The sequence below is a fragment of the Apium graveolens genome, chromosome 9 (assembly GCF_009905375.1).
Source record: "Apium graveolens cultivar Ventura chromosome 9, ASM990537v1, whole genome shotgun sequence".
NCBI classification, from domain to species: Eukaryota; Viridiplantae; Streptophyta; class Magnoliopsida; order Apiales; family Apiaceae; genus Apium; species Apium graveolens.
In genome coordinates, this window is record NC_133655.1 from 113,018,580 (window position 1) to 113,090,668 (window position 72,089).

At 33.3% G+C, this 72,089-nt stretch overlaps 3 protein-coding genes across 6 annotated transcripts; 1 reads left to right on the top strand and 2 right to left on the bottom strand.

Annotated features, from left to right (window-relative positions):
- The first annotated feature begins 23,131 nt into the window (after window positions 1–23,131).
- Window positions 23,132–38,248, top strand: LOC141682976 (uncharacterized). Its single transcript, XM_074487662.1, has 5 exons — window positions 23,132–23,329; window positions 23,692–23,873; window positions 23,969–24,117; window positions 37,692–37,871; window positions 38,015–38,248. The coding sequence occupies exons 3-5, from the start codon at window positions 24,043–24,045 to the stop codon at window positions 38,135–38,137; spliced, it is 378 nt and encodes a 125-aa protein (XP_074343763.1). The 5' UTR covers window positions 23,132–23,329; window positions 23,692–23,873; window positions 23,969–24,042; the 3' UTR covers window positions 38,138–38,248.
- A 5,984-nt stretch (window positions 38,249–44,232) lies between these two features.
- LOC141682614 (uncharacterized) lies at window positions 44,233–49,751 on the bottom strand. The gene is made up of 8 exons (XM_074487318.1): window positions 49,387–49,751; window positions 46,970–47,034; window positions 46,778–46,876; window positions 46,539–46,586; window positions 45,203–45,272; window positions 44,911–44,982; window positions 44,650–44,775; window positions 44,233–44,549 (listed from the first exon to the last, which is right to left on the bottom strand). Exons 1-8 carry the CDS (start codon window positions 49,606–49,608, stop codon window positions 44,406–44,408), a joined length of 846 nt encoding a protein of 281 aa, XP_074343419.1. The 5' UTR covers window positions 49,609–49,751; the 3' UTR covers window positions 44,233–44,405.
- A 1,088-nt stretch (window positions 49,752–50,839) lies between these two features.
- Window positions 50,840–55,025, bottom strand: LOC141683779 (O-fucosyltransferase 5-like). Of its 4 annotated transcripts, none has more exons than XM_074488541.1 (4): window positions 54,887–55,022; window positions 53,582–54,810; window positions 53,037–53,286; window positions 50,840–51,148 (listed from the first exon to the last, which is right to left on the bottom strand). In XM_074488541.1, the coding sequence occupies exons 2-4, from the start codon at window positions 54,799–54,801 to the stop codon at window positions 50,972–50,974; spliced, it is 1,647 nt and encodes a 548-aa protein (XP_074344642.1). In that variant the 5' UTR covers window positions 54,802–54,810; window positions 54,887–55,022; the 3' UTR covers window positions 50,840–50,971. The 4 variants fall into 4 exon arrangements, with proteins under 4 accessions (XP_074344642.1, XP_074344643.1, XP_074344644.1 ...); XM_074488542.1 differs by having other exon boundaries at window positions 54,891–55,018; XM_074488543.1 differs by having other exon boundaries at window positions 53,582–54,794; window positions 54,891–55,010.
- Between the last annotated feature and the right edge of the window lie 17,064 nt (window positions 55,026–72,089).

A 72,089-nucleotide genomic window follows, 5' to 3' on the forward strand; every position in this document is an offset into this window, starting at 1 on the left:
TTTGAAAGAGATTAATTGCAGCTCAAGATCGCCAAGCAAAGTACGCAAATCAAGAACGAAAAGATATGCAATTCGAATCTGGAGACAAAGTCTTGTTAAAGATATCTCCTTGGAAAGGTTTAACCCGATTCGGAAAGAAAGGAAAGTTGAGTCCTAGGTATATCGGACCATTTGAAGTATTTAGACGAGTTGGGAAAGTGGCATATGAGTTGGCGCTACCTCTACAAATGCAACATCTGCACAATGTATTTCATGTATCTCTTCTGAAAAAGTATAATGCTGATGCGAGCCATGTGATCGAGTTGGAACCAGTGGAAATCCAACCAGATTTGTCATATGTGGAACAGCCAGTTCAAATTTTGGACCGAAAAGAGAGGACGCTTAGAAATAAAGTTGTACCTCTAGTTAGAGTGTTATGGAGAAATCCATTAGTCAAAGAATCAACCGGGGAAGTAGAAAGCGAAATAAAAGAAAAGTATCCCCATCTATTTGCTTAGATTAGATTCTGTGGACAGAATCCTTTTAAGGAGGGTAGATTGTGATGACTGAGAATTTTGTGACGTAATTAAGTGAATAAAGTATATTTTATGTGATGTGATTATAATTATGTGACTAAGTGCTGATTAATTGTCTTTTCTGTATATTAGAATATAGGAGCGTAGGTAAAAACGTTCCAATTTAAAGAGTCAGCTTAGGAGTTAAGCTGTGTTGTCGGGCCGTCAGGTAGAACGGAACCCGTCCTAATAAGGAATTAAAGAACATAAAATGTGAATTATGTGTGATTGAATGAAATGAGTTTTTAAATAAAGTATTTCGTGCTAAGTGACGTGTCGATTGGTAAAGATAATGAGAAGCGTAATCAAAACGCTGAGCGTCGGGCCGTCAGGCTGAACGTGACCCGGTACACGTAGAAAAGGATAAAGATTAAAGAGGGACAAATTCTATGATCAGACCTGAGTCGTTATGTGATTAAATATGTGTGATTGCTTGTCTGTGTGCATGACTGTGTGCTTTGTGACATTTTTATGAATTTAAAAGGAATTATGTGATTTAAATAAAGGTTTATTTAACCTTTGCGCATTATTATAAAATTATCCGAGTAAGATAAAAGCATAGGATTTGTTTTGTTATCTTCATAGTAGTCCTAGAGATTTTTTAAAATTGATGAGTGGATTTATTTGGTGGTTTTTGCATTTTAAATTGATTTTTATGTGGAAAAATGTTATTATTAAGATGAGCTTGCGAAATTCATATAAAATCAACCGTCCGCTCAAAAATCTATTATGAGTAATGGTTAAAAAGCTAATTTCGAGATCTACGTGTTAAAATTGTCACTTACAATAATTTCCGACTTTCCGAGAGAGATATATTTTATATTTGACTTTTGTTACACTTGAGTAAAAAGAAAGGAACAAATAAGCATAAAAAGGAATTAGTAAAGTACAAATTTGCACTTGTTTTGGTGGTGTATAAATTTACTTTCTCCCCCCCTTTTTCCTTTTCTTCACCGTGCACCCCACTCTCCCCTTCTCTTTCTTTTTCACTCTATTCCTCTCGGCTACTCTCTCTCTCTCGGCTCTCTCCATCTCTCATCTCTCTCTCTTGCATGCAACACTCAAACCTCACTCAAACTCAAAGATATTACTCTCTTTATTCTCTATTTTCGGTATACATCTCAATCTCCATTTGCATGTAAGTGTTGTATAAGTGTTTTGATGATTGATCACTATGGTTGTGTTCAAGGAAATTGATTTCTTGATACAAAACTATAAGAGTAAATCCAAGAGATTTTGGGGTCATGAACTCGAGAGGAGACCCGTTGCGGGCTCTCTTAAGTTCGACCACCACCGGCTATGATCCAAGGAGAGCCGGTGGAGTTTTTACGATATGTTGATTTGAATTTTAAAGCCTTGCATGTTTGGTTTTTGAAAAGATCAAAAGAGTTGTTGATAATTCCTTTAAAACTTGAATATGTGATTGGAGATAGGTTTATTTTGATTATTGATGTGTGTAAAAGTTGTTTGATGTTTAGGAAATCAAAATTTAAGGTTGCATGTTGGGTTTATAATTCGGCTTTATGCTAATTAAAAAGGAAATTGGGTTTGATGACTTGATCTTAGTAAATGCTAAGCCTAATTAGTGAAAAATGTGATTGCATGTTAGTTTTAAAGAAGAACAAGTTATGCATGTCAACGTTTAATCCTTGAGTTGTGAATCTTGATTTTGCCGAATAGAAAATGGATTTAGAAGAGATTTGCTTGATGATTAAGTGGATGCATGTTGATTAAATGAGTTAATTAAAGTTGGAGTCACTAGGTGATGCTTGGTTTTGGTGTTTAAATGAATTGAATGACTTAGTAAAGGTTTAAAGCAAGTTGGGAATGTAATTTAAGACCTTGCATGTCAAAATTTATCCTTGCATGCATGATTGTTGGAAAACCCGAATGGGTCTTATGCTTAACAAGAGAATTAAGTTGATTTCTTTGCTAATTATATTAGTGGCTAGTGAGAACTTGATTGTATGACAAATATTGGGTGGTGTTTATGTTCAAATTTTGATAATTAAAAGAAAGTGTTGATTTTGATTCTTAATGCGATTATGATTCAGATTTTTGATTAAAAAGGGATGAAGTTTAAGTGCGTAAATGACTCTTGTGATTTGCATTAGTTGTGTTTGATTATATGAGATTGAAATTGAATATACATGGTTGTATTTTATGTGTATGGTCGAATGATATATAAATAGAAAAATGACTGATTTGGTTCTAATCCATTGTTAAATGATTGCGTGTGAAATCCTAGGAGATATGTGATTCATTTGTGTGATTGGTTGTTGTTATGGTTCGAATTAAGAAATAAAAGAAAAAGGGAATTAAATCATTTGTTATTAAAAAGAGCTATAAGTGATAGCTATGGTCGTAAAGGTTTGGTTGTGAATAAATCATGTACTCGAAAGAGTTATATTAGTGTGATTTGAGAAATAGCTAAGGTTAAGCAAGTACGCTTCAATTGTTAAGTATATAAGGATATAAAAGTTACGAGAAAGGAATGTGCTATGTGCCATGTGTTATGTGCTTATGTGTATAAGCTATATTCGTATACTCGAGTCAAGGATATAATCGAGTTATCGTATTGAGTGATCGTTCTGGGAACGAGAGTTGAGAAACTGATTAAGGTTTTGGTTTTATTGTAGATTCGGAGCGTGAGGGCATTCAGGCTAGGAAAGGAAAGGATATACTAGGTGGCAGTAGTTCAACCTTCAGGAAAGCAAATTCAGGAAAGTAACTTTGATTACTTGTGTAAATGATTATAAAGAGAATGTTGTTCATACCATGTAGAGTATGGAACTGTTTAACTTGTGAAACCCTGATATTGATTTGAGATACCCTGCCTTTGATCTTGATAAACTGTTATTGATAAGCTTACTGATTCAACCCTTTGATAAGTTGTCCTTTCTGTTCAAGTTATTTATTAAGCCATGAATCGTATTGAACCCTATAATTATCCTTGTGAACCCTGTTTAATGATACTTTATTTCTGATCACCCTATTGATCCCTAGACAGATGTTGATCCTTCTAACTTAAATGCCTTGTTATCCTTGATACAGAATCCTTAAGAATTGTTCCTTGTTTATCCTTGAATTACTCCCTGAACTTTGTTTTTCTTAAAATCTGACTTAAGAATGAGTTTCAACTCAAAAGAGTCTGAATGATTTCATATTCTTGGTAATGATAAAATGAATTTTTGAAAACCTATTTGTTTTTCTAACTCAAGGTTTTCCAAATGAATTCCTGATGGATTGGATTGGGACGTAAGAGGCTAGTGGGACTAGTCCAGTCATGGTAAGAGGCTAGCGGGGCTAGTCCAACTTAAGGCTGAAATTATGCCGATTGGTACCTTAAAGACCGGATGGAGGTCGGTACGGGCTGATCACCTGTATTATAATAAAATGGAAAGATACAGTGATCCAATCAAGGGTTCTAAATAATTATTTAAAAGGGAACTGAAACTTTCTGTTCAGTAAATTGATTCTTGAAAATGAAAATGGTTTTTATTGTTTTGAAAAGAGTTGATCATGTTGATGTGAAGCTTAAAGCTCGAGAAACCTGATTCTTAAATCAGTTGATCATATGATTGATTCCATATAATGAAATACTATTGCTTTTCTCCTTCTTGAAAGATCTATTTTGATCCTTTAATGATTTGTGATGATTGTCGGCTTTCGTCCTGTATTGAGCCTTGTTTCTTGAAAGCCCCACATTATCCTTCAAAACCTTTCCTTAACCCAAAAGCTGGAAATCTGTCACCTAGAACAAATAAAGTAGAATGCCCTGAGTTTGGTAAAGTATATTGTGATTTGATATCGTAGAACTGCTTTATAGTTATTTGCTGAGTTTTATACTCATATGTTTTGTTTTAATCTAACCATGGCAGTTAAGCAAGAAGATGGCCAAGCTTAGGCGCACTGCTCGTAAGAGCGTACCTGGTGGTCCCTACCGTGTTGAGGGCTTCCGGTTGCCAGAGCAGGTAGTGGTATTTTTGTGAGAGCTCGCGCCTAGAAGGAATGTTTAAAGATATAATGAATTATCTGTTGGTTCCCAGCCGGAATCGATATTGTTTATTTAATAATATTTTGGGTTGTAAGTTATATCTTATGATTGGTAGTTGTAATCTTGCCTCATACTTTATCCTGTTGATCCTGTTAGTAGTTAATCGGGGTTTATGCTTATTTAATTATTAGATTAAAGGTGTGTGAGTCCTCATTTCCTAACCCCGAGATTGAGGGCGTCACAGTTTTGATAATCATAGAGTAAATGATTTATCTACTGATTCTGTTTTGGATTAAAAGTATTGATTCAGTTTTGGATTAATAGTACTGATTCTGTTTTGGATTAAAAGTGAATTGCGGTGTTGATTCAGTTTTTGATTTATGCTGATACTTACGTTGTTGTTAAATATCAAAGGTGGTATTAGTACAGATGATTGATGTTGACTTCAGTATGGAATGTTGTGAGCATCAAAGTTCGTATTGATATCTAATTTGATATGACAGCAGAATAAGTATTAATTTGAAGAGTTCAGTTTTGAGTAAAGTTTATGATTCATTCCATAATCATTGCTTCTTGTTGTTGTTTACGATATTTACGTAAACACTGTTTTACGAGTTTTATTCTTGTCAAGATTCAAAGTATTACTGAAGCATTTCGCTTGAAAATATAAAAAGGATTTTGAATACAATTACGGAATCAATTCGGGGATTCCTCAACTAAAATTTTATGATTCAGCAATTATGATTTTAAATGTTCTGCTCTAATGCAGATATCGGTTTTATATCAAAATGACCCTATATTCGCTATAATTATCTTGTTAAGCATTTCTTTCGCTCATACTTGCCTGTTTTCAAATTTAACCTCCAGTGAGGATTAACTTGCGTTGTTTAGCCGCGTAATTCGAGGAAGCAAAGAAGAAGCTTTTGGAAGGTGGTTGGTCCAGGGTTTGCGAACTAGTGTAAGTTCTATTGTGTAAAGTTGTTTATATTATATTATATTATAGTTGTGTATTTTATAGTTGGGCCTAGTATACTTCTTTTTGAAGTTATACTAGCGGGTTAAGTTTTGAGATTGAGAATTGTTGCAAAGAGTTATAAAAGAAAGAGAAAAAATTATTTGTGGAATTTAGATATCTTGTTTCTAGAACTGTAACCTTAAAAGATCTTGGATTAGTTGGGGTCATTTATATTAAATATCTTCCGCTGGCATTTATTTATTTATTTAAGAGGTTAATTTGGATTGAGGTTTCATAGTGACGACCAAATCTCTTGACCCCGGATTTGGGGGCGTTACAGGTTGGTATCAGAGCTGAGGTTATAGTAAACTAGAAACGAGAGTGTGTAGGAGTGTGTATAGCTATGTGAGGATGCTTGAGCTCATATCGAGTTCATGTTGGACTATTGGAAATGGTACCAACGAGTAAGCTAAGATAGGCGCCTTCGTTTGAGATGGCTACGTTGAGCTGGATAAAACTCCTGGCAGTTGCAAACTTCTATTGTGGAATCTTCCGAGGCTACTACGACTCGACGACGATGAAGATTATCGATATCCTTATAACATAAAGAAGCATCTAGAATCGGATAACGAGTCAACTGAAGAATTCAAATAGAAGATAAGTATTAAGACCTTGGCAATACCTTCTCTTTCTATAACTTATTTTGACCTCTCTCAAAAAGAGGTATATGTTAGAAGGATATATTCCCTAACACTCGTTTAGTCATTTTTTGCCAGAATTTTGTTCCCTGGATTTCATTTCCTTCAAAAATATTAACTTTGAAATCTTTTCAGTTTTATTCATTTGATTTTGAATTCCTTTGATATTCTTTTACTCTGACTGAGATGAACAACCCTAACTATAGGGGACACAAGGTGTACCTGTCTGTGTGATAGGAGTTGGATGGGACGCCATCACTTGTGTGTATTGTGAATACATGAAGGTTAACAACCTTTAGTAGTGTCCTAGTTGGGCACGTAATACCAAGTTCATTTGATCATATTGATCTCTCAGTTATTCTCTTATTTCAACAACACTTTTTCACAAATTCATATTTTATCTCTTTCCTTTTGAAATTCCATGATTTTATCATTTCCAACATTCGAAGGTATGCCAATCAAGTTAAGCTGAGTTATCTTTGTCAAGTCTAAGTAAGGGTATATGATGGGATTACCAAAAACAACAGTGGAATGAGATGCGGTTATAATATCATGGGCGTGGAACGAAGTCAATCTATCTCTTTATTTCTCTCTCTACCTCTCTTTCTTTTTTTCTCTCTATCTTTCTCTCTATTCTTCTTTCTTACGATCAGTAAAACCGATTCTATTGAGGAATTGGTCAAAAGATATGGATGGAGCAAGGTTGCAGAGTGAAGCTCATGTGATAACTGTGTGGTATAAGAAATTTCAGTGTTAGTTGAAATTTTGAGAAAAGTTACTTATGCAAGATTGGGAAGTTGGTTAGAAGGCCCGTAGTGCTTTCTTCTGCTGATTCTGAGGACGGAATCCTTATAAGGGGGGTAGATTGTAATATCCCATATTTTCAGATATTATTATTATAATTGTAATATCCCATATTTTCAGATATTATTATTATAATTATTTGGAATTATTTATGTGATTTTATGTGAATTTTAGTGAATTATATGATAATTGGAATTAATGTTTGGGTGTTTATATGTGATATTATTTGAGTATTTGAATTTTTATATGTGCAGAATAAAATATAGATAATTGTGATATTTTTCTGGTAATTTTTGGATTGTTAGATGATTTTATAATAATTTATGAATTTATTAATTATTTTCTGAATAATTACCAAAATTATTTTATAAAGTCAGGAATCGTCCAACATCAACTGTTTTTACGTTTTTATAACCCGAAACTCTTCCGAAAACTCCTTTCAAACCTAATCTGGTAATTCCGGACATTTTCCGTGTTTTGACTTTTTCGATCCGGATTACAGTTTGACCTGTGCGCGGCCCGGCGCAAGATTTTCGGTACGATAACCATTTCGATAAATCAACAAAACCCGTATTCTCGAAAGAGGGGATATTTTTACATTATTTTCGTATATGGTGTTTTCTGAAAAGCCCAGTTTTGATGATTATCCAATTCTGGTATTAAATTGTATCGTTTTTATAGTTACTTAACGGCTAAGTAATCTATTTTTGGATCCGATATATATAAGTGTAAATTCAATATTAAATTCCAGAAAATTTCAAAAATCATGAAACTTATATTTTATTAGTATTTGAATATTTCGAGAATTTTAAAATTATTTCGAAATTTTTCGGGTTATATTTACCCGCACGTTTGTTCGTTAAATCGTAAAATACGGGTCGGATGCACAATTCATAAATGTTTTAAAAATTATGAAATTTTTGTTTTATTAGTTTTTAAATATTCCGAGAATTTTAGAAATATTTTAGTTTCATAAAAATTATCGGACCAGACCCCTATTGGGACGTCAACCCCACAAAAATCATATTTTTATTTTTATAAAATCGTGGGACTTCCAAATATTTTATATTTTCACATATTGGGAATATTCATATTTTTTTAGGATATTTTGATATAAATTTTATATTTATCTGGTTAAATATTATTCCCCGCTAAATATTAATTTTGGGCTAATTATTTAAATATTGTATAGGTTTTAGTTATTAAAAAAAAACGTGTTAAACAGCCCCCCACCCGCGCCACGCACGCCCCCCCCCCCCTAATCCCTTCCTTTCTTTTTAGTGTACGCCTCCTTCTGCATCCCCACTCCCTCTTCCCTCTGTCTCTCCTCTTTATCGTATATTTATATATTTTTAATTTTCAAAAATTCATATCTTACAAACCGTATATCCAAATTTCAATTGTTATATATATAAACGATCAACGCTTCAATACCTACGCATAGGTATATATATTGCGAGGTTTTGAGGAGAAAATTTGCGAAGCATATTTTCAGTTTTAATTTATTTTCGGGGCGTAGAAAAAGAGTTTGGAGGCGGTGATTACTCCACATGGCATCTCAGCGTGTATATGTCTATGGCTATTAATTTCGGATTTTTCTGGAGATATTTTCTGGACATCAGATATTCTCTTCGGGGTGATCAAAATTTAATTGGGTAACGATTCTGAAATTCCGCCTTCGTACTTGTGTATATTATAGCATGTTAGTGTTTAATATTTATTTCATAATTTTTAGAAATTGTTGAAGAAGTCAATTTTGGTCCGAGTTTTGGTTCAGATGGTCGTGTTATTCATTTCTGGAGTGTTTATACGCGTAAATATAAATTATTGTGTTGATTGTTGTTGGTTGTGTCAATATGATATCGACTGGCGGTCCGAGAAATAGAGGAGGTGTTGTCCGATTTCCAAGAAAATATTATTTCTAGTTCTAAAGGTTATTATTTTTATTATTATTCGAAAATAAATCCAAATTATTTAGTTAATGAATTTTAATTGATTATTTAATTCGAGTTAATTATTTCTTATGATTTAAAAATTCCGAAAATTAGTTCGAGCTTTAAAATATTATTTTAAATTATTTTCCAGGCTCGATAATTCTTATAAAATTATTTTCGGGTGTTCGAGCCCTATTATTTAGTTATAAAATGATTCGGAGACCCGTTTTAATTCCGAAAAATGTTCAAAAATTCATAATAAATAAACCGTTCATCCGTTTAATACGAAACGAATGCCTCTAGACTCAGAAAAATATTCCTCTTTCATTAATAATACTTTCGAGACCCAAATCCTTTTGTTTCGAAAGGTCTCTTGTTTTACGAATCATTCTGAGTCAATTTTTGATCGATAAATTATATTTTTGACCCGATTTCCGTTTTAACTCGTACCGAGTCGAACCGTTTGACGAAATGAGTCATATATGATATGAATTATGTGATATGTGAGTTATGTGTTTACGTGTTATGCGAATTATGTGTGTATGTGGATCAAGAGTCCTGTGTTTGTCTGTTATATTTATGTGTGGGCTATCATATGGGTAGACGATAGGCTTTTAACGCGCAGTTCGTCGAGTGATTATCATTTAGACGATTAAATTTGTATCTTTTAATTATAGATGCGAGTCTTTCAAGACGATCAGATCCAGAGGGCATGGATGAAGACTAGAGTTGAACAGTGTGGAATATTGGGTTACAGCACTGCATGAGCAGCAGACCAAAGAATTAGTAGAATAAAGACGGTGATGTTTTGAGACAGAATGTCAGAATAGATGCATATTTGCGAGTGTGACTAACTACTAAAACCCAAAGGCAAGTATCCCTATCATCACTTATTGTTCAAGTGATATTTATTTTGAATCTTATCATGCAAGTATTGCTTTCCCTATTCTCAGTTAGAATCGATAAATGTTTTATATATCGCTGAATTAAATGATTCTGTTTATGCAAGTATTCTTCTGCTATTCTTTGATCAAAATAGCTAAGTGATTTTACTTATCAAATTACTAGATTTATAAATGTTTTGGATTTTGAGAAAGATGATTTTGTTGTGAGTATTCCTGCCCAAGTGAATGGGGGAATAAATATTATTTAGTATGTCGAAGGATTCGGCTCCTTTTTCAATAAAAAGGTTTTTAAAATTGGAATGGTTACTAGTTACTGGTTATTGGTTACAGCGTAGGTGATCGAGATATCGGTCCATCTGTAATATCTTTTAAGGCTAGTTATGCCTTTTCTGGCGCCCTATAGGTACCGTATGCCTTCGGGATACGGGTAGTACCTATATTTACGGTATGGCTGCGGGATACCGGTGTTGTTTCGCGACTGATCATCGGGAACAGCATGAAATATTATTAGTTTCAATCTAAATTGATATCTAAATTCTTTTTTATTTTGATAATCATAGAGTAAATGATTTATCGACTGATTCTGTTTTGGATTAAAAGTACTGATTCAGTTTTGGATTAAAAATACTGATTCTGTTTTGGATTAAAAATGAATTGCGGTTTTGATTCAGTTTTTGATTTATGCTGATACTTACGTTGTTGTTAAATATCAAAGGTGGTATTAGTACAAATGATTGATGTTGACTTCAGTATGGAATGTTGTGAGCATCAAAGTTTGTATTGATATCTAATTTGATATGACAGCAGAATAAGTATTAATTTGAAGAGTTCAGTTTTGAGTAAAGTTTATGATTCATTCCATAATCATTGCTTCTTGTTGTTGTTGTTTACGATATTTCCGTAAACACTGTTTTACGAGTTTTATTCTCGTCAAGATTCAAAGTATTGCTGAAGCATTTCGCTAGAAAATATAAAAAGGGTTTTGAATACAATTACATAATTAATTCTGGGAAACCTCAACTAAAATTTTATGATTCAACAATTATGATTTTAAATGTTATGCTCTAATGCAGATGTCGGTTTTATATCAAAACGACCCTATATTCGCTATAATTATCTTGCTGAGCATTTCTTTCGCTCATACTTGCCTGTTTTCAAATTTAACCTCCAGTGAGGATTAGCTTGCGTTGTTTAGCCGCGTAATTCGAGGAAACAAAGAAGAAGCTTTTGGAAGGTGGTTGGTCCAGGGTTTGCGAACTAGTGTAAGTTCTATTGTGTAAAGTTGTTTATATTATATTATATTATAGTTGTGTATTTTATAGTTGGGCCTAGTATACTTCTTTTCGAAGTTATACTAGCGGGTTAAGTTTTGAGATTGAGAATTGTTGCAAAGAGTTATAAAAGAAAGAGAAAAATTTATTTGTGGAATTTGGATATCTTGTTTCTAGAACTATAACCTTAAAAGATCTTGGATTAGTTGGGGTCATTTATTTTAAATATCTTCCGCTGGCATTTATTTATTGATTTAACAGGTTAATTTGGATTGAGGTTTCATAGTGACGACCAAATCCCTTGACCCCGGATTTGGGGGCGTTACATATGCCATTTTCATCCATCTTGTTTCTGAATACCCACTTGGTGTCAATTGGATTCTTTCCTTTAGACTTGGGTACCAGCTTCCATACCTTGTTCCTTTTAAATTGGTTTAGTTCTTCCTGCATAGCTAAAACCCAATCAAGATCTAACAGAGCTTCTTCTACCTTCTTTGGTTCTTCCTTAGAAAGAAAGCTTCTATACATACATTCTTCTTGAGTTGTTTTCCTTGTTTGAACTCTAGAAAATACATCACCAATAATGAGATCAAAAGGTTGATCTCTAGTCCATTTTCTCTGTTATGGTAGATTAGCTCTAGATGAAGAGGCATCATTGTTATCTTGATGTGTGACTGAGTTTTGATTATAAAAAGCTCCCCCTGAGTTTGTGGATCTTTGACTTAAAGATGAGGTTCTTTCCGTAAGTGATCTGTTTTGACTCTCAGCTTCTCTTATTGTTCCGGTGGATGATGCACTTTGAATCTCGACAGATGAAGCTGATTGTCTATCGACGGATGAAGCATTATGTAACTCGATGGATGTTGAGTTATGTGCTTCATTAGTTGTAGATTTTCTGCATTGTCCTTAGCCACTATTTCTTGATCACTTTCATCATCACTATCATTACTAACCATCTCAACATTATTGAATTTGAGGCTCTCATGGAAATCTCCATCTTGCAGTCCTTCAATCTTTTTATCATCAAACACAACATGTATAGATTCCATAACAATGTTGGCTCTTAGATTGTTGACTCTATATGCTTTTCCCACAGCATATCCAACAAAAATTCATTCATCTGCTTTGGCATCAAACTTTCCATGTTGATCAGTTTGATTCCTTAAGATATAGCATTTGCAACCAAAGATATGTAAGAAATTTAGAGTTGGCTTCCTATTCTTGAATAATTGGTAGGGTGTCATGCATTTTGCTTGATTAACCAAAGAAATATTCTGAGTGTAGCATGCAGTATTCACAGCTTCAGCCCAAAAATATGTTGGTAACTTTGATTCTTCTAGCATTGTTCTTGCAGCTTCAATAAGAGATTTGTTTTTCCTTTCCACCACTCCATTTTTTGTGGAGTTCTAGCTGCAGAAAACCCATGCATAATCCCATTCTCTTCACAAAATTATCTCATCACAGAATTCTTGAACTCGGTTCCATTATCACTCCTGATTCTTCTTACTTTGAAGTCAGGATGATTGTTGACTTGCCTTATGTGATTGATGATGATTTCACTAGCTTCATCTTTGGACTTTAGAAAATATGTCCAAGAGAACTTTGATAAATCATCTACAATTACTAGGCAATATCTTTTCCTTGAGATAGACAACACATTGACTCGTCCAAACAAATCCATGTGCAACAATTGCAAAGGTTCTTCAATTTTTGAATCAAGCTTCTTTCTGAATGATGCTTTAATCTGCTTTCCTTTCTGGCAGGCATCACACAATCCATCCTTAGTAAACTCCACTTTAGGAATACCTCTGACCAATTCTTTCTTGACTAGCTCATTTATGGCCTTGAAGTTTAGATGGGATAGCTTCTTGTGCCATATCCAACTTTCATCTTGACTTCCTTTACTGAGAAGACAAGTTATTAAGTCTCCATTTGATGAGTTGAAATCAGCTAGGTACTCATTTCCTTTTCTCACTCCAGTGAGAACCACTTTGTTGCTCTTTTTATTAGTCACAACACATGCTTCTGAATTAAAAGTGACTGAGTTGTCCCTATCACAAAGCTAGATGATACTCAACAAATTATGCTTGAGTCCATCCACTAGGGCAATCTCTTCAATGATGACATTATCCTTTGAAATCAAGCCATATCCCACAGTATAACCCTTGCTATCATCTCCAAAAGTGATACTTGGGCCAGCTCTTTATTTGAACTCGGTGAGCAGGGTAGAATCTCCAGTCATGTGCCTTGAGCAACCACTGTCTAGATACCAAAGATTCTTTATGGTTCCCTGCACACATCAAAACCAAATCAAGTTGATTTTGGTACCCAAGTTTCCTTGGGTCCTGCCTTGTTAGCCTTTTTCTTTGGTTTCTTAGGTTTGACCTCATTTGATTTAGGGATCTCAGATTCATCCTTAGTCATTTGAGTTGAACCTTTGAAACCAGTCATTGAAACAGAATTATCATGCACATTTTGTTTACATGAAAAGGCATGCTATTTGCAAACATGTTATTCCAATAAGGTATGCTAAATGGCATTTGAGGCATACTAAATGCAGCATAACAATGATTAGGTACAAATGGCATGTTAGAAAATTATGCATTCATATTCTGAGCAGGCATAACATTCATAGGCATTGCAGACATGGAAGTCATGTTGGAAAAAGAAGAGGGTGCAGACATGGGAGTAGGCATAACAATCTTGCAATTAACAAACAAGTGATTAACACTACCACACTTAACACATATTTTTTCTTGGTGCATATTTATCATGTGTGTAGTTGTTATGTTTGTTAATCCCTACCTTCCCATTTCTATTATTTTTCCTTTTAGCTTCTGTTTTAACCTCAATCTTTTCCAGTCTGTCATTCAATTGCTTGATAGACATATGACCAGCATTAGTTTTCTTTTCTTTCTTAAGTTGACTTGATTCTCCCGGAACAAAGTTTTTAGAAACTGATCCATATTTCTCCTTCAATTTAACTAACTTAGCTTTGCTAACTGGTTTACTCACAACCGACATATGTGGCTCCTTGTCTCTCGACGGATAATCCTTTTAATTATCCGACGGATGATTTTCATCATCCGTCGAGTCCACATCTGTAAAAAGTCCTTCAACCAGATTGGAATCAAGCTTCTCTTTACTCTTTTTCTAGGCTGTATCACAAAAGGATTCTATACCTTGAACTTTAGTAATTTGAGCATGAACATCTCGAGATGATTTCCATGCTTTAATTACTTCTTGTTCTCGTTCAAGTTGCTTTCTTAAAATCTCCTCTTTCTTTAAGGATTCTGTAAGTACATCCTTAGAAATCTTGCATTCTAATTTCAATTTTTCAAACTCAATAAATTGAGACTCTAGCATATTATTCCCATCACTTAAAAATAAATCATTTTCTTTAATTTTAGCATTTTCCTTGGCGAGGGACTTAAGTGTAACACGCAGGTGATATACAGTAGACATGTCATTTATTGCATCATTACACTCAGCTTTAGACAAATGAGCTAGATTGGTTGTGATTACCTGATTGTTTGATGAACTTTTTTCTGTTTCATCTGACTTGGCATTAGGGCTAGATTGACATAGTTGATTTCTTCATCTTCATCCAGTCCATCTGCAGCCCAGTCATTCTCCTGTGTGATGAAAACCCTTTCCTTTTGCTTGAGCAACTCAAAGTATTTCTGCTTATAATTAATAGGCTCAAACTTCTTCTTGCTAGAATCAGACTTTCTACATTCACTAGCAAAATGACCCGTCAAGCCACATTTGAAACATTTAAATTTTGACTTATCAACCATGTTTATGTTTGGCTTGGCTGCTACAAAATTCTTCTTGAATTTGAGCTTGGCAAATCTCCTGGATAAGAATGCTAGATGCTCATCAATATCATCCATGTCATCTTGGCTCAACTGTTCTTTATTCTCAGCTACCAACCCTTTACCCTTGCTTTCACAGACCTTTGATGTAGATTCAACAACTTTCACCTTCACCTCTTTCTCCTTCTCTAGTTCAGCAACTAGTGCAATAGATCCTCTCTTCTTTATTCCTTTCTCCATTCTTTCATCTTGCTCTATTTAAAGCTCATAGGTTTTCAGGATGCCATACAGTCTCTCCAAGGTGAATTTCTTGTAATCTTGTGAATTTCTCAATGAGACTGTCATTGCCTTCCACTCCTTTTGGAGAGATCTAAGGAACTTGAGGTTAGAGTCTTTTGTCTGATAGACTCTTCCATGCAGTTTTAGAGCATTCAGTAGTTTCTGAAACCTACTAAAAAAATCAATGAGTGACTCACTTTCTTCACAGTGAAAATGGTCGTATTGTTGTATCAAGAGTTGCATCTTGTTCTCCCTTACTTGCTCAGTACCATTGCTCAGTACCATCACAAATAATCTGTATAGTGTCCCAAACCTCTTTGGCTGTTTTACAGTTAATTATGCTATCAAATATATCACCATCAACACCATTAAACAGTATGTTCATGGCCTTTTTATCTTTCCTGACTTGTTCAATGTCTGGATCAGACCATTCATGCCTAGGTTTTGGAACTGATGATTCATTCCCTGTAGCTGCTCTCATAGGGACATACAGACCTCTTTCAATGCAATCCACATAAGCTTCATCTTGAGAAAGAAGATGTAGGTGCATCTTCACCTTCCAGTGGTGATAGTTGTCTTTATCCAGAAATGGAATTTTAACTCCAACATCCTTTTTGTTCATCTTGTTGATTGTTGTGATTTTTACACTCTTTGTACTTCAAGAGCTTTCTCTGATACCAATTGTTATTCCCTAACAATACAACAAGAATTACAAAATGGGGGGTTTGAATGTAATTCTGGTTACTTTTGAGATTTTAAAATCTTCCAACTTAATATATATAACAGTGTTTGATGTTTTGTAATGCGGAATGAAAGAGTAATAGAAATCAAAACACTAAGTAATAAAACACAATCTTTAAAACTTTCTGGTAGATTTGAAAGTATCCACCAGATATATATATATATATATATATATATATATATATATATATATATATCAGATTGAGAACTCTGTGATGGTTTGAATAGCACACAGCTGCTTTACAAGTGAACAAACAAACTACTAAGAAATTCTTAACAAGTACAGCTTTATATATCTCTCTGAAATATGTGCTTGCTTGGTTAATTATTCTACTTGCTACACTTGGTTTATATATCACCAAGTTAAATGATAATAAGAAAAGATAATAAAACAAAGTAAATCTAATCTAATATCATGTTGCAACATTACTCTATCTAGCATCTTTGAATATCTTCACAATTGCATGGAAATGATAATGCTTCTTTGTTCTCAAAATCCTGCTTAAAAGGCTGCCATATTCCTTTTTGCAAACACCCGATGCATGTGACTGTGTTGTCACTATCAACAACTATTTTGAATATGATCATCCGTCGGGAATATGTTGATCATCCGTCGGGAGCCTTGTAGATCATCTGTCAGGAGTCTATCTGTCACTTGACTCAATTTCACTTATACAGAATTACAAGACATCTCATATTTACAATTAGCCAACCTATTCTGCATATCAATATAGTAGTCAACATGACTTAGAGAATCCTACAGAATCTACTAGACTAAAACATGTTGTTTGCAAAAATGTGCTACAGTACTTATTTGTTACATAAGCTACACTCTCGATGGATGTCAAATTGTCATCCGTCGGGACTATAAAGTTCATCCGTCGGGACTATATTAGAACATCCGTCGAGAGCTACAAAATTCACTAAGTTAAATCTACTAAGGTGTTTTGTTTAACTTATCATCAAGTTCACAACATATTCCTAACACCTAATTTATCATATTTTAGCTAACAGTTCTTCTAATTACCATTGGAGATGCTCTTAGTGTAACACCCCCAGATCCGGGATCAGGGATCCGGGTCGTCACAGTCTTTCTTTCCACAATATCACTTAACTTAATTAATAATAAATAACCTCATGCTGTGACCCCACACTAATACACACCACAACCCGTTATAGTCTCAGAGATGAAATTGAAATAAGTACAAGTCCTTGAATCCACAATTTAAAAGTTATTACAACCCAAAATGATTACTTGATAAGTTTACAGTTAATTGCCATTATCTGCCACAAGTTATAATTATACATAATTGGTTCCCAAAAGTAGAATGCCTGATCTACCAATAGATCTACCTCTGCAGCTATAACAGCTACAACATCAACGGGAAGACGCGGGACGCTTCCCACGCGCTTGCGCTGGGTCTACTTGAGTCTGGCCATCTTTCCTAACTGTTGTTGTGTGATGAAGAAATGAAGCAAGAGTGAGCATTACAGCTCGCAAGATAATATATAGTGTAAACAATAATGCATGTATCTAAATGGATAACTTACTGGAAACCTTTATCAAGTGTAAGGTAATTACTTACTGGATATAAGCTTAAAGGAAGATGAAGTTACCAATTACTTCACTATACTTATACCATTTTATAAAACTACTTGAACTACCACTGTTCAAAGTATTATAGGTTTCAAAAGGTCATCCCATAGATGAGACCACAAGTTAAGACTTGAATAGATTCAATCTTTGAAATATTATTGAATGAAATGAAGTTACGAGATACTTTATTTAGTCCTGATATATATATCCACATATATATCTCTTATACATTTCCTGGAAACCTCTGTTATGTGAAGTATGAACAAAGTTTGTAACATTCAATGAATTTTGGAAAGGAAAAGAATTTTGGCATAAACCCGATATCTTGCTGATCAGGAAAAGATACCAATAAGTAACCTTTTCTACTAGTAGATGGACGAATTCCCCACTGGTCATCACCCTGGACGCAATAGGACCTTATGCTGGACTGCCACTCAGCCACTTACGCATTTGATGGACTCCCACTGAGCCACTTACACTTTCATGGACGCCCACTGAGCCCATGTTGCTTATGCCGACTCAATAGATGGACTTACTTCCCGAACGTTGGGTAAGTAATCAATTCATTCATCAAAACAGCAACCTTGTTGTGAAATATAAATACACCACAGAGCCGGATCCCTCAGGTTTCGAGCGAGTATTTAAATCCCCTTTGAAAGGAAGATCTTAAATATAAAAATGGGTTTTGGGATCCGCTCTAACTTTTAAAATCATTTCGAAGACTCGAAAACACTTTTAAGAATGTTTGGAGTAATGCTGATTTAATGACATAAATCAGTCCCGATATATTAGAAAATATTTGAATATTATTATTTAAACAATATTCCCATAAGGATAATATCTATATAAATAATTTGAAGTAGAAGTTTTAAACTCATACTTGAAATGAATATTAAATAACCAAATATATACTTATACGAAAGTACTATCTTTATTTGAATAATCAAAAATAAGTTTGATTATCGAAACATTATTCTTTAATAAAATAAAGAATATTAATTAGTAAATAATCGGAGTCATAAGTCCTCAAATGAATATTCAAATAATATTCATTAAATAGAATAAACAGAGTCATAAGTCCTCGAATGAATATTCAAATAATATTCATTAAATAGAATAAACGGAGTCATAAGTCCTCGAATGAATATTCAAATGATATTCATTAAATAGAATAAACGGAGTCATAAGTCATCGAATGAATATTCAAAATAATATTCATTAATAAAAATAAAGTTATCGAATAAACCTTATTCGATTAATAATTTTGAAAACTATATCAATATATATATAAATATATATATATAATATACTCGGGAACATCGACTCCCAGTTTTAGAAAATGTTCACCTTTGGGTCCCCTATAATAAGGGTATACGCAACTACTGCTTATCTCTAGCATAGGTATTATACAACTATAAGCATTGAAATCAACAGATAGATAACCATATTACGAAACAGACATGCATATATATACCATATCAGCATGCTTCAATATATCGCAAAATTTGCTAATTAACCAACATGCATCTATCACAAGATAATGCATATACATATATACATCACAACAACAGTATAACGGGTAGAAAACTTGCCTGAGCGACTGGGGATGGTAAAAGTCCTGGGATGAGTCTGGTAACCTATAAACCACATATAAGTTGGAATTAAACCAAAGTCGCTTACGAATCTATACTTTAACCAATTAGACTCTAACGCTCGCTTTGCGCTTAATGATTCTCTTAAGTCGCTCGAGTACCCTCGGCTCCACTATTTTTAATAAATTAACCATTAAGAGTTTTAAGGCGATTCTTTCGCGAGTACCTTACCAACTGTATAATACACTTTACATAAATGTTTCATACTCCAGTTAATCATTTAAGGTCCTTAACCAATGTTTCAAAGTAAGGCGAGGGGTAATGGTTCGTTCGCGAAACGCCGTTACTTAAAACGGTCATTTCTCCTAAACGGTACATCGGATTCAAACGAACCACATATCAAAACGAAGCTCGTAACATGAACTATCTAATCATGGCAATAGTAAAAACCTAACAGTGAGTTCACGGGTCCTGATGTTAAGAACAAAAGCAGTCTAAAGTAAATCGGGCATTACGACGGCTGTATTTACGCGATTACCAAATTTTATCCTACTCCAAATCAACCACAATTCAACCATACAACCAAACTCCATCCATACAATACTACAACAGCCCCAACAACTCAATATTTCCAATTTATACTACTTATCAATCATGAACTAAGAGCTTACTTAAGTTCATTAACTAATCATCAAGATTTACAACTCCAAAACATCACAAAACCAATCAATCTCTAAATACACAATAACCAAGCCTATCATGAACTATACTACTCATAATAAGATCTTAACATTCAATAACAAAGCTAGGTTAAGAGATTATACCTTCCTTGTGAGTAGGAGTAACTAATGAGCTTGGAACAACCTTGGAAAATCCTTACTAAAGCTTTATCTAAACAAAAACACAAGATCAAAATTTCAAGTTCTTGAAAAACACTATTCATCCTCTTCTTCCATGAATTTTAGGAAGAGATTGTGAAGGAATTTGAAGCTTAAACTTATAGGATATCTATATCTATGTACAAGGAACCTTAGATAATTACCTCACTAATTAACAAAGCTTGGAACTTGGATTTGGGTTTTTCTTTCCTTGAAATGGAGAAGAGGCCGAGAGCTTCTCTTGAATAATGAAAGTCAACTTGTGTGTTTTTGTTTTATGAATTGTTTTGGCTTGGTTGATCCACTTTTTTTTTGATTTATTACCTTTTAACCATGGTGAATTTTGTGTGGTTTATAATCAACCAACCTTCCTTCCTTTTTGGTCATGATTATGTCACTTTCATATGTCATCTTCCCACACTTGTCCTCTTCTTGTTGGTTTGATGACATCATCATCCCTAACCTCTTTGATTAGCTCCTAATTACTTGGCTAATGACCGCTGATCTGTTATACGGTTCGCTTAAATTTCGTTCTCGTTTATCGTTTGAGGGATCATACACGGGATCTTATTACTTGGGTTTCCTTAACCTTTTTCAGTATATTTTATATTCCTTTTATGATCCTCTCTTATAATCTTTGAATTCAAATCCTTTTTATCCTGTTACCTTATACTCAATTCTTTCGGTATCTGGTGGATTTTCGGGAAAAATCAAAGTGTTCGAATTTGGATTCTGACGATCTTTACATACACTTATATACCATATAGAGTACTAATAAGATCTCAGAATAACAATAGAAGAACCCCTACATAGTGTGGCATGAAAAGTTTTCTTATTGAGCATAATCAGTAAAAACTCTATTCATAAGGGTTACAAAAGTTCAAAAATTTTGGGGTTATTACACTTAGTCTTGTTATTATATAGGCATGTCTTGCACAACACAATCTTATAATCGTATAATTTCAGTGATTAATAATATATTTTCTTACCAAGTTGGTAAGGGAACGTAACTTAGATCATTATGTATAAGGGTCGAATGTGGTTAAAAAAATTCCATGTTCATTACTTGTTGTTATTACTTTTTGCATTATTTTTCTTTATTAGCTCGCTGACAACACATATTTGAACTTCACAGCAAGCTGTCTCGACAGATTGATAAATAATTGGTATATCATAAAAATTGGTATTAGTTAGGTATAACACCTATTAACCCCCTTTAAGTGTAGATTTTCATTTGGTATCCGAGCTTTGATATACAAACATTTTTATGATAGGAAAAATATCGGTCTAATGGGTGACTTATTTGTTGAAAAAACCGATTCGAGGACTCCTAATTGGATCTTACTATTAATGTTCGTTCCCTGGAGATAATAATATTATATTTTACTTTAAGACATTCGGATTATTAATATGTATGTTCTATCGATTATTTCTTTTATAATTTATTATGTCTTTATTTACTGCGATATAAATTCTAAACTAATAAATATTCTTGGAATATGAGATACATTTAATATCTCTAAATACATGACTTAGAAATAAGAGTATGAAAATAGTATCAATATTTTTAAAGGTTCATAGTCGAATATTATTATTAACGAATAATAATAATTTATTAAAACAAGTATATTTATTGGTTGATGATCACATCTCATTGATCATAGATACAGTGATATTAAAGTCAAAAACTAAAATAAAAAAACACAAGTACATATCTGTAAATTTGCTCACTTTGAAAGTTGGTGTTCTTTATAACAAATATACTAGACTTTTGGCATAGTAATAGGGGTGAAAACGAGTCGAATATGTATGAACAATAGTAAAATCAGATACAGCTCGAATTTATAAATACTTATTCGATTTCGGACCAGATTCGAATTAAAATTTCTACTCTTTGCTCATATTCGACTCGAATTCGAATACAAATACTCGCATATGATTCGGTTCGACTCGATTATGTAACGAATTTACTCGTTTTTATATATTCGGATTCGAATTTGTCTAAAATAATGCTAAAAATTTAAGAATACTCGAATAAATAAGTACAAAACTAAAGCGTGATTATTTTATAGAATATAATTTTAATATATAGGCATAACATGTAATATATATTATGAACATAATTAACGAAATCGAATTAAGTACTCTAAAATTATTTGAACTACTCTATAAATATGACCGAATATCAGAATGGTGAGATTCGACTCGATACCCGTTCGAATTTTAAAGTAGGATTCAAATTCGCTCATTTTGTATACGAATACGAATTATATTCGTTATTAACGAGTCGAATCCGAATTCGAACCCGGATTGCTCGGATTCGTTTTCAGCCCTACATAGTAATAAGTGAATAGTAGTAAGTGAGATATATGAGTTTTAACCACCTAACCAGAATAACAAGTCAAATAAGTAATCCCAGAATAATAGGTCGTGTCTAATACAAAGTGAATATTCTAACAATCTCTTAGTATATATTATACCATGACACAAGGGCAAAAAGTTCCATTTTAATAGCTGTCAAATTACCAGTGTACCCTTATTTATCTAGTAATTACAAAAAAAACCTACAAGTTTAATATAGAAAAATATTAGTTGGTATTGGGAATCGAACTCAACACCTCTAAGTTAAAAATGAGACTCCCAACTACTTATGCTAGGCTTTCATTTTGAACAAAAGTAAAATTCATTATCAATATTCGCAAGTATCCAACATTATATTAAATTCTCATTTACTCTTATAATTTATTTGATAAGGTATAAATTATACCCTTATTTATTTAATAATTACAAAAAAAATCACTAGAAGTTTAATTTAGAAAAATATTAGTTGGTGTTGGGAATCAAACTCACACTACAAGAAAAAGTTGAATAGACATCACACATTAGACACCGGTTGCTGATGCCACTAATGTTAAAAGAGGTAATAACATCACCCCTTGTTTTTCTAATGTCTTTGTTATTTGAAGATATCGATTATTTAACAACTGATGTCTAAAGTTCCCTAAAATAAAGTAACGCGGGCCACTTCTATTTGTTTCCCCCTTAATGAAATTTTACAAAACTTACCCTCGTCTGATTGCCAATTATTTCTCCCGTGTTCAGAGAAACTAAAAAACAAAAAAAGAAGTAAATCTCTACAAATCTCTCTCTCATCTCTCAACCCACCCCCACTGAATCTCTATCTTTCTCTCGCATCTCTCACCACTACAACCTTCGCTACTCTGATGACCACCACCACATCCGCTGCTTTAGTGACCACCACCGACACCAGCTCCGATGGGTTCACCATCACAATCACCTTCATCGGTCTGCTAACAATCTCTTGGTGTCTCCTTTGCATGAATACTCTTGTGGTCTTCCCTGATTTAATAGTTAAGCTTTTTTAAAATCAAAACCCTAATTTCTTAAATTGGGGATTTTTTAAATCGAAACCCTAATTTTTTAAATTGGGGTTTTTAATTTTAATGCATTTTGTTTGTTATAAGGAGTATATTTTGGGTAAGAATTAGTATGTTATTTTTGTTTACCTGGATTTATCTTTCATTTACTAATTTTTTTAATTTTGTTTTTATACATGATACTACTATTATTTGAGGTAATCTTTGGTTTATATTTAAGGTACTTTGATTGTTTGTAATTTTTTGCATTTGTCTTGTATTTTTTTGCAGTTGTCTTGTGTTGACCCATGTTTCTCTTTGGTTTCTGAAAAAAAATGGAGATGTGTTTCCAATATGAGAAAGAGTATATTTGTGTGACGCGGCCGGAACCATTGGAACCATAATGAGAGATGCAGTGAATTAAGATAATAGAGATAATGTCGATAAAGCTAGAAATACATGAGATCGGCAAGGTAATTTCCAATACTATTTGAACTTGATTTGAAAAGTCAATTGTTGCAACTTAGAACATTTGATTATTTAACAGGAGATTCTATTTTTTGTGCAGATTCCATATATTTTGTGATAGGATTGTTCGAATTTTAGGTTTAGAGAGATAATAGAAATCTGCAGACTTATAGAATGCCCAGATTATCCATTTATTTCCTCGGGGGAACTTTAGTTGCTCTCTTTTTTTCAGCTGCTCAGGCATCTCAGGTTTGTAAACATACATTTAACATATGATTATCACAGATTTTGTGTTCTTTTATGCCACTTCTTTACAAGCGGAGGCTTCTTGCATTTATATCACATAATGGGTACACTAATGATAAGTTTTAGATGTAGATTTGGCAGAGGTTTTATAATGAGGCATTGGTATCTCTGCGAAAGCCTCTTTTGAATAAACAATGTATATATTTGTTGGAATATGTGGCTGTAAATAAATATAAGCTATTTCGTTGCTGTTTATTGGTCTTAGGCCCAATTCAGTGTTTAGTAGTAGTTTAAATTTGTATGGATAACTCTAGATATTACAAGTTACTTGGTTACAGATATAACTCCTCTATCAGCGTATCTTGTTTCACTAGAACTCATAAAAAAATAAATAAATTTATTTGTTTATTATTTTGAGACATGGAATATCTTAGAGTATTTTGAAATCTTTCATTTGATCCTGCTGCTGCAATGTTAGTCCCTTAACAATATAGCAAGAATTACAGAAGGGGGGTTGAATGGAATTCTTGAACTTTTTCTTGAAATAAAAATGTTCAACTCGATTATAGATATATTTGTTTTGATTAGCACAATGCTGAATATAAACTTTAATGAATCAAAACAAGAGTAATTAAAAACAAGAGTCTTTAAAAACTTTCTGGTGGATTTAAACAATTCCACCAGAGATATATTTAATATATCGAGAGGACTCTGTGTGCAGAAATGCTCACAGCTGCTTATACAAAATAGAACTACTAAGAACACAGGAAATGCTAAAGATAGTGCTTACAAAGATTTCTCTGTGTTTGTTTCTTAGCTCTCTTAGTTGTTTTTCTATTTGCTACTCTCTTGATTTTTATATTACCAAGATTACAAAGTTAAAAGAACTGAATAAATATAAAATCTAACAGTCTTGATCTTTGCTGCTTTTCATCCTCTATTACCCAGTTAATGGGCTTTCACAGTGTGTTTGTATCTAACTCGACGGCTGTGTATCAGCTTTCACTGTTCAACTGATGTTTGAATCTTGATATGATCATCCGTCGACTTTCAGATCATCCATCGATGACTTACTTGATCATCCATCGACTGCTATTTTAAACATCCGTTGAAAGTCATTTGATCATCCGTCGAAGCTTTGTTAAGCATCCGTTGATAGCTATTTTGGCACTTGACTTCATTTCACTTATACAGAATTACAAGACATTGCTTATGTACAGTTAATCAACCTATTCTGCATATCTAGTTAAAGTCAACATGACTTATATACTACTACAGATTCTATACAAAGGTGCATACAATACTGTGCTACAAACTTATTATTACATAAGCTACTCACTCGATGGATAATAAGTTACTCATCCGTCGGGACTAAAACGAGTTATCCGTCGGGACTATAATTCTTATCCGTCGAGTGCTACATTATTTCACTAAGTAAAATTTACTTAGATGTTTTGTTTAGGTAATCATCAAGTACACAACATATTCACAATAATCTCCCCCAATTTATGTCTACTGGAATTGTAGCCATAAATTAAGAGATACTTGATGATAACAAAACATCCTAAACATATATCTTTAAAGATAAGTAGATAAAACTGAGAGTGCTTCAATTTAAACAGGATATACAAGGTTTGGCTCACAGTCAGTTCAAGATGCTCCTCTAGCCTGAGCAGATTTTTCTAGTTTCTTGAAGGTCTGGATCTTCTTCCAAGCTTTCTGTTGTTTTCTTCAATTTGATTCTGGAGCTGTCTGTGGAATTCTAATTCATCAGATTCTGAGAGATCTAACATTTCTTGTATTTCCAAGAGAGTCTCATTGCTAGAGATACTCAATTGGTCTTCTAATCTGAAGAATCTTCTCACACCCTTGTCATCCATGAATTCCATCAGCCAGTAGGGCCTTAGATGCACTCTTCTCCCTGTGTATGGGATGTTAAGAGTTTTGGGTAGTGCATCTTTGGCTCTAACACTCCTTAGCTCTTCAATCTTCTTCAATACTAATCTTCTTGCAGTTACATTAAACCCAAAGTTTTTCTTGAAGTATGAATAGACTTTGATCAACACAGCTTGGTTTTCTTGAAGTATCCTGTGAAGAGGCCACTGAATCTCTCTTCCTCCTTTGTACTTGAATACCAACCTTTCAGGTAGGTTTCTGTATGCATCAATTGCCCTTACCTCATCCAGCTCCTCCAGATAAAGGTTTAGGTCTGAGAATTCTTTGATGTCACACAAGTACAAGTAGTCTCCCTTGTTGATCTTGAGTTGAGCTTTGACTACTGCCTTGGATTTGAGAGGTGACAGCTTCACTTTCTTGACTGCCCTTGATTTTGTCCTTCTTGGCTTGGTGAGAATTGGCAAGTTGAAGTCAGGAATTGGTAATTTATCCCACTCTATTGGCTCATCCTTTGGCACAATAGGCTCTCCATGTATGTTCCTGTAGGGATCCACCACCCTTATATCTTCAAATACCACAGAGGGCTTTGATGCTTGAGTTTCAGCTTTAGTGGATTCCATTGGAAATTGATCTTCCAATTCCTTGTTAACAATATCCAACTCTCTTTTTGTTCTTTTAGCCAGTACTTTCTTTCTTGGAGATTTCTTCTGTTCTTCAATCTTCTTCTTTGATTCAGTAGCTTGAGTTGGTTGAGAGGGAATTTGTTGAGAAGAGTTCACAGCCTGTAGCTTGATCAAGATAGCAAACTGTTCTTTCTTTTGTTTAGACTTCTTTGCATTTAGAGCAGCTTGCCTCTTTTCCTGCTTCAATCTGACTTTTTCTTCTTCCTTCGCATGAGCAAATTGTGGATGTCCAGCTACCACACAAATTTCCTTCCCATTTCTGAATATCTTTCCAATTCTCTTTCTTGAGGCTGAATCAGCTGGATCTTTATAGAGGAGAATAGATCTTGACAAAAGCTTCTTTTCATCAGGCTTGGGTGTCTCATACACAGTATCCATAGGGTTCTTCAAAGATGACTTTGGATAGTTTGCCCTTGGTTTAAGAATTATCTCAGCCTTTTTAGTCTTGATGCAGGAAGATTGTCCTTTCTCTAGATAGTTCATGCTCATCTCATTCACATTGATTGGCTTGACATGAGAGTGATGGATGGCTGACTGATCTGGTTCCTTGACTAATTGAAACTTTTTCTGTATTTCCTCATCAATCTTTTTCCAGTTGATCAGAGTCAACTCTTCTTTATCAGCATCTTTCAAATTTGCTACTGCTGCATTTATAAGATCTATACCATCTACAACTGGTGGCTTGGAGATAGTAATTGAAGGTACAATTACTTTGCTGATTTGAACTAAAATGTTCTCCCCCTCAGTTGGTCCTTTCTCCCCCTTACTTGATTCTCTCTCCCCCTTTTTGTTATCATCAAGTGGAGGAGTTAGGCCTTGTGCTTTAGCCAGTTGCATGAGAAGATTTGTCTAGGTCTGTTGATTTTGAAGAAGTAGAGCCACTGAATTCTCAATAACTTGAACTCTGATCTCCAGCTTGGCTATCTTCTTGTCAGAATCTGATTCTCTTCTCAACTTTAGTAATAGATCATGCATGGTACCATATGGCATTATTGAATCCAGCTTCTCAGAGTAGTATATCTTTAAGTCAGCTATCTCCTTTTTCAATTCATCCATACTGATATTCTGTCTTGAGTGTTGGATCTTCATTAAGTGCAAAGAGTCTAGATGAGCTTTAAGAACAGCCTTGGTACCAGCATCTGAATCTTCCTGAAGGGCTTGCTGAATAGCTGTTACTTGTTTTACCAAAGAAACCTCAAATTGTCCTGGTGTAAATTCCTTTGCCCATGCCCATTCAGGTAAACTTAAAGCAGAACTTGGGCCTTCTGCTCCCCCTAAGTTCATGATACCATTCAAAGAACTAGAGTCATCATCATCAGAATTTACTCCAAATTCTTCAGATGGCTCTCCAGCTTGAGGAGGCATCCTGTTTACAACAGCTTTATCTCTTTGAAGAGATTCTGTGGTGTGCACTAAGTGCAAAGTCTGCTCTGCCTCCACATTGCCCTGAGCAGCCAACAGTTGATAGGCTGAAACAGGGTGAGTAAAAGTGTCAGCATCCAAGGAAATGTTATCAATTACAGCTTTGTAATTTTGCTGAAATTGTCTTTCCTTTTCAGCATCATCCACAATCATTGACTCACTAGCAATGGCTGGTTCCATCCTTATTTCTCCAGTACCTGCTTTTCTCTCATGTTCTCTCTTTTGTTGCATCAGGGTCTCACCCTGGCTCCCCACCCTCACACCCTCACCTTCACCTACTAAGGTGGAACTCCTCTCACTCACTTTTGCCAATCTTGAATGAATGGATTGCTGAGATTCACTCTTTTCCTCTCCTTTTACCTGGGAGCAACCCAGCCTCTCACTCAATGCACTCTCCTCTCTCAGTCCTAAGAGTGATTGTATTACCACCAAATCTTCTGCACTTGAAATTATTGAAGTTTGAAGTTGTGCAGAGACACTCGACGGATAAGTGATATCCGTCGGGTGAGTGGTAAAGCTATCCGACGGATAACTGCTGTTAAGCTTATCCGTCGGGATACAATCACTACTCGACGGATGAGCAATATCCATCGAGAGAGTGGAAATGAATGAGGTGGAAAGAGAAACTATTGTTGACTCTGTGTTGATTGAAGTTATTTGAGGCACAGATGTCACAATAGAATCAGAAAAAATTGGCAAGTGAGCCAACAAATCATCTAAAAGATGATGCTCACTTGCACTGGATTTTGGCTTCGCCAACAGAGTTAAAGTAGGGGAATCAGGAATTGAAGTGTTTATCATGTCCACTTCCAGTGAGTTGGTTGGTGAGTATTGTGTTTCAGTGGCTTCTATAATGAGAGATTTTGGTTGTGACTCCACATTTATTGGAGCCACATCAATCTGAATTTGAGAAGGTGCAGGGACTGTGTCTTTAGCACCAGTTTGCACTAATTGTGTGCCCTGTGCATCCCCAGTTGTTTTGGATTTCTTCTTTCTAGTATAAGTTTGGTGTGAGCTTGTGTCCCTAACCCTCTTGGCCTATGCTCTTGGATGAGAGCTTTGTTCAATAGCCACATCCTTTTGGGAGGATGCAGCTAGAAGTGAGCTTCTGTCCTTTTGAAGCACTGCAGTTTGTTGGGAAACTGCAGTGTGGCTAGGCTGGGATTCACTCATCTCTCCAACCTTATCCTTGGGGTTTCTTTGATGTTCACCCCTTCCCTCACCTATCTTACCCTCCTTCACACTCCCCTCTTTGGCTTTGGTAGATTTTTCAGCTGGTACCTTTTGAGAGATACCAGAGGGGGTTTTCTTTGATTTGGATTTGGGAATTGCAGTTGTTTTGGCAGCTTTGGCAGGCAACTGTTTGGTCATTTTCACAGTTGCCATATCTATGGCTGAAGTCAAAAAAATAGAAGAGATTGGAATAGTTGAGGGTATGGATAAACTTACCTTACTTACCTGAGGTGTCAGCATTACAGGAAAATAGAACATTGGCACATCCTTGTGATGGTTGGCTCTGTTCAAGTCTGCAATGATTCTTCTCTCTTGAACCCAACAAGCTAATTTGTTGTTTGGGTTCTCAAGTTCAATCTCTTGACAAAGATGGGTAGCCAAAAGCATAAAAAATCTAGCATAGTAAATATTCTTTCCTCTTTTGGCTAAGTCACCTAATTTAAAACCTAACTCATACACAACAAGGTCACTGAAATTATAATATTTGTCTGTAACTAGCATGTATAGCATGTTAAGCATGGAAATGTTCACAGAATCAAAATTACTGATTTTTCCAGAAAAGACTTTAGTTACTACATCACGCAAGTAACTCCATTCCTTCCTAAGACCTAGTCTTCTAATTTCACTTAGTTTTGCAGTAGAAAGTGCATAATGAATGGAATTAAGCATATTGACAATATCAGTGTCAGTGTGTGGTGCAGTTACATTATCATCAGGAATCTTGAAACATGCTTTTATTACATCACTATTGATACAGAAATCATTACCTTTGATGGTCAGAGTGATGGTTTTGTCAGTAGAGTTGTAGATTGCTGTTGTCCACATTTCCTCAACAACTTCACAATAGATTGTGGGTGATTCCAGCATAGCAAAACTTAACTTGCAGTTCTTTACGAAGTCCATTATCTTATGATAGTCTTCAGATTGCTGAATCCCCTTATTAACCAAGGCAGTGAAGTTGTTCTTCTCATAGATGAACCCAGTCTGTGACATGATCTTTACTACGGGTGCCATTGTTAAGGAAGAAAAGCTTGAAGAGAAAGAGGATTTTTGCTTGAGAGAGAATGAAATAACACAGTTGAATTTGAGAATGATAAAAGAAAATGATTAGAATGAAATAGGCTTTTATACTTTGCTCAGACTCAACGGATGAAAATAATAAAGAGAAGTAAATTACCCAATAGAAATTGCCTAAAACGACCGTTTTAAAATAAGCTTTAAAAATTCCACCCATAATCCGTCGTGTAATGCTTATAAACTGTAAGTATACTCGATGGATAATGTTCAGGGAATTAACGGTTCAGATTTAGATACTTCGACGGATGAGGATAAAATGTTATCCGTCGAGCTTTAAAATATTCCAGAAAAGTAATTGATTTTTATTTACAATTTGTATATTGACGGATGACTCAACCCGATGGATAATGGTCATCCGTCGAGATACAAATTTTGACTTAGCCAAAATTTCATCCAAGACTAAAAATCAACTAAATTTCTGGCTTCTTTACAAATTGCAAGAATAATACAGATAAATTCAAGAGTAATTAAGCATACCTAACTCACTTACCAACCTAGAAAAGGTGGATTCATCCAGTGGCTTGGTAAAAATATCTGCAAGTTGCTTCTCACTTGGAACAAAATGTAACTCTATAGTACCATTCATTACATGTTCCCTTATGAAATGGTACTTGATGTCTATATGCTTTGTCCTTGAATGTTGCACTGGATTTTCAGTGATGGCAATTGCACCTGTGTTATCACAGAAAATAGGAATCCTTTCAACTTGCAAACCATAGTCTAGCAATTGATTTTTCATCCATAAAATATGTGCACAACAACTGCCAGCAGCAATATATTCAGCTTCAGCTGTGGAAGTAGAAACTGAATTTTGCTTTTTACTGAACCAGGACACAAGCTTGTCTCCTAAAAATTGACAGGTTCCTGTTGTGCTTTTTCTATCAATTCTGCAACCTGCATAATCTGCATCTGAATAACCAGTTAGATCAAAACCAGAATCTCTAGGATACCAAATGCCAAGGTTTGGTGTTCCTTTGAGATATCTGAAAATTCTTTTAATAGCTATCAAATGAGACTCTCTAGGATCAGCCTGAAATCTAGCACACAAATATGTAGCAAACATTATATCTGGCCTACTGGCTGTTAAGTATAGAAGTGAGCCAACCATGCCTCTATAACTTGAAATGTCCACAGACTTTTCAGTAGTGTTTAGTTCAAGCTTAGTTGCAGTGGCCATGGGAGTTTTTACAGATGTGCAATCCATTAGATCAAACTTCTTTAAAAGATCAAAAATATATTTAGTTTGACTAATGAATATTCCATCACTAACTTGCTTAACTTGTAAACCAAGAAAGTAAGTTAGTTCTCCCATCATACTCATTTCATACTTGCTTTGCATCAGTTTGGCAAACTTTTTACAAAGTTTCTCATCTGTAGAGCCAAAAATAATATCATCTACATAAATTTGAACAAGTATGTTAGAGCCATTCACATTTCTGAAAAATAAAGTTTTATCTACAATACCTCTTGTGCAGTGACTTTCCAAAAGGAACTTTGATAAAGTGTCATACCAGGCTCTAGGTGCTTGCTTCAGTCCATAAAGTGCTTTCAGTAGATAATAGACATACTCTGGGAAATTTGGATCTTCAAAGCCAGGAGGTTGACTTACATACACTTCTTCCTCCAAATCTCCATTCAGAAAGGCACTTTTGACATCCATTTGATAGACTTTGAAATTGGCATGGGCTGCATAGGCTAAGAAGATTCTGATGGCTTCAAGTCTTGCAACAGGAGCAAATGTTTCATCATAATCTATCCCTTCTTGCTGACAATAGCCTTTAGCAACCAATCTTGCTTTATTCCTTACTACTATGCCATTTTCATCCATCTTGTTTCTGAATACCCATTTGGTGTCTATTGGATTCTTTCCTTTAGGCTTGGGTACCAGCTTCCATACTTTATTCCTTTCAAATTGGTTTAGCTCCTCTTGCATAGCTAAAATCCAATCAGGATCTAATAAGGCTTCTTCTACCTTATTTGGTTCTTCCTTAGACAGGAAGCTGTTGTATAGACATTCTTCTTGAGTTGCTCTCCTGGTTTGAACTCTGGAAGAAACATCACCAATAATCAGTTCAAAGGGGTGATCTTTTGTCCATTTTCTTGGTTGAGGTAGATTAGCCCTAGATGAAGAGACCTCAATGTTGTCTTGATGTGTGATTGAGTTTTGATTGCTAGAAACTCCCCCTGAGTTTGTGGATCTTTGATTTAAGATTGGGGTGCTTTCTATGGGTGATCTGCCTTGACTTCCTGCTCCTTTTGATAACCCGACGGATGGTGAATTTTGAGTATCGATGGATGAGGCAGGTTGTCTTCCGACGGATAATACAGATTGCCTTCCGACGGATGAAGCATTATGTAACTCGACGGATGTTGAGTTTTGTGCTTCATTTGTAGTAGATTTGTCTGCATTATCCTTAGACACTTTTTCTTGATCACTCTCATCATCACTTTCATCACTGACCATCTCAATATTGTCAAATTTGAGGCTCTCATGGTAATCTCCATCTTTTAGTCCTTCAATCTTTTTATCATCAAACACAACATGTATAGATTCAACAACAATGTTGGTTCTTAGATTGTAGACTCTATATGCTTTACCAACAGCATATCCAACAAAAATTCCTTCATCTGCTTTAGCATCAAACTTCCCATTTTGATCAGTTTGATTTCTCAGAATATAGCATTTACAGCCAAAGACATGAAGAAAGTTCAGAGTTGGCTTCTTGTTTTTGAACAATTGATAAGGTGTCTTGCATTTTGCTTGATTAATCAGAGAGATGTTCTGAGTGTAGCATGCAGTGTTGACAGCTTCAGCCCAGAAATATGTTGGTAATTTTGATTCTTCAAGCATTGTCCTTACAGCTTCAATAAGAGATCTATTCTTTCTTTCTACTACTTCATTCTGTTATGGAGTCCTTGCTGCTGAAAACTCATGCAAGATCCCATTTTCCTCACAGAATGCTCTCATGACATAGTTCTTGAACTCAGTTCCATTGTCACTCCTGATTCTTCTAACTTTGAAATCAGGATGATTGTTAACTTGCCTTATGTGATTGATGATGATTTCACTAGCTTCATCTTTGGACTTTAGGAAATAGGTCCAAGAGAACTTTGAGAAATCATCTACAATTACTAGGCAAAATCTTTTCTTTGAGATTGCCAATACATTGACTGGTCCAAACAAATCCATGTGAAGCAGTTGCAGAGGTTCTTCAATTGCTGAAACAAGTTTCTTCCTGAAAGATGCTTTAATTTGCTTCCCTTTTTGGCAGGCATCACACAGTCCATCCTTTGTAAACTCCGCCAGAGGAATGCCTCTAACCAGCTCTTTTTTTACCAGCTCATTCATGGTCTTGAAGTTCAAATGGGATAGCTTCTTGTGCCATAGCCAACTTTCATCTTGACTTGCTTTACTGAGAAGACAAGTTACAGATTCTGCTTTAGTTGAGTTGAAGTCAGCTAGATACACATTTCCTCTTCTCACACCAGTGAGAACCACTTTGTTGTTTTGATTATTAATCACAACACAGGTTTCTTTGTTGAAGGTTACTGAGTTGCCTTTATCACAAAGCTGGCTGATACTCAACAGATTGTGTTTGAGACCATCCACTAAGGCAACCTCTTCAATGATGACATTGTCCTTTGAAATCAAGCCATATCCCACAGTATAACCTTTGCTGTCATCTCCAAAAGTGATACTTGGGCCAGCTCTCTCTTCAAACTCTGTGAGCAGGGTAGAATCACTAGTCATGTGTCTTGAACAACCACTATCCAAGTACCAAAGATTCCTTCTGTTTCCCTGCACACATCAAAATCAAATCAAGTTGATTTTGGTACCCAAGTACCTTGGGTCCTGCCTTATTAGCTTTCTTCTTCTGTTTCATAGGTCTTAACTCATTTGACTTAGGAATTTCAGATTCTTCCTTAGTCATTTGGGTTGGGCCTTTGAAACCACTAGATGCAACAGAATTATTATGCATGTTATGGCTAACAGAAAATGGCATGCTTGGTGCAAACATGTTATTCCAGTAAGGCATGCTAAATGGCATTTGAGGCATATTATATGCAGCATAATATGGATTAGGTGCAAATGGCATGTTAGCAAACTGTGCGTTCATGTTCTGTGTAGGCATAGCATTAACAGGCATAGGAGGCATGGCATTCATGTTAGAGAATTGAGGCTGAACAGACATGGGAGTAGGCATGGCAAATTTGCAATTATCAGACAAATGATTTACACTATCACATTTGACACAGATTTTTCTAGGAGCATATTTGTCATGTGTGTAGTTATTATGTTTGTTAATCCCTACTTTACCATTCCTATTGTTTTTCCTTTTAGTCTCTGTTTTTACCTCTATCTTCTCAAGTCTGTCACTCAACTGTTTGACAGTCATGTGACCAACATTAGCCTTCTTCCCTTTCTTGGCTTGACTTGACTCCCCTGAAACAAAGTTCTTGGAAACAGACCCATACTTTTCATTTAGCTTGGTTAATTTAGCTTTGCTAATGGGTTTGCTCACAGCCGACGGATTAGGATTTTTATCATTCGACGGATAACACATTTTGTTATCCGACGGATAGTCCTCATCATCCGTCGAGACATCTGTCAGCAATCCATCTACCAAAATAGGTTCTAGTTTCTCCTTATTCTTTTTCCAGGCTTCATCACAAAAGGACTCAATTCCTTGAACCTTGGTGATTTGAGCATGAACATCTCTGGATGTTTTCCATGCTTTAATCACCTCCTGTTCACGATCAAGCTGCTTCTTTAAAATTTCTTCCTTTTTCAAGGACTCAGTTAATTCCTCCTTAGCAATTCTACACTCAATTTTTAGTTTCTCAAACTCAACAAACTGAGACTCAAGCACATTATTCCTCTCACTCAAAAACAAGTTGTTTTCTTTGATTTTAGCATTTTCTTTAGTGAGGGACTTAAGTGTAACACGCAAATGATACAATTCTGTAGACATGTCATTTATTGCATCATTACACTCAGCTTTAGATAAATGTGCAAGGTTTGTAGTAATTACCTGATTGCTTGAGGAACTTGTCTCTGTTTCATCAGATTTGGCCATAAGGGCTAGATTGACATAGCTGACATCCTCATCTTCATCCAAACCATCAGCTGCCCAGTCATTCTCTTGTGTAATAAAAGCCCTTTCCTTCTGTTTGAGTAGATCAAAGTATTTTTGCTTATAATCCACATACTCAAATCTCTTCTTACTGGAATCTGACTTTCTACACTCATTTGCAAAATGCCCTGCCAAGCCACATTTGAAACACTTGAATTTTGACTTATCCACCATGTTTCTATTTGGATTGGCAGCTCCAAAGTTCTTCTTGAACTTGAGCTTGGCAAATCTTCTTGAAAGGAATGCTAGGTGCTCATCAATGTCCTCCATGTCATCTTGACTCAAAGAATCTTCACTTTCTGCAGCTAGCCCTTTACCCTTGCTTTCACAGGCCTTTGAAGTTGATTCCACAGCTTCCATCTTCACTTCCTTCTCCTTTTCCAGTTCAGCCACTAGTGCAATGGATCCTCCTTTCTTCTTTCCTCTCTCCATTCTTTCATCCTACTCTATTTCAAGCTCATAGGTCTTCAGAATGCCATACAGTCTCTCCAAAGTAAACTCCTTATAATCTTGAGAGTTTCTTAATGAGACTATCATTGGTTTCCATTCCTTTGGAAGAGATCTGAGAAATTTCAGATTGGAGTCTTTAGTCTGATAGACTCTTTCATGCAATTTAAGAGCATTTAGTAGCTTTTGGAATCTACTAAAAATGTCAGTGAGTGACTCACTTTCTTCATTGTGAAAATGCTCATATTGCTGAATCAAGAGCTGCATTTTATTTTCTCTTACTTGCTCAGTACCATCACAGATTATCTGTATTGTGTCCCAAACTTCCTTGGCAGTCTTGCAGTTGATGATGTTATCAAACATATCTGCATCAACACCATTGAACAGACTGTTCATGGCCTTTTTATCTTTCCTGACTTGTTCAAGATCAGGTTCAGACCATTCATGCCTTGGCTTTGGAACAGATGGTTCATTTCATGTTGCAGCTCTCATTGGAACATGAGGGCCTCTTTCTATGCATTCCACATAGGCCTCATCTTGAGAAAGCATATGAAGATGCATCTTTACCTTCCAATGATGGTAATTATCTTTATCAAGAAAAGGAATCTTGACTCCAACATCTTTCTTGTTCATCTTGCTGTATTGTTTTGATCTTTAAACTCTTTGTAGATTAAGAGCCTGCTCTGATACCAATTGTTAGTCCCTTAACAATATAGCAAGAATTACAGAAGGGGGGTTGAATGGAATTCTTGAACTTTTTCTTGAAATAAAAATGTTCAACTCGATTATAGATATATTTGTTTTGATTAGCACAATGTGGAATATAAACTTTAATGAATCAAAACAAGAGTAATTAAAAACAAGAGTCTTTAAAAACTTTCTGGTGGATTTAAACAATTCCACCAGAGATATATTTAATATATCGAGAGGACTCTGTGTGCAGAAATGCTCACAGCTGCTTATACAAAATAGAACTACTAAGAACACAGGAAATGCTAAAGATAGTGCTTACAAAGATTTTTATGTGTTTGTTTCTTAGCTCTCTTAGTTGTTTTTCTATTTGCTACTCTCTTGGTTTTTATATTACCAAGATTACAAAGTCAAAAGAACTGAATAAATATAAAATCTAACAGTCTTGATCTTTGTTGCTTTTCGTCCTCTATTACCCAGTTAATGGGCTTCCACAGCGTGTTTGTATCCAACTCGACGGCTGTGTGTCAGCTTTCACTGTTCAACTGATGTTTGAATCTTGATATGATCATCCGTCGACTTTCAGATCATCCGTCGATGACTTACTTGATCATCTGTCGACTGCTATTTTAAACATCCGTTGAAAGTCATTTGATCATCCGTCGAAGCTTTGTTAAGCATCCGTTGATAGCTATTTTGGCACTTGACTTTATTTCACTTATACAGAATTACAAGACATTGCTTATGTACAGTTAATCAACCTATTCTGCATATCTAGTTAAAGTCAACATGACTTATATACTACTACAGATTCTATACAAAGGTGCATACAACACTGTGCTACAAACTTATTATTACATAAGCTACTCACTCGATGGATAATAAGTTACTCACCCGTCGGGACTAAAATGAGTTATCCGTCGGGACTATAATTCTTATCCGTCGAGTGCTACATTATTTCACTAAGTAAAATTTACTTAGATGTTTTGTTTAGGTAATCATCAAGTACACAACATGCAATTTTCTTGTTGTAGCTTCTTGGACAGAGCAGTGGATTTCAGGTGGCGGCAACTCATCGACCATGTACAAAAGGCCTTTGGCTTGGGATGGTAACGATAGGCAGAATCAAGTGTTGCGAGCTCGAGAGATTGATCCCAAGTCTTTAATTATTGAGGTTTGGTTTATTGTCTGAACGATTCTCTTTGGTTTTCTTCCTGTCTTAATAGGTTTACTTAAGAAAATGCACTTAATGTCTTTCTTAACTTGAAAAAAAATACGAACTTAAACGCAGATTGATCTTCCTTGTGATTTTTGCAGGCTTATGAGAAGGGTTTGATGATTGCATTGATTCCATTTACTTCAAAGGTATGTTTCTGGTTGCAATTGTTAGCTAGTATTTTCGGTGGCCTCAACACCATTAAAGGAGTTTCAGCATTCTAAAACTGCTCAGTCCACTTTGACATGCGGGTACACTATCAAATATTGTTCTAGATAACAAGGCACTTCCAGAAAATAAGGCACTTCCAGAAAAGGATCGGTATTTCCATCTAGTGAGTCATCTTTATGCAAGTAAGCTACTAACATCAATATATAATTCCTTAAGCGTTGGGCGTTGACACTATAGCTCTGGGCAATAGTGTGTACTTCTTAGTTCACTATTAAATTCAAATATCAGATGATATTGCTCTGACTTAGGGTTTTGTATTTGTAGCTGTAACATTATAAATACATTTAATATATTAGTATTGTAAAAGTTGCATACATATATGATTATTGGTGACCCATATATGGAGTTATAAACTAGATAACAACTTCATTGATTTCTACCTTTTACCTTAACTTTGATTTCAGATCTCATTCAGATGCTAAGCCTATTTCTCCACTTTCCCATGTTCCTGCTTGGAAAGAGGATTTTTCTCGGATAAAGTTAACATCATTCGATAAATTGTTACAACAAATATGCAGTTCAATAAAGAATGTGAGGCTTTGAACAGAACCAACCCAAAGAACCGGAGTTTCTAGAATGGCACCCGATGCAGCGTAAGTTTCCTCTTTCTCTTGTTTGTTCTGTAATATATTATTTAACAATGTCAAGTAACCAACTCATCCAACATCTTTAGGGGAAGGCCTGAAATGGATCAAATATTATTTAACACCTCTTCTCAATCATACGATTGAACAGACATACATCAGACTGAATAAAACAGACAAATAAATGGTTATATTAAATATTGTCTCTGCATTTCCTCTTTGCCATAGGCTTACACTGCATATTGAATGGGTTTACTATTGTTTCTTATTTGGTACTTGCATGATGGTATTTATGTGCATATTATAGCCACTAACTTAATCACTAGAACAAAGATAACAATGCTGATACTCTAGTAAATGTGATATCAATCTTAAGAATCCTGCGGGCATGTATGCTAATACATATATTGGTTCGAGAGTTCAAATATAACAAATACTATACGAGTAGACATGACACATTTGTAGTAGATATATTGACACGGTTATGATAATATTTTGAATTACTTTCATATCTTTTCTGAAACTATAGTTAGATATTTACCTTTCGTAAATTGAAGAGATTAGGCAGCTAAGCCAATTGAGTAAGAAGCGGATTCAAGGAGAGACCACAAATTTGAAAATTATTATTTTTATTACTTTGGAGATTTGAAAATTATTATTGTTATTCACATTTTTTGTCAAATAAAACTTATTAAGATCTTGAACCATTTTGAAATTGCAGAAGGGGATGATTAAAAGCTCTAGCGAAAGTCGTCCACCTCTTCCAAACACCAGATTTTCTTTCAATCGGATCTCAAAGAGGCCAACACAGAAGAAAGTGCAGATACCGTCTGATCCACCTGTATACAACGCCATAGTCATGATGTCAAAGCGCTAATATGAGTATACGTGTACAAGCTATTAATCTTTCAAAGAAGAACGCAGGGTATTCTAAGTCAAAACACAAAACTCATGTTCCTTCACTTCTTTTTGGAGCTAAGTTGTTATGGCGCTTGTTTACTTATTTATTTCTTTTAGTGTGAAAGCTGATTTTTTGGGGTATTCATTTGAGTAATAAAATTTTCAATGTAAGATGCAGTTTATTTTGATGGTGATAAAGGACCAGACTATGTATTTAAGCATGTATTTAAATCCTATTATTTCTTTAGTTTATCTGAGTGCAAGTTCAGTATATTTGATATATGTTAGTTATAAAAGCAATTGTACATCAATTTTAATGAAGAAAAAGTGATGTCAAAAAGTTAATGTATATCGCTTTTAGATAAAAAACTGATGTCAAAGACTGACATGTTCATTGAACATAGACATCACTTTGTTTGGGATAAAACTGATGTCTATGTGCCAATATAGACATCACTTTTAAAGAAGAAAAATTGATATCAAAAAAGTTAATGTACATCGCTTTTAGATAAACAACTGATGTCAAAGACTGATATCTTTAAGTCTAAATTGAACATAGACATCAGTTTTAGACATCACTTTATTTGGGATAAAACTGATGTCTATGTGCCAATATAGACATCACCTTTCACTAAAGAAATCGATGTTTAATATCTGATTTTACATCACCTAAATGAAAATATTCGATGTCTATGTGGAAAAAAACATAGCTCATTATATGTTTAATCTGTTTTAATAGGTGTAATTTATTTATTAAATTATTTATTTCTAACATTTTTTGTAAAAAAACAATGCATGGACATCAGTTTTTTTGCCAAAAACGATGTCTAAGCAAGTAAAGACATCAGGTTATGGCCAATGTCTAGAATAGACATCACCGACATCAACATCGGTTGCCAAACATAGACATCAGCCAAAAACCGATGTCTATGGACAATTTTCTTGTAGCGTCAACACCTCAAAGTCAAAAGTGAGACTCTCAACCACTTATGCTAGACATTCATTTTGAACAAAAATAAAATTTATTATTAATATTCGCAAGTACCCTACATTCTATTAAATTCTTATCTACTCCTATAATTTATTTAATAAGGCATAATATTTGTTTATACAAGTACCTTAAAATCATATTTGTAACGAATTTTTTTTTCAAATTTAACCATAATGGAGAACATATCCTCGAAAAATAAGCAGATACACAAAATATTATAAATGACTTATATCAATATCTTTTATAATACGGATATATTAATTACATTAAGTATGGAATGATACAAATATTATATTCTACTAAATAACAAATCGCATAATTTATCAATATTCAACATGGATATACTAATTCTTTTGGAAAAGAAAGTAATATAAATTAAGGTTGTTTGAGTTAAAAATATTTCATACTCGGATTAACCAATATCAATTTGAGTTTTTTGCTACATATTAGTTATGAATTAAATAATTAGATAGATTTATATGCATAATCAAATTAATATATATAATTAAGATAAAATTATGATAATGTATAAAAAAAATTGGATCAAAACGTATAGTTGATTTAACATATATTTGCATGAATAAGATATTACACGTGTATACAATACAATTAAAATGTATATTTTCCTCTGAAGAAATTTTGCATTATATTAATGGAACCTTGGTTAGGGATCGATTATTATGTTACATACTCAATCTAATTTAGAATTATTCAATTACAAAATCATTTCAAATAGAAAAATACTAGATGTACAAAAGTACATGTGTCAGGTTTTTATTGGTTAAATGTAAATGGACCTCATACATTCACACTAATAGCATCAATTAAATTATTTCATAATGCCACAGCACCCCTACCACGTCAATTTGTAACAATTTTTTGCAACTTTTTTTGTACCTCTAGCATTACTATTTCAAGTATATGAAGCAAATATAGGAATGTTGAAGTCATTTCTAATTTTGAGTAAATAAATTAAATAATTTTACTATTAATTAAAATATATAATTTTAATATTGGTATAGTGAAAATGATACATAATTTATTGTAAAAGGCTAATAAAACAATTTTGTAACAAAAAATAAATTAAACTAAAAATTTAAACACAATTAATAATATAACAAGAAATAAATTTAAATTTAAGGACAAGGACAAGGACAAGGAAAATCAATAAAATGACTACGAAGTTACCTTTTAACTCTCTTATATTTCCAAAGGTGTCATTTAACATACCAAATCGAAAAAAAAGAGTATTCGAGACCTTTATTGATACAAGTAAATAATTAATGTGTATCAAATTTTTAGCTTTTTCGGATTGAATTATGATGGGTTGTTAGGTCGAGTATGCATTCAATGGTGGGTTTAGATGTTATAAATGATATTAGAGTTACATCCGACTGGAAGTGCATAGGCACTGTCCGAGTTTTGTATGTGTGTTTATGGGCTCGACAAGAACGTCGACCCAATAAGACAGGGTATTATTTGTAACGTCCCAAGTCAATAAGAATAGGAGCATTTGGAGTTTTTATAAATACAAGTCTCAACAACTAATATGTACCAAATTACTATCTTTTCGGACTAAACTATGATGGATTGTTGGATCTGATTTATGCATTCGGTTGTGGGGATTAATGTTATATTTCATATCTTTTTTATTTGTGCAAAATGAGATGAATTTGTTTTAGCTAAGTACCGGCCTCTTTTTTAGAATTTCATGTCATAACTATTGTGGTAAATTGAGTTTCAAGTTTGTTTTGAAAATCTTATTAGTTAAATTATAATTTTCCTTTAACCCAATTTTTTTATTTTAACTTTGAAGTAAATAAAATGTTAGTTTATATTATTTACGTGACTCATTTTTTTCAGGTTTTAAAAATTTATGTATAACTATGTATTTAGTTAAAATCTCAATCGGACGACCTGACCCTCTTTTGGTAGATTAAATGGTAGCACTTCATGGATAACCCTCTTATATAGAGAACCGTGGATAATTATTACTTAATAAATATAAAATTCATAATTTATTTCATTTTTTATTATATATGATTACAAATTTTAATTACCAAGTTAAAAAACCAAGTTACACAATTTTTTTTCATTTAAAAAATCTTTAAAATTTAATGAAAAGGTTTAAAATGGTTTTACGGGAGAATCAAAGTGGCATCACACATATTCAAAATTGTTCCACTGTAAAATCAAATTTAAAATATTTTTTTCAAATTTTAATTGTTATTTTTTATTATATTCAAATATAATTATTATTTTATATTAGCATTGAATTTTATATTTTTTGAAATAAAATTTTACAATTTGTGATGCAATTCAATAAAAAAAATCAAGGGTTTTTTACGATTCTGCATATAAGAGGGTTATTCGTAATGATCCAGATATGTAATCATAGATTTTATGTATAAGAAAAAGTAAGATAACCTTATGCTTCTTTACACAATACTAATAGGATTGGTCTTCATTGAGTAATGACCCATATATATAATCATAAATTTTATGTTTAAAAAGAAAAAAAAATAAAAGAACCTTAAGTTTTATATTTACCCAAAACTAATAGGATTGTTTCATATGTTCACCATATACTCTCAAATATTTATCCAATTTATTATATGATTATTTCGTTAAAATCATAGAAGTTTACATACGTTCATATTCTTATCAAAATATTGTCCTAAAAATACTATAAAAATTTAAGTTAAATTTGAAATATTGTCATTTCTCTTATTTTAATTATAAAATTATTTTAGTATATGCCTCGATTCGTTCGAGAAATTATATATAGACTCGTGCCTTGCACGGGTTTTAGCGCTAGTAGCAGTTTAAAACAGACAATTAAACTTAGAGTTATTTGCAAAATGCATCTCCTTGGTTTGGCCAAAATGCATTTTTTTACCTATACTTTAGATAACTGCACTTTGCATCCCCTTACTATTTCGGCGCGACAAATTGCACCCTTTTCGTTAAATTTGTTAAAATTCTCAGGGGCATTTTAGGAAATTAAAATATTTAATTATAATTAGATCATTATTTAAGTTTTTTGACCCTCTAAATGATACTTTTCGAAAAAATTTAAAGAACGAAAATTATAGAGAACGAAGAAATCTTTTCAAAACAATAACATTCAAAATTATCAAAAAATTTACGAAGCCAAAATTAAATAAAATATATACTTATTGAATTTATTAAAAACAATTATAAAAAAATATTTCAATTTTGAACCTTTTTATTTCGAGAAGATATTTTTATTCTCTACAACTTCCGTTCTTTAAATTTTTTCTAAAAGTATCATTTATAGGGTCAAAAAACTTAAATAATGATCTAATTATAATTAAATATTTTAATTTCCTAAAATGCCCCTAAGAATTTTAACAAATTTAACGAAATGGTGCAATTTGTCGCGCCGAAATAGTAAGAGGATGCAAAGTGCAGTTATTTAAAGTTAAGTAAAAAAATCCATTTTGGCCAAACCACGGGGATGCATTTTGCAAATAACTTTTAAACTTATTGTAACAAGAGTAAAAATTTGCAGCACTTCCAAAATAGAAGACAGTCTGTTCCACTATTTAAACCGTCTCCACGCATATTTACTGCATCTGTGGGACAAAAATTAAAAACAAAACAAGAACTATCATTGCAATTTTATGTAGCATCTGAGTACACCAGATAAAATCTTTCACGGTTCAGGAATGATGGAATCTAATTGTTCTAATTTAATGAAATATCGAAAACTTGCAATTTCTCTGGTTCTTCTATGGGAACAAACATGGCTGTCAGCTGTTCTTAATACAAGTTCTCATACTTCAGAACATCTATTATGTTCAAATTAAAGGATTTGCAGATTTTTGATACACTACACTTGCTGAGACTGTCATTGACGTGTCCACGAGATATTTGTTCCTCCAGCTCTTTTGATGGCTGCAACACCTGATTCCATAACAAAAAAAATAACTTAGCAATTAAACATATTGATTGGTGGATGGAAGAAAGACGCATCTTTCTTCAAAGATGTATGATATAATCCTACCCATAGAGGATGGAATGAGCTATGATCATTTTTTCCAGTGAACTCGGTCCTCTTCTCAGCTGTTATAGCTAAAGGTGACGTGTGGTTTCCAGAGTCCGAGACTAGTTGAAGAAGTTTTGTACTTCCCTAAAACCATTATAAGTAGGAGATATTAACATAGGGAATTCAACCAAATAAAGAAAATGACTATAGTGAGGAATTAGTTGATGCATCCACGTAAAATCAAGGATAGACTTTAAGGGTCAGAAGAAAATGTCACACCTGTAGAGCCCTCCAGTGAGAATAAGTGCGGAATAAAATCCAAAAGAACGGGATGTTAGGCAGAGGCAATACCTATAAGATGTAAACAGAAGTTAACAACAGAAGTTCAAAATCACAAGCCCTCAAAATGAATGTGTAATAGTTTTAGCTATGACATCCTTACAGTAGACATTTCATGCTAATATATAGAATGAACTGCACCAAGCAGAAAGGACCATAATCAAATGTGAATCTGTAATTATAAAATAACGTTTTACACATCACAAATTCACAATTCACATTTCACACATACCGTGAAAATGGTGGTAAGTGGAAGCAAGGTCAGCGATCCATAGAAGTACTTCTTGTGAATAATCGTTCCCCTGTCAACAATTTGTTTTCTTCAGATTAGCACGTCATGTAACAAACGTTATACTTAATATTGTGACAGTTATATTTTCTTGCATTTCATTTTTTGCAGTGAATGTCAGAATTTCCCAGATCAGACTCACAGATAAGTCGCCATAAAAAAGTTAGTAACTGAATACATTACTGAAGAAATTATGCTTCTCCTTTCCCTACAGTATCCAGTCAAACTTGTTGAAATGCAGTAACCATGGACTCATTTTAATAAAATATTATACATTATTTTTCTTTGAATGCTGTTGATACTGAATATTATTGTTTTTATTAGAAATAACTTACACAAAAACAACAGTAGCATAACCACTAACATGTTAATTAAGTTTATCATGAAAACCCAAATCTTCTATAGGTTAATGTCTTTCTCTATGAAAGGTCTATTTTAAATATAATATTCAAGATCCTGAACCTTGACCTTAAATTTCTAATGTCTGCAGATAAAGGTTCTGTTATAAGATTAAATGAGCATGTCCATGAACGGAGACGCAGCACCCAAAACTATATCTAAACCAAATTGCTTCACACAAAAGCTGCAGTACAGTACTGGTCTGATAGTAACAAAAGGGACAACAAAGAGGCACCAGAGGTCCATACCGACGCCTAATCTCCATCCTCTAGTAGCACTACCCTGCTATACAGCCACAAATTTTAAAATTTACCTTCTCCTAGAAAATGGGTAAACTAATAAACTTTAACAATACTTGCCTCTTATATACCTACATTTATTTAACTCATTTTAATCAAGTTGGATTCCTGGTCTGCTACAATCAGAAGGAAGTTCGAGGAACACAATCACTTTAATAAACTGCCTGTTAGAACTTAGGAGACATTACCGACACACAACTGAAATCAAACTAGCTCGCGTTAGCTAATAACAGGATCATAACAAGGTAAAAATTGCTTGTCATTTCGAAGGAAGGTGCTCTTTAAGTTTTTAAGACATACTACCCAGGGCCAATCACATCAGGTTGCTTCATCCGAAAATCTCTTCTTACCAGTATAGATATGCATAAATAATTTAGTTGCGCTGTAGAAAAAATCGCAGATAAGTTTGAAGGGAAAAAAGGACAATAGGCTTATTAAATATATAATTTAATAATAAGAGATATAATAGCCTTGACTAACAAGAAGAGCTAGCAGTACACTAACATATATCAAATTATCAACTGTTTTACAGATAATAAAAAACTCTCTAAACAGATTAAAATTGAACAGATTAGAGTTACCTCAAGGCGATATGACGTAACCTTCGGCGCACGAGTCTTGCATTCAAACTGCAATCAGTGCAAGATGGTTACTAGACACTAAAAGTCGTATAATAAGGCAACATTCACTTTATCTTTTGAATGGAAGTGCAGATAAATACTACATAAAGCAATTCTCCTTATACATACTAACGGCACTTGACACTATGACAAATTAAGCATGTTCCTAAGTAGTCGAATAAGAGGGAGATATAACCAACCTTGAAGGATACATAATTTCAACATTTGTGACATCTTTTGTTATAGATTTCAAGAGGATCTCAGAGGGCTTAACACGAGACAAAAGTTTAAGTCCCACACTAAGAAATCAGGAATGGAAAAGAAAGTATTATTAACTATTCAAGGAGTAGTTTTATGTAACAGGCATATAATGAACAACTAATATGACATACCCATGAATCTTGTTTTTAAGACTACCAGCAGGTGCAGTTTCGAGGGCAATCCAAGCATTATTCATCTGTACACATAGCATATATCACTTAAAGATAGTTATAGAATTTTAGAATAACAAACAAGTTCTACTCCCTCTCTCACCTTACTGAGTTAAAATTAAGATTATCTAGCTGAATGAGTTTAAGGTCAGTCACTCTCTCTCTTTTCTTATTTTAGCATTCTCAAGAAAGATTTCAAATGGCAAATTCGTTTGGGGTTAAGACCTTGTTTATCATGTTTAGTGAGGGCCCTGTTCAAATAAAAAAATGAGGCCCCTTCAAATATATATATTTCGGCTAAACATCCCCTTAAAAATATAAGTTGTGCAAGGTTTGACTTTTGTTATAGAAAGGAAAATATAAGAAAAAACAATTACTTAAGAAAAGTAAGCAAAAAATTATTTTTAAAATTAATAATATTTTGGAGTTCAATTTATTTTATTTGCAAGTTGTAAATGATCCTTTTGTTGATTTATGTACATTGATATTATTTAGTCTTGTTGTTTATGCTTTTTTAAATTAGTAATAACAAAAATATATCTATTAGTTTCTTCTTCATGTAAAAATAAATGTAGAAAAATAATTCAAATTTAAAACTAGTATTTGAGTTCTATCAATATATATTATGATACAGTTGATGTTACTTGAATGACCACATAAACACAATAATACAAAAATAGTAGGAAAAAATGACAAAAATAATCGTTTTTTAAATTTTTTTAACAAAAATGACCATTCTGAAAAAAATGGCCAGTTTTAGCCGATTGAATACTCCACTGTCAGTTGGGTATCCCAACTTGTATAAGATACTTCACTGGTAGTTGGATATTTCATATATGGGATACTCCACTGACAGTCGGGTATCCCATTGGCTAAAGTTGGCCAACTTTTCAGAAATTGGTCATTTTTGTTAATTTATAAAAAAATAGGCTAAACTCGTCCTTCACCCAAAATAGTAAAATAATCATATTATATGTTATAACTAAATACACATCAGATGTGATCTTGGTGGCCATCAGAAAATGGAGGCCCTGTGCTTATGGTCACTTTGCACACCATGAAAGCCGGACCTGGATGTTTGCAACAGCAAAGCAAGTAAAAAGCTGTTTATTAAAATGCATAATCATCTTTTCTCAAAGGAATTTTGATCTTAAAGAAGCTTTCAGCGGAGAAAAATAAGTAAAAAGCTATTTTCTAAAATTGAAAACCAGCTTTTCTAAAAAGGGCTTTTTGATCTACAAGCTGCAAGCAGGTTCATAGGTTTTTGGCTTTTGCAGGAAGAAGCTACAAATTAAACTAATATCAAACCCTCTAAAAAAATTTTGTTTTTATTATTATACCTCAAATACGTGCACATTCAAAAAATATCACCAAACAATCATCCATTTCCGTAATAGCACTTTTTCCACCGCCACACTTTCTCACAACAAAGCAGTATTGAAAAACAATCTTAAACGGAATCCAAGAGCCTGTTTGGCTCACTGGCTTATTAGTGAAAGTTTTAATTCTTATATTAATTTTCAACAAGTAGAAAAAATGTGCCTATGTTAAGTTTGTAACTTTATATGCGAAAATAAATATCATCATAGTATACATGTAGCTTTTAGTACATCTCTAGAATTGTACTTCAGTAGATACCCTCACACCTTAGCATAGAGGTTGAGTCATTATAAAGAATGTATGTAGAGATGTAGTTCAAGTCGGGAGACTTGCGAGCTCGCCCGGATGAAACTCATTTAAGTGGACTCAGCTTGGTAGAGGTTTCGGCTCGATTAAGTGCAAAACTAAACAAGTCGGATCGCCTACTCGTTAAAATCGGCTCGTTTTAACGAGCCGGCTAGACTCGACCTGTGAAGTTAAAATAGTCTGAGTTGAGGTTAAGGCTCGATTAGTTAAGCGAGTCTGCTCGGCTCGATTAAACTCGGTTCGATTTACACCCGGCTTGATACAGCCCTACATGTATGTGTCTGGGTATTTAAATTTATCTAACTATTACCCAAAAAGGTAACTTCAATTTATTTATCTGTCAATTGTCATTACATGTACATATTAGTATCCTTTTATTTTGTTACCTAAAATTTAATAATCAGAAATAATAATATTTACTATTTAGTTTAACAATTATAACAAATATCTCTTTCTAAGCCAAACCTACCTAAATCACTGGTATAGCCAAGGCTCGGGCCTCAAAATTGAGTAAAACATTTTATAACATTTACATTACCCCGTACTAAAATTCATGAGTAAAACATTTTATAACATTTACATTAACCCGTACTAAAATTCATATAAATACCGAAAACCAGTGGAATAATTTAGCCCCGGCTATTTTGAAATCCTAATTCCGACACATAACAATGTGATTAAGCGTGTAGTACCTTATTAGAGGCGAAATCAATAACAAGTTCCGCATTGGAAGGCGTGAACTTCTTGCCAGGAGTAGCGTAAATTCTGGTCCACAGGTCTTTTAATGAGGAAGGAATATGATATTTATGTTGCTGCTGCGTTGTTGATGAAATTGTAGACGACGCCGGTTCACCCGATCTGCTAAAGCACCAGTTCCTTCCTCGTATTGGAAACACTATCACTCTCGCTTTCATGCTTGATTCTTCTTGATTTTAATTACGAAATGTGCGTGTATATGTATGTGTGTGTATAAGAAAGGTTTTGTTGAATGTTTCTTAATTTAATTTAACAAGACTGCTGTGATGTGAGGGAGGAGTAGAGCTGAGCACCCATATTAAAAAGCACTCGATTTGTATTTATGTGTGACAAAATTAATATTTGCTACTCAAATTGCTAGTTTTCATTAATGGTTGCCCATTTTATTTTTTAGTGCAACTGGTGTAATTAAAAATGGAAAACATGAATTAAATTTTGGGATTTTTTCAAAAATTATTAAGTTGGAGAAAATATTTTTAAAAATAGGTCGAAACCTTGTATGCAATATATTTGCAATCTCATATTCAATTTCTAGCAAACTCTTATGCAACAACATTTACTGTATTTTTGAAAATAAGTTTGAAAACATGAATATTTTTAATAAATTCTCTTAATTTTTTTTCAGTTTTATTAAATAATTGCATAAATTTTAGATGAAAATTATTTGGAATTAAATGGAGCAAGTGTTTCACAACCTAAACACCAAAAAAACTCATAATTGGATAAGTTAGAAGTAATAACAACATAATTTTAATCCAGCTTATTTTTTATTTAGAAGTAGTAACAATGTTCTTCTAATCCAACCTACTTTTTTTTATTTTTTTATTGTTAATTAATTATTTTTTATTTTTTATTGTTAATTAATTTTCTTTCTGATAGTTTGTATTTCAATACCTATCATTTTAAAAATTATTTTTAACTTATAATGCATGTAAGTAATTATATTTTTGAAACAAGTTAGCAAATAAAATTTAATTTAACAAGTACCTATCTTACAAGTAAATCATTTGAAACACATCTAGTAAAAACTCATATTTTATATAGTATTTATTTAATACAAAATTACTTATTTCAAGGTATCCTAAACAAAGTACTCCCAGACTGCGGCCAAGTAATATAAAGAAATCTTTTTGCAAGAAACTGTTTTGTGGAATTTGTCGGTAACCGGTAAGTGTTTGTATTTAAGCTTTACATAGAGGTGGAAGAAAAGTATCAATGGACCGACGAAACAGCAGGGACCAACTTTTATGCTACAATAGTACTTGTATATAATCTTTCAATAGTTGTATCTTTTAGGAAACTAATGAATTGTATACTTGTTAGTCTTTTACATCTAATTCTACACTTCAGATTAATAAACTTGTTTGGAGAAAAACTAAACAATAGAAAGAGAGAACAAAATGTACGATATACAATATTAATAACAGATGCACATTCTATTATAATACACTAGAATGAATGCATACATGCCAAAAAATTGAGAAACAAACATTTTTAATCAAAGAGTTTCCCCATTCCCTTTCATTCATCTTCAGCAATAAAACTCGGCTGTTCACTTTCGCATAGATATTCATCACATTGAGAGGCTGATCCCCAGTCCTTCCGAAGCCGAAGAATGTCCTCTGTAAATGTTGAGCCAGAAGACCCGATGAAAACAGAAGACAGAGCACAGATAGTCTTATCCAACATAGCATCCACCTTCAATGTTAAAATTCAGTTTGTCAGCAATATTATTAATTCCAAAAAATAGAACACAAAACTTGTTTGTATATCTGCAAGGATTAGTCAGCTGACGATAAGTACTTAATAAATACAGTGTCATCCCTAAGTTTCAACTGTCAAGATATTTTCAAACTATCCAGATCGGTCTGTTCCATCAAAGATGGATTATCTCAGATTACTAAACCAGCAGGATAGCCAGATATATACTACTTACACTCCAATTTCTACCCTCTGTAAAAGGGAAGCAAAAAATTCAGCAAAAGCTGTCCTACTTTTAATGTGATATAAGAGCATCTCCAAGGGGATGCACCTATTAGCTAAAATGTCATGACAGTATCATATACATATTAGCTAAAAAATGTATCCCTCTAACCATAACACCTGTTAGCAATACTTTTACATATCATCTATCAGGTCTTCTATATTTGTTGATCATCTAATCATTAGTTAAAAGATCCATGTCACCTTTCTGCCTAATTTAAACTTGACTACACATTAATACATACATATATTTATATTACATTTAATACATATATTCTAAAACTCTTATTTTATATTTAATATTTGTAACTTAATAATTATTTTAGTATACATTACAAATTTATATAAATATAATGTAATATAATTATATATTTTGTAATAGATATATAAGTAATGTTTATTAATCGTGTTTGGTCATATATAAATATGTTATTATGTTTCAATTGTAATATATATTAAAATTACTATTTAATAAATATATTTTATTTTTACTCATATTTAATCAAATATAAACTAAAATTATTTTAACTAAAAATAGTAAAAATATAATATTAATGAATATAGCTAACCAATATAGCTAATCCTGCTGAAGCAAAATCTCTTATGGATTCAACAAAATTTTAATTGTTCATCATTTAGCTAACCATTTTAGCTACTTCTAAAAGGGTTATTTTACACTTTGGGCCATTAAGTATATGTACAATTGGACACATGAACCCTTCAAGTAAAAAGGCATACCTCCCTTCCGTTTATGTTTGCCCTTATTTAAATTCTATACGCATCACACCCTTGGTGGAGTAATGAATTTTGATTTAATTTATATCCATTGTCCCCTGTCCTTTCTCCTTATATTTGAAATGGCCGAGAAAGTGATTATAAAACAAAAGAACTGAAAGTTTACTTTGTTTTCCGGCCAAAATTCAACTGGAACTTATGAATCCGGTGAGGTAAGATTGGAATTGTCCAAATGTTAAGCCGAAGCCGATATATCTTCTTTACAGCCTCGTGGCGGGGGGGAGTGGATGGTGGATCCAAAAAATACATATGAGGAAGATGCAGATATAACTGATATAAAAGAGGAGCTCTCCCCTGCAGTAGTTGATCGTAATTAGGTAAGGAGCTGTTAAGCCCGAGCTAATCTAAAGCACTTGATCATAGAAGCTTTAAAGACAAAGTTTGATCTTGCTATTCTCTTTCTAGAGGAAGATTTGGAGGCGAACCTTAAAATATTAAAAAAAGGTCATGATGTACAACGAACAAGCTTCAGGGGAACGGGAGTATACAAATTTTCTTCGAGGGTTTATATGTCCATTTGGACAAATTTAAAGGGTCAATGTGTTAATAAACCTGCATAAACAATATGCTACGGCAAATCAAATCTTAAATGCATAACTATATCTCAACTACCAAAAAGGAAAATATGGAACTATGCTTGATAAGGAATAAGGGATGAACTAAGGAGTGCGTATAATCCCAAAGCACAACAAATTCTTTTGTCAGATTTTAATTTGACAAAAAAGGCTACTATAACAAAATTTAAATATTTGTGTACGCTTACTAAATAATCGAGAAGTCTGACATGGATGCAAATCATATGCTTTACCTGAGAATCTTCCTGAAGGCCATGCCTGTAAAGTAAAGCATCCCACTTTTCTGCCGAATTACGAGCTGGTCGCTTAATGAGTGGAACAGTTTTCCCATTCAAAATGACAAGTGACTGCAATAAACTAGTTTCACTTTCTGCAGCATCCGTGGAGAGATATATCACAGGAGTATTAGCTCTTTCCACCACTCTAGTGATGCAATCAGCAGCTTGAGGTACAGGGAAAAAGCAACTTGGCTTTTTCGCATTGCTAAAATTATTATAGAAAAACACGTCAACAAGCACAACCATGCAAATTACAGTCACAAACTTACACAATTGCCCTAAACTTGTGCCCAGTGATTAAGAAGCATTCCAAGCACATGTGTGGGCTAAACTCACTTTCCACTACAGGCAACTATAGTACAGTACTACTGCCAACAGTTCTTTTCTAACAAATACTGGCACAAAATTATAATGGCCAGCATGTCTAAAAATCATTTTGCATTATTTAAATTGAATATGAACATTGAAGCACAAATAAGAGAGTTGGAAAGTGCTCTTACCAAAATTTCAAGAAGCCATGTCGACGAAAATGAAGGGCAGTAAAACCTTCCCCAAGGAAGGTTTGGATGAACCTCTGAGCAGTCAGCATAATGAGACGGCTTGGCTCAATCAGAGTCTTGCATTTGTGAGCAATAGGACCACCTGGCTGCATCACCCACTCTCTCTCCACGTCAGCAAAGAATACATCACCAATTGCAATAACATCATCATCTGATGAAAACTTTGCAGCGACATCATGAATAGTCCTTACAGTAGGCTTCTTAACATCCTCAACCCAAGCCGTCTCAAGCTTATTATACGAAACTCCCAACGGCTTCAATTTCTTCAAGTGATCCTCATCCACAAAACAAGCCGTAGGCAGGGAAACATAACAAACAAATCTATCTATATGCAAGTGATTCTTTTTAGTCTCAGCAAACTCATCAAACGTGACCACAACTTTCCTCCCCAAACACTTATTAATATGCTCAACATCTAATACATGACTAAACTCATAATCAACTTTAGAACTCGGAATAACCAAAACACGATTCAGTACCGCAGCAAAAAACATATGCTTCTCCAAACAAATCAAATGATTCGACATTTGTCCAGACACACAAATCGCAAACAAATACTTATTCTCTCTCGGCTTCCACTCAATACTCCTCCTCTCCGCAAATCTCACATCTAACTTCGGACAAGCACCAAAATACGTCCGATCCGTATCATTACTACTATTATCATCATTAAACATATTCCCTAACTGATGTGAGGAAAGTAAAGCGTGTTGAATTTGTTTATTAATCGAAATTTGAGTAAGCAACGCGGAATTTAGATAAGCAGAATTATTCACAAAACTAGTATGATTCAACAAGTTAATAAGACGTAATTGCTGGTTCTGTAACAACGAAATAGCTCTTAGTTCAGACTCGCGCATTCGAGAAACGTTATCGAAATTAGAATCCGAAAGCGAGGAGCGAAAGAATATTGATTTGAGATCGGTAGTGAAATAAACAATGAGAAAAAAAAACGGGAGGAGAATTGCGAAAAGATACCTCTTGTTGACGCAACGACGAGCTGCGTTAAAGGAGGGATTGTTTATGTGAAAGGCGGAGCGGCGATGTGACGGAGAGGAATTGGATGAACGGATAAGAATGGATTGTTCGGTTTCGTTTTCTTCATCGTCTTGTTCTTGTGATTGTAACTTGTGGTGGTGATGGTTGTTGTTGTCTGCCATGAGGAAGATCTGATTCAGACACTGACTGATAAAGTACAGTGGCTTAACTATAAGGAGTTGTAAAGCATCTAGGAATTAAGATTACCCACGCATTACTGCAGATCTGCAATGAAACTCATTACTGAACCGTACTGCATCTATTGTGATTTTAGCTCTTGCAATTCATTTGATTCAAGGCCAGTGTGTAAGATTCTGAGACTGCTAAAATCTAATCTTAGGATCTACGAAACTTTTATTAAATGTTTTACTATTTATTAAGTAGTCCAAATGGAAAAATAAATATAACATTAGTAAATGAAATAATTTTATAATAATACAAATATAATTATCGATGTTTTCTTAGTTTTAAATAATCATTCAGTGTTGTAAAAATTCCCGATTCAACCGATTAATCTCCTGCAAGGTATCTAAACGATTCGGTTTTTGAAATACGATTAATCCTTACGAATTTTTTTATTGAAGTATATATAATTATTTATTAAAATTAAAATACTATATTCATTTAAATGTGAATAATTCTAGAAATTATAATATAATAAATATATATTTATTAATAAATAACTAATATAATAGTAATAATGTATTAAATATAATTTAATATTATAATATATCCGATTTTTACTCTGATTAATCCTCCCGATTTATCCCAATTTTTAATTAATCTTAAATCAGTAGTTCGACCGATTTTCCCCAATTCGCGATTTTTACAACAGTGATCACACTTAGTAAATGTAACGTCTATCCATTATCTATCTATTACCATATAACATGTGCGATACATGGACTGATTGTAATTTTATTATTTTAAAAATTTGTAAAAAAAAATAAAAAACAATTATTATATATTATTAAAATTAATGGACTGAAAGTATTTATGTATTATTTTGTATGTATTATATTATTAAATATTTCAAAATTTATATAGTTAAAATATTAAAAAGTCATCCTACTACAATTTACAGCTTGTAGTTGGCTTGGCTACAAGAGTGGGGAAGTCTTGAATAACAGCGGTGGTGTATGTGGATGATTTGGTATTGTTTTTTCAATTTTTTCTTGTTTTGTTAATTATTTTGTTATATTATAATATGAATTACTAAAATTTATTTTGGAAGTAACAAAAGATGTACGAAGGAAGTTGAGTGCGATTAAAAATTAAGTTGGATAATAATTATAAAATTTGTAGGTATATAAGATCCATGATTCAATTTTTTTAATTAAATTATATGTTTTTCAACTTTGTTTTGCAAGGTATTAACGTACTTTTAAGGAGGAATGTGTTAACCAACCGATCAAGTGAAACCCTATTTCGCTTATTATGGAAAACAACAATATAACAGTATTATTAAAAAGATAATTGAACTTGTAAAGATACCTTAATTGATATTGTAACAGCCTGCACTTCCGAATTATTAAATCTAAATCGAAATTAATACAAATGCAATTTACTAATCCAAAAATCTATTACAAAGGTGATTATTACAAAAGCTCGGCTAAAAGAAGTCCAAATATCAATCTACTCCAATTCTAAATCATCGAACTCCAGTACTATCCAACTCAAATCTTAGATGAAACCTGAAAATTGTAAGAATGAGCTGCGAAACCCAGCAAACAACTACCGTTTGACGACTGAAAATAATATTTTTAAGTTTTTCGAAAATACAATTTAAACATGCTTGACACATAACACAAATCACACAGATATTCGATAATAATGTGAACAAAGATGCACACGATATAATCAACAAACATGATCAAAGCGAAGCACATGACACATTCTACAATCCACATCAACAAAATTTTTAATCAATCAATAAATCTTAATAAAAAATTCTTATCTTTAGTCCCACAGTCCAAAATCACACCTTATGCCACACTTTGTCAGTGACCGGCATCTTATACTTTATGTCAAACTTCCCAAGTGACCAGGTTCTTATTCTTATTCGATGGGGGGCTAGTTTACGTCCCTCATCAAGTGAAACTGAATCTTGACAAGGTATCGATGTGTTCTGGAACGGGCGCAAACTAGTTATAAGTTTTATGTGTCACACTACCCAGTGATCAGAATCTTATTCTTATACATGACTAAGACCGAGGATTTCTAAAATTTGTTATCTTATTAATCACATATCCAAATCATACTTATAATAACTAAACAAATATCGAGAATATCTAATCACACATAATAAGGCACGTTACAGAATACATACGGAGCAATAAAAATTCACTTATGTAATCAAACAGATAATTCTTGTTTCAAAATATACGGAGTAACCGATAGTCACTTACGGAACACGTAAGCAAATAAGTAATACGGAACAACGAGTAGCTACTTATCTCAATTACGAAAACCTATAATTCACATTAGAGCACACATACAATCTTTCGTAACCCATCAAATACGAAACATCTAAAATCTAAGTCTTCTCCGCGATTCCAATTATGTTCAGATCCTTGTTTATCCTTTTTGACCCTCTAAACGACGTTTTCATGGAAAATACAATTCAACTTACAAAGTTGTAGAGAACGAAAAGACCTTTCAAAAAAATCCAGAATCAACGAATTCTGACTTACGATGAATGTTTTATGAATTTTACAAGACTGCTGATTTTGAGAGAAAAATGCCTACGAATTTTGATATAAAGGACGAGGAATAAGAATAAAATATATTTATAGCGATACAAAATCCTATTTCTTAACCACCAACTTATCTGTATTAATGTCTGATCCAAATTTCAGGCTCGTTAGTCTAATTCAATTTTAATATGTTAATCATTATAAAATTTTAATAAATTTTTATTCAATTATTTTATTATTAATCTAATTCTAAAAATTACGGGATATTACATACTACCCTTCTTGAAAATAATTTGGTCCCCAAATTTACAACAATCATATATGTCTATGTCCATAATCTCCTATAAGTCAACTTAAACTATGGTCCACAAAACGTATCCTAGAGAATGTACTGATCTCATACTAACACGCTCTGAAGGATAGCCTACTCTGATACCAACTATAGCAAAACTAAATTGAAACTAATACAAATACAATTTACTAATCCAAGAATCTATTACAAATGTGATTATTACAAAAGCGCAGCTAAAAGAAGTCCAAAAGTCAATCTACTTCAATTTTAAGTCCTCAAACTCCAATGTTATCCAACTCGAATCTTAGACGAAACCTGAAAATTGTAAGAATGCGCTGTGAAGTCAGCAAGCAACTACCATTTGACGGCTCAAAATAATATTTTTAAGCTTTTCGAAAACATAATTTAAACATGTACATGATATAATTAATAACCATTGTCAAAGCAAAGCACATGACACATTCATTAATTCACGTCATCAAAAATTTTAATCAATCAATAAATCTTAATAACAAATTCTTATCTATATAGTACCACAGTCCTAAATCACACATTATGCCACACTTTGCCAGTGACCGACATCTTATACTTTATGTCACACTTCCCAAATGACCGGGTTCTTATTTTTATTCGATGGCGGGCTAGTTTACGTCCCTTATCGAGTGACACCGAATCTTGAAAAGGTATCGATGTTTTACGGAACGGGCGCAAACTAGTTCTAAGTTCTATGTATCACACTACCCAGTGATCAGAATCTTATTCTTATACATGACTAAGACTGGAGATTTCTAAAAATTTGTTATGTTATTAATCACATATCCATATCATACTTATAATAACTAAACAAATATCGGAGAATATCTAATCACACATGATAAAGCACATTACACAATACATACGGAGCAATAAAAATTCACTTACATAATCAAACAGATAATTCATGTTTCAAAATATACGGAGTAACCGATAGTCACTTACAGAACACGTAAGTAAATAAGTAATATGGAGCAACGAGTAGTTACTTACCTCAATAACGTAAACCTATAATTCACATTAGAGCACACTACAATCCTTCGTAACCCATCAAACACGAAACATCTAAAATCTCGATCTTCTCCACGATTCCAATTATGTTCAGATCCTTTTTTATACTTTTTGACCCTTTAAACGACGTTTTCTTGGAAAGCACAAATCACGAAAGTTGTAGAGAACAAAACGATATTTCCAAAAAGTCCAGAATCAACGAATTTTGACTAACGGTGAATTTCTGCGAATTTTACAAGACTACTGATTTTGAGAGAAAAAGGCCTACAAATTTTATTATAAAAGACGATGAATACGAATAGAATGTAGTTATAACGATACAAAACCCTATTTCTTAACCGCCAAGTTATTTATATAATTGTCTGATCCAAATTTTAGACCCATTAGTCTAATCCAATTTTAATATCCTAATCATTATAAAATTTTAATACATTTTTATTCAATTATTCAATTATTAATCTAATTTTAAAAATTATGGGATATTACAGATATAGATGACGCAGACCTCTGAACTTGACAATTATATGAATTCTGAGAGTCGTTGTAGGTGGTTGTGAACTTGGGTAATTCGATGATTTCGGAGAGTCGATGAAGGCAGCTAATTATAATTGATGCAGGTTAAGTTGTATGAACACAGCATGAACAATTTGTGTTTAGGAACCATCTGTTTTCTGTTCTAAATATTTTTTTTTATGGGTGTCCTATTTTAAATATATTATAGGTGTCCTATTTAAAATATAATATTGAATATAATATAGGTGTCCTATTTTAAATCTATACTATTATATTAAAGACGAAATATTAAAAGTTTGGTTGTTGGTTGTTGGTCGTTCTATTATATTTAAAATAGGACACTTAATATTACATCTAAAAACAAGACACGTAAAATTATACTCGCCTATCAATTCTATTATATTTAAAATAGAACACTTATATTATGACACTTAATATTATATTTAAAACAAGACACCTAAAATTAATCGTCTATCAATTTTATTATATTTAAAATAGGACACTTATATTATATTTGTATCTATCTATACTATTATATTAAAGATGAAACATTGAAAGTTTGGTTGTTGGTCCTCTGGTCACTCAATCAAGAACCGCCAGATCAAATTAATAAGAACCGTAAGATCTAGTCTTAAAAAAATATTACTTAAAAAATATAAGGTTCAAATCTCATCAACAACATGTTAAAATTATAATTTATAATATATAATTATAAAAATAATCGTGCATCGCACAGGTTATATACTAGTATAATCAAATGACCAAAGACCAACAACTAAACTTTCAATATTTCGTATTTAATATAATAATATTGATTATATATACTCGTGCGATGCACGGATTCCGTTAATATATATATATATATATATATAAATATTTATTTTTTGAAAAGAATTCTAATGTAAATAATTAAATATTAAAATTAAAATCACATAATTATACTCTTAACCTAAATGTGTATGATTTTCAGTTAAGATAAAATAGTATATGGTTTACTAGATTTGAACCATTAACCTTTCGTATTATTATTAATAATAATATAAATATTTGTTGTTGACGTGATTCGAACTTGTGAACTTATTTATATTTTTATAATAAAAATAAAATAAATGTTTGTTGTTGGTGGAATTCGAATCTGGGAACTTGGGTAGTAGTCTATTCTTTTAGTATTTTTATATCACGGTTCTAATCGTGTGATTAAGAATATTTAACGGTAGAGATTGGAACGGATTATCAAAATGAGGGATTAATCAAATTACAAATTATAACTTATTTCGTTTATTATAGTTCGATACTCCATCCCCTCCGTGGCTCATCCCACTCTATTATTTACATTAGGTTTGAGCAAGGATATTAAGAAAAAGTGTACATTAGTAGTGAAAATTAAATAAAGTGGATAAAGTGACTAAATCACTTAATATATAATCTATAAAGTAAGTATAGCGGAAAAAAGTAATTGATGGGGTTGATTTTTATAATGTATAGTTTTACTATTTTAAATTTTTTGGAATATAAATAAATGAGAGAGACGTACCGAAAATAAAATTGTAAATAAATGAGGGACACGGGGGAGTATAGATCATATAACAATTATGTTTTTTTTTATAATATTTAGTAATTTACCCTATGTACCCCTATGTTTGTAACATGTAGGATAAATTTGTTGGGATTCAGAAATTTACTTATATACTCTTATATTTGTAATGTGTTGAAAAATAGGAATATGAAGGAATATTCAATCATGATTTAAAACTACCGATCTACTTAAATTCACCTTTCTAAATAGTGAGATATAAATCCCATTTGACACATAACTTGAAATTATTAAATACATACTTACAAGTCATACAGTAAAACCTCGATAAATTAATACCTTTGCGAACATGAAAAATTATTAATTGATCGAAATATTAATATATTGATAAATTAATAATTTATTAATTTATCGATATATTAATAATTTATTAGTTTATCAAGATATATTATTTAAAATTTTATAATGTATACAATTCTCAGAATAATAATTTATTTTCATCTATTGAATACTCAAAATAACATTAAAAAATATTTATCAATTTAAGTAAATCGAAAACATTCACTTATTTATTTAGATTACGTAATGTCCTGAAGTTCTCAAAATTGTTCAGGCCAGGACCCTATCTTTTCTAGACCAGCCTTGGTTCCATTTACCACAATAATAAAAGGGACCTTATTTAACTAAGTATACATTTGGAGTCAGTCTCACGAAAAAATGTCCTTAAAGCAACAATTACATTAAGTAATTTTCTCTTGTAACATGAATATAGTACGCCAGAGTTTCATAATGCATTAAAAAAGATTCAAGATGAAGTACAAGGCGACATCAATTTTAAAAAGAAGCAAGTTACAATTGAGGCTTACTATAAAATTGCATCCTAGAAATCTATAATTTTGATGTAATATATAATTATTAATTTATATATTATATGAGACTTATATGTATTAATAAAAAATATTATCTTATAAATTTAGCGAATTATTAATTTAGCATAAAGGGTCCGGCGCGAGGTTACAAGAAATTATTAATTTAACGAGGTTATTAATTTATCGAGTATTAATTTATCGAGGTTTAACTATATTATATTTCACTTATATTTATTCAATATAAAATTTTCAAAGAATTTTTTATTTTTAAAAATTAATTTGTGTGTAAGGCTTTTTTATGAGAATTAATGATTTACTTATGTCCCTATTCATAATATGTCTAAAAATGGAAATTTAAAGAAATACATACCCGACTTAAAAATACAAGTATTCTAAAAATTGGAATTCGGTCCGATACTTTGAACATAACAATAATTGAGTACTTAGATTATTTAGGAAGTACTCGGAAAAAGTATTTGAATTGAAAATGGAATGTATTAAAATTTATATTTTACATTTTTTATATCATATAAAAATTTTAAGTGTGTATGATTTTGGAATGCTAAAATCGAATGTAAGGAGCTCCGAAACTTTTATTAAATGCTTTACTATTTAGTAACTAGTCCAAATGGAAAAATAAATATAATATTAGTAAATGGAATAATTATATAATAACACAAATATAATTTTTTGTGTTTCCTTGTTTTGAATGATCACTTAGTAAATATAACTTGTATATTTATTATTGAATGTTTATTTGAATAATATTTTTATACTTGCAATCAATGTTCTAAAAATATTCGAGTAATCCTTAAAAAATTAAAAAAAATACTTTGTTGAACATATTTTTGAAATCCAATTTTTTAATTATATATTTTACAATTTTTTTAATAAATATTATTAAAATATTAAAGTATATCTGATTTGTTGTTCCGATTAATTACGCCGATTAATCCTTGATTTGTTCATTAATCCCTAATAATCGGTACCTAAACATATTAATTTCGATTATCAATTTTATAACCATGCTTTGAACAATTATTATACTTGATTAGGACTGCGATTGAACATAATCGTTCGTGAACAAAACTCGAGATCATCTTGTTTAATTGAACTCGATTTGATTTATTTTCTTAAACAAGTAGCTATTTAACATTAAAACTAGCATAATAACCCGTGCGAGGCACGAGTCATTTTCTAGATTTTTTTTGTAAACCATACAATTATATTAGTAAAATTCTTGATTGTTTTCTTATTGATAAATATTATATAACGTCTAAAACATATCAAATACAAGTACAGTATCTATCAATGTGTATGATTTTCATGTAAAACATTAATAACGTTCATAACGTTTTTAATAGATCTCATTAATCATAACACATATTTTCTTGTTTATGTCCTGTAATTTGTATTTACTAAATGAATACAAGAAGGGCAGTGACCGTACGTGTATAAGGAAAAAATTCAAGTTAATCCATCAAATATTGTCAACATGTTTATTAAAAGAAACTAAAAATTTAACATGTATGTTGTTAGATATATTTGATAATGTCATGGCTAATATGATTTATGTTTAGTTTTCAGATCTTACTTAACAGGACAAATCAGTACTTAACTGGGAATCAGTACTTATACTGGAAGTCAGGGCTTAAGGATATCAGTACTTATATTATCAGGAGATAATCATCAGAAGATAGATATCAGAACTTAAGTGCTGAAGGACGTTCAGATAAGGACAGTAGTTGATTAAAGGAAAGAAGATCGAGATAAACATAAGAAGAGATATGCATGAAGAAGAAATTCTATGAAGAATAGAATACTTGGAAGAAAAGATATCTGATTGATATATTTTAGGAAGCAGAATTATATTCCATATCAATTAGCGATTATCTTGTAACTGTGTAGTATATAAACACAGACATAGGGTTTACACTATAAGTGTTATCATAATTCGAGAAGACTATTCATTGTAACCCTAGCAGTTCTCGTGATATTTGTTCATCACTGAGAGGTAACAGTTCCATACTGTAACAGAGTTTATTGTTTCAATAAAGTTTGTTTTCTGTTACTTGAAATATTAAAAGTTCGATTTGATTGTATTATACATTGTATTCACCCCCTCTACAGTGTGTGTGACCTAACAAGTGGTATCAGAGCTTATCTGTTAACACACATACAGTTAAAGATCCAAACACAATCATGTCTGACACAGAAACTCCAACTAAGCCTACCAAAACTGAAAAACCTCCAAAGACATAAATTCAAAGTCGGTATGAAACCATCAGAGTTCCCATACTGAGACCATCTGAATATGCCATATGGAAGGTGAGGATGACCATGTTTCTGGAAGCTACAGATTCAGAATATCTTGATAGAATCAAGGAAGGGCCTCACAAACCAACCAAGCTCGCTGTTGCAGTTGCAGGTGAAGCAGCAAAGACCGTACCAAAGGAAAAGAGTGATTATACTGCTGAAGATATCACATCAATTGCTAAGGATGCTAAGGTACGACACTTACTGTATAGTGCCTTTGATAATGTAATGTCAAATAGGGTAATTAACTGCAAGACTGCTAAGGAGATATGGGATACTCTGGAAACAAGGTGTCAGGGAACTGATACAATTAAGAAGAACAGGAAGACAATACTCACTCAAGAGTATGAACACTTTGACTCAAAGGCTAATGAATCATTGACTGATTTATATGATAGATTTGTCAAACTCTTGAATGATCTGTCACTGGTTAATAAGGAGTATGATCTTGAAGATTCAAACCTTAAATTCCTGTTAGCTCTTCCTGAATGTTGGGATTTGAAGGCAACAACAATAAGAGACAATTACAATCTTAATGAAACAACTCTTGATGAAATTTATGGAATGCTCAAGACTCATGAACTTGAGATGGAACAAAGAAGCAAGAGGAAAGGAGGAAAGTCAAGGACATTTGCTCTTAAGGCTGAAGAAGAATCCCCCAAGGCAGCTACCTCAAGGAAAGACAAGGGTAAAGCTCTTTTCACAAAGTCTGATACTGAGTCATCAAGTTCTGAAAGTGATGATGACTCAGATTCTGAAAGCTTGCCTGAGACTGATGCTGATGAGGAGATGATGAAGCTGTGTGCTCTTATGGTGAAAGGGATCACAAAGATTGCATACAGGAAGTTCAGGAAGGGAAAGAAGTTTTCCAGGAAAGGCATAAGTTCTGATAAGAAGAATTTCAGAAGATCTGAAGGCAGAGGAGGAAAGTCTGATAGAGGAGATTATACCAATATAAAATGCTATAACTGTGGTGAGAAAGGCCACATATCTCCTGATTGCAAGAAGGTACAGGGTGACAAAGGCAAGGCTCTTGTCACAAAGCAGAAAAGCTGGACAGACACCTCAGACTCTGAAAGTGAGGAGAACTATGCGTTGATGGCAAATGCTGATAAAGAAAGTGCTGAGAGCAGTTCTGAAGCTGCTGAAACAAAGGTACCTCAGACTACTTATGCTTTTCATACTGACGATATTAATGAGTTGAGAAGATATCTTAAAACCATGTTTGTTAGTTATAGAGATCAAACTTTAACATGTGAAAGATTAACTTCTGAAAATCTTGCTTTTAAGAAAAGAAATGATTTCTTAGAAAAAGAGTTAGTTATGTTCCATCAAACTCAGAAGGATAGAGATGATGCTTTTTATGTTAGGGATGAAGTGCTAAAAATGAATGAATCTCTAAAAACTGAGTTAGAAAAGGAAAGAGAGATAATCAGGACTTGGACTAACTCTGGCTGAACAACTCAAAAGTTGCTAAGTAGTGAAAATTGGAAAGAGGGCTTAGGTTATGGAGAGGATAAGAATGATAAAGGAACTGTAGAAATTAAGCCTGTTGTTAAGCAAAAGCCAAAGATAAAACCTGTTAAGTTTGTAACTGTAAAGTCTGATAATGATAAATCAGAAGTTAGAGAGGGTTTAACTTCTGACAAACTAAAACAGGAAAAGACAGCTGAAGTAAACATAGGCTTAATGACTAAGAAGCAGCTTAAACATAAGCTGAAAGATGTTAAGAATGTAAACAAGGTAAAATCACCTAGGAAAAATAGGAATGGAAAGGAAGGTATGAATAAAAGCAATAATAATAAACATGTTCCTGATGCTCCTAGGAAAACATGTCATAACTGTGGAAGTTCTAACCATCTGGCTTCTTTTTGCAGGAAGAATAAGAACATTAACTCCTTACCTTCAAAATCAGGAGTTAAGAGTCAGTCTGTTAGATATAAACCACAAAATCCTTGTTTTCATTGTGGTAGTTTATGGCATTCCATTTATACTTGTAAGGAATATCATAGTTTGTACTATGATTATTATCAATTAAAACCTTCTTTGAAGAAAGTTTCCATTATTTCTTCTAGTGTAAATTCTGATTCAAAATCTGATAGTGTAAGTTCTGATAAGAAAAAAGTTAACATAAACTCTGATGCTAAATCCGCTGCAAATGTTAACAAATTTGATAAAGCCAAAGGATCCAAGCAAGTCTGGGTCCTTAAAACTAATCATTAGTGGTCTTTGTGATTGCAGGGCAACAGGAAAAATATTCTAGTTCTGGACAGTGGATGTTCAGGACATATGACTGGAAATAAAGCCCTGCTATCAGACTTTGTGGAAAAAGCTGGCCCAAGTGTTTCTTATGGAGATGACAACATTGGAAAAATATTGGGATATGACAATATCAGTCTAGGGAATGTCATCATTAAAGAAGTAGCTCTGGTCTCAGAACTTAAACACAATTTGTTGAGTATAAGTCAAATCTGTGACAGAGGTTATCATGTTGATTTCTTTGAAGAACACTGTGAAGTTGTGAGTAAATCCAAAGGCAAAGTTGTTCTGAAAGGATACAGGCGTGGTAATATTTATAAAGCTAAGCTTTCAACAAGTACTGATGGTTCTGCAATCTGTCTGATGAGTAGAGCATCAATTGAAGAAAGCTGGAATTGGCACAAGAAACTCTCTCATTTAAATTTCAATAATATAAATGATCTAGTCAAGAAAGAGCTTGTGAGAGGACTGCCAAAGTCAGTATTTGCTCCTGATGGCCTTTGTGATTCTTGTCAAAAGGCCAAACAAAAAAAATCTTCATTCAAGAGCAAGACTGAATCATCAATTCTTGAGCTTTATCATCTACTACATGCTGATCTATTTGGTCCAGTGAATGTCATGTCTATTACAAAGAAGAAATATGCGTTGGTCATAGTGGATGAGTTCACCAGATACACATGGGTGTATTTTTTGCACACAAAAAAGGAAACAACATCTATCTTGATTGATCATGTTAAACATCTGGATAAATTGGTCAAAGATTCTGTGAAAATCATAAGGAGTGATAATGGCACTGAGTTCAAGAATTTGATAATGGAAGAGTTCTGCAAAAACCATGGAATTAAGCAGGAATTTTCTGCTCCTGGAACTCCACAGCAAAATGGAGTTGTTGAAAGGAAGAATAGAACTCTCATTGAAGCTGCACGTACAATGCTTGAAGAAGCAAAGCTTCCAACCTATTTCTGGGCTGAAGCCGTGCAGACTGCTTGTTTTACTCAAAATGCAACACTCATTAACAAGCAAGGAAAAACACCATATGAGATGGTGAAGAAAAAGAAGCCAAATCTGAAGTACTTTCATGTATTTGGATGCAAGAGTTTTGTTCTCAAGACTCATCCTGAACAGCTATCTAAATTTGATCTAAAAGCTGATGAAGGAATCTTTGTCGGATATCCACTTTCCACAAAAGCCTTCAGAGTCTATAATTTGAGAACAAGAGTGGTCATGGAATCTATCAATGTCTCTTTTGATGACAAGAAAATTACTGGTCTTGAAGATTTTATTGACCGTGATCAGCTGAGATTTGAAAATGAAGACTCAAATTCTGATACTGAAAATCCTGACAGTCTAAGTCCTGATACTGTAAACTCTGATGGATTAAACTCTGATGTTATTGAAACTGTGGTAACTATGTCAAAGGAAGATGCACCTATGTAGGGGGAGCATACTCAAGATCTTACCACATCTCAAGAAGCATCAGAACATACATCTGGCTCTTCAAGTTATGATTCGTCAAGTTCTGATAAGCCAAGTTCTGATAGTGCTGAAAATCTAAATTCTGAAGAATCCAACTCAGAGAGCATAATTTCAGGGGGAGCATCAGAAAATGAAATTGAAGACAGCATGGATCATGGGGGAGCATCCAGTTCTAGAGAAAACCTTCCATCTGCAAGGAAGTGGACTAAATCACATACACCTGATTTGATAATTGGAAATCCTGATGCAGGTGTCAGAACTAGAACAGGTACTTCAAATGAATGTCTTTACAATTCTTTTCTCTCTCAGACTGAGCCAAAGAAAGTGGAAAAAGCTCTTCAAGATGCTGATTGGGTGCAAGCAATGCAGGAAAAGTTAAATGAATTTGAAAGAAACAAAGTCTGGGCCCTAGTGCCAAGACCAAAGAATAGATCTGTTGTTGGTACACAGTGGGTATTCAGAAACAAAACTGATAGTGATGGCATAATTACAAGGAATAAGGCAAGGCTGGTTGCAAAAGGATATTCTCAACAGGAGGAAATTGATTATGATGAAACATTTGCACCAGTTGCTAGGTTAGAAGCCATAAGGATATTTTTGGCTTATGCTGCTCACAAAAAGTTTACTGTCTTTCAAATGGATGTGAAAAGTGCTTTTCTCAATGGAGAATTGGAGGAGGAAGTATATGTTGAACAACCTCCATGCTTTGTAGATTCCAAACATCCAGATTATGTCTACAGGCTTGATAAAGCACTTTATAGACTTAAGCAAGCTCCTAGAGCATGGTATGAGACTTTAGCTCAGTTTCTTCTGGAAAGTGGATTCAACAGAGGAACAATAGACAAAACACTGTTCTACCTCAACCATGGAAAGGACTTACTTCTGGTCCAGATTTATGTTGATGATATCATTTTTGGGTCTACAAATGACCGACTTTGCAAGAAGTTTGCCAAAATGATGCAGTCAAGGTATCAGATGAGTATGATAGGGAACTTAGCTATTTTCTGGGCCTTCAAGTCAAGCAAAATGAAGAAAGCACTTTTATTTGTCAAACTAAGTACACCAGAAACTTGCTGAAGAAATTTGGAATGCAAGATTGTTCTAGTTCATCCACTCCCATGGCCACTGCAACAAAACTGGATAAGGATACTGGTAAATCAGTAGATACTACTGATTACAGAGGTATGATTGGCTCTCTACTCTATCTAACTGCTAGTAGACCTGATATCATGTATGCTACCTGTCTTTGTGCAAGATTTTAAGCAGATCCAAGAGAACCTCACTTAACAGCTGTGAAAAGAATTTTCAAGTATCTTAAGGGCACAGCTGATCTGGGATTGTGGTATCCCAGAGAATCAGACTTTAAACTAATAGGTTACTCAGATGCAGATTTTGCAGGTTGCAAAATTGACAGGAAAAGCACAAGTGGAAGCTGCCAATTTCTTGGAGGCAGATTGGTTTCTTGGTTTAGCAAGAAATAAAAGTCAATTTCCACATCAACTGCAGAAGCAGAATATATTGCTGCAGGAAGTTGTTGTGCACAGATTCTTTGGATGAAGAATCAGTTACTGGATTATGGGTTAACATATTTCAAAATTCCTATCTACTGTGATAATCAAAGTGCTATTGCTATGACAGGTAATCCAGTTCAACACTCTATGACAAAGCACATCAGCATCAGGTACCACTTCATCAGGGAACATGTAGATGAAGGTACAGTGGAGTTGCACTTTGTTCCAACAGATCAACAACTAGCAGATATCTTCACAAAACCATTGTGTGAAGCTACCTTTACAAGATTGGTAAATGAACTTGGAATGGTTTCAGGTTCTTTTTCTAAATCTGTTTAGTTTTGTTCTGTTGCATCAGACTATATGATCAGTATTTACAGAATTTAATCTCTTTGTGAATTATGTGCTTAATTGAAAAATGTGTTTAAGTACTGACTGTTGTCTGATATATGTTTCTAAACTCTGATAAGTGATATATCTGTTTAAGTAACTATTCAATCCTATGAGGATAACTGTGCTAGATGCTGAACTAGTAGTCTTCAATAAACAAGGGATCCCACGTAAGAAGTACTTATTTCTGTGGAAATCTATTGACACAAGCAAATTCTGATAATTGAGCTTAGTTGAGTTTACTTTGTCTATCTTATTACTAAGTCACAAACTAGAATAATGCTACTCATCTGTTAAGTTCTGATGCTAGTAAATCTGTTAAATGTACTAAGTGCTGATAAACCTCACTTATCAAAAGAAAAAGCAAAAGAATCAAGGATTAAAAATCAGGTACTCATTTGAGATCTAGAGTAAAAATGTGGAAGGGAAGACCCAAGTGCATTGCTGGTATTAAGTAATATGCATCAGAAAAGCAAATAAAATATTTTCTTGGTGACTTTTCACACTCTATGATTACTGGAGAAATACTCTGATAATAGCATAAATTCTGATAAGCAGTCATGACTCACTTACACTGAGAAGCCACTGTAAAATGGAATTCAAAAAGATGCATAAAATTAGCACACAATAGTTGAGGTGGACTCATGCATGAACTCATTCAACAGTGGGTTTCAGAATAATGACAGCTCTTTAGCAAAGTGTTAGTTATGCCTTATTTCTAAGATGTACTGAAGTGAATCAGACTTTACTCTTTGTCTGATATTTAGCTTAATACATACACTAATCACTCCATATGAATGATGAAAATCACTGTGGTGATCTATGTTGTTTTAGATGAACAGTCATTGTGTCACATTGCACAAATTCTGAGGACAAGTTTTGATTACATATTCTGATGATTAAGTTCTGAAGAATATAAATCAGAATTTGTGAGAGGACTTACTAAGATAGGCATTTCTTTTTCAAGTTAAAAAATTATGTTCTGATGACTGTTAAGTTCTGATATAAGTCTAAGTTCTGATATTAACGTATGATTCCTTACTTGACTTATTTGTGGATAAAATTTGGAAACAGTCTCAGTTTAAACCTGAATATGTTGAAGTGGAAGATTAATAGTCACTATGGTTAGGGTTAGTGGTACTCGTACTTGAACAGTCAACTTTTACTTGCTTCTTGTGCACATTAAATCATGTTTTCCCTTTCCAATGAATGTTTTTCTTTTTCCAAGTCTGGGGAGACGAGGTAGAATTAATTCTACCTGTCAGCTTTAAATTTCTTTACGTCTCCTGGCATTCTCCTGCCTATATAAGCAACCACTTCACTTCAGCCTTCCCATCAAATCTTTTCTCACAAACTCATCTTCATACTTTTTCTATCAAAAATACCATGGTCAGATACAATATGTTTTTGAACTACGAAACCTTCAACATGGAGCCGATCTGTGCCGATTGGCAGCAGGAATGACACGTCACTGCCATTCCTGATGAGATATGGGACTCTGTCCCACAGGAGGTACTCACCCACCTCCTGTTCTTCTATATGGATTACCATCGCCATCTGGAGCGATTGGAGGAGGAAAGGCTGGAAGCTCTCCGCCAGCAAGAGCGAATCATTCGACTCTCCATTCTGTTTGTCGAGAGTAGGAAGAAGAAATGATTTATTTTCTTCTTCCTATTTTTCTTCATCATCAGCCTTGCCCTGCTTCTTGAGCTAGGACAAAGGCTGTTGACGTTAGGTTTAGCAGCTTAGGGAAATCTTGTATAAGTTCTGATGTAATTTCAATTTCATGAATGTATTATCTTGATATATTAATGAAATTTGTTTTTGTTTCAAGATTTTGTCTCTGAGATAATTTGTAATGCATTGGTAAATCCTGATAAATAATCATATTCTGATGACCACGTAAATTCTGTTTTAATTTAAGTTCTGATTTTCCTTTATCAGTACTTACTCATCTGATTTATTTTGGTCATTTTCACTCAAATTTATTTTCAGAATATTGATGTTGCAGTGAGAAATAATTAAATAAGTGGGAACGCTTTCAATTTTGAATTAAAACTGTTTCACCGTCATTAATGGAATAACTGGGTAAGTGGAACGGTTTTTCCTTAAAAAACTGCAAGTGGGTAAGTAATGATTACTGTTTTCTCGAGCCCAGTAACTATCCGTTATTACTGCATGTCTGACAGGTGTCCAACGGTAACATTTTTTTTTCCAGAGTATAAGTAAGAGAGAGAGAGAGGATTTTTTAATCTTTTATTTCCCTTCATACTTTTTCTCTCTACTTGCTTTTACTCTCCTTCTTCTTCTAACGTTGGTTTTTCATACAGACATTTTATCAAACACCTAACAGGCACTCTTAAATCTCAATTTTTCACATGGCACCTAAGGATTTAATCATTGATGGAGCTAAGTTTGTTCCAAATAACTATGCTGCAATTCTTGATCATGCTGAAGCTCCATCTGAACTGCATTTTGTGCAAGATCTTCTTGCACATAGTTAAATTGGG

Bases quoted from the DNA above. Each gene is read 5' to 3' on its own strand.
- LOC141682976 (XM_074487662.1), top strand. From the start codon at position 24,043: ATGCCCAGATTATCCATTTATTTCCTCGGGGGAACTTTAGTTGCTCTC. The intron at 24,118-37,691 runs GTTTGTAAACAT...TGTTTTGTTTAG, and splicing joins CAGCTGCTCAGGCATCTCAG to GTAATCATCAAGTACACAAC. The intron at 37,872-38,014 runs GTTTGGTTTATT...TGATTTTTGCAG, and splicing joins CCAAGTCTTTAATTATTGAG to GCTTATGAGAAGGGTTTGAT.
- LOC141682614 (XM_074487318.1), bottom strand. From the start codon at position 49,608: ATGAAAGCGAGAGTGATAGTGTTTCCAATACGAGGAAGGAACTGGTGC. The intron at 44,983-45,202 runs GTATGTGTGAAA...TACATCTTATAG, and splicing joins CACTTACCACCATTTTCACG to GTATTGCCTCTGCCTAACAT. The intron at 44,776-44,910 runs GTGTGACATTTT...TAATGGTTTTAG, and splicing joins CTCACTGGAGGGCTCTACAG to GGAAGTACAAAACTTCTTCA.
- LOC141683779 (XM_074488540.1), bottom strand. From the start codon at position 54,801: ATGGCAGACAACAACAACCATCACCACCACAAGTTACAATCACAAGAA. The intron at 53,287-53,581 runs GTAAGAGCACTT...TAATAATTTTAG, and splicing joins CATGGCTTCTTGAAATTTTG to CAATGCGAAAAAGCCAAGTT. The intron at 51,149-53,036 runs GTAAAGCATATG...TTAACATTGAAG, and splicing joins GCCTTCAGGAAGATTCTCAG to GTGGATGCTATGTTGGATAA.